This window comes from Pogona vitticeps, chromosome 5 (assembly GCF_051106095.1).
Source record: "Pogona vitticeps strain Pit_001003342236 chromosome 5, PviZW2.1, whole genome shotgun sequence".
Taxonomy (NCBI): Eukaryota; Metazoa; Chordata; class Lepidosauria; order Squamata; family Agamidae; genus Pogona; species Pogona vitticeps.
The window spans coordinates 63,342,675-63,414,763 of NC_135787.1; positions in this window are offsets into that span (position 1 = coordinate 63,342,675).

A 72,089-nucleotide genomic window follows, 5' to 3' on the forward strand; every position below is an offset into this window, starting at 1 on the left:
TCCGTTAAAACCTCTTTTGGAAAGCCCACTCGGGAGAACATCTCTAATAATTCTTTGGCCAATACTTTAGCTGTGGTGGACCTCAGGGCCACTGCCTCGGGGTACCGAGTGGCATAATCAATGATCACCAGTATATACTGATGCCCCCCCGCTGATTTGGTCAGTGGTCCTACAATGTCCAAAGCGATTCTGTCGAATGGCCTATCTACCAGAGGCATAGGTATGAGCTCTGCCCCCGGTCCTGACTTAGGTTGAGTCATCTGGCACTTAGCACAGGACCGACAGAACTCTTCCACGTCATGGGCCATCCTGGGCCACCAGAACCGCTGTTTTACTCTATCCAAAGTCTTTTGTGTGGCTAGATGTCCCGCCACTGGTAAGTCATGGGCCCAATGCATTACCCAAAACTGTAGGCCCTCTGGGATTACCAGCTGGGATTCTTCTTCGTTGGACGCCTTGTTTACGTGATACAGCAAGCCTCCCCTCAATTCAAATCCTTGCTCCCCTTCTGGGGTAGTCCCTTCTGCCAGCGCTTGCTGTAAACAGTTGTTAAGTCCTGCATCATCTTGTTGGAGGCTTCGTATCTGATCTCTAGACAAATTCATAACTTCTAACTCCCTGGCCTCAGTTTCTTCTTGGGCCCAGCCTATTTCCCCGGGCTCCTTAGCTAAATTGCTCAGTCCAGGCCAGTCTCTCCCTAGCAGCATTTCACGGGTCATACCGGGAACTATCCCCACTTCCATGTCTCTTTTAAGGCCGTCTACCTTGACCTCAGCCATGGTAGTGGCATATTCTTTCACATCCCCATGAATGCAACGGATTACAGTAATCTCAGGTAAACGTTCTCCCTCTAGCTCTTTTACCAGCATTTTGCTGCATCCGGTATCCACTAAAGCCTTCTTAGATTGTCCATTAACTCTCGCTTCCACTACCCAACCGGGGTGATTCTCCTCACCCACCTTGGTCATCCCGGTACAAGCCTCTGCCCATGCACACTCGGTAACGGGGCAATACTTCCGGATGTGGCCGAACTGGCCGCAGCCGAAGCAAGCGGTCATCTTCTCCTTCCCCAGGTTCCAGGTCGCCGCTTGTTTGGAGGCCGCTGGGTCGTTCGTCACTGTAGGCCTAGGTACCCGCGTTCCTACCGGGTTCGCATACTCAATTCGGTCGGGTCTGTTCTTTTTGGTCCCCGCCTGCGTTGTTCCGCGAAAGTCCGCTTGCCTGCTCACCTCCGCCATTTTCTCCCTCTGCTTAGCTCCTTCTCCTTGTGGCGCACTTCTAATTTGCCATGTGTCTTCAGTTTCTAGGTAGTCTTCCAGCAGCGTCACAGCGCCCTCTAGGCTGGAAGGTTTGTTCTTGATGACCCAATTCCGGGCTCCGCTGTTTAGCGTCGATATTAACTGTTCCATAATCACAATTTCTAAGACTTGTTCCGCTGTCTTCCCCTTAGGTTGTATCCACCTCGTGGCATTGACCCTTAGCTTTTGCGCTAGTGTCCTGGGGTGCAACCCGGGTTTCAACTTTAATCCTCGAAATTTCCTCCGGCAGGCCTCCTCGTTTAAGTTGAGGGTGTTCAAAATGGCCGTCCGTACTACGTCGTAATCTCCCGCGTCTTCTGGGTCTAGGGTATCTACTATTTCTTGGGGTAATCCGGTGAGATATGGGGTCAATATGTATGCCCACTGATCTTTCGGCTAATGCGCTGAGGTGGCAATCCTCTCGAATGTGTGTAAGAACGCTGCCGGGTCGTCCTGAGGGCCCATTTTCTGTAACTTAACCGGGGGCCGTGTCGCTATGGGTTGTTTCTGCCCTGTGCTCTCTGAGGGCTGGTTTCCCTGAGGTGATTTTAGCTGTTCAATTATCATCCGTTGCTGATCGGCTAGTTGTTTTAACAAGACCTCCTGCCCTTCAGTTATCCGTTGCATCCATTTCTCTGCGTCTGTGGGTTGCGGGGGAGGCCCCACGCTCTGGGCGCCAATATGTGAGGGTCCGCTATTCTTCGCCTCCCCCGTCCCAAATAAAGCCGTAGACGCATTCGAACAAAACAATTTGTCTTCTTTATTTAACTGGGGTAAAGGAATAGAAATGTCAATCAGGTTGGGGATGAACTTCTCCTGTTGAAGTAACGGTTCATACAGGGGCACCCAATCTTCGTCAAACGGGTTACTGGACTTCGACGCCCATGGACCGGCCTGAACCTGTGAGGGTTCTTCGGGTTCGAAGTCTTCTCGCTCCATCGTTAGTAATGGGGTCGTCTCCTCGAGCCCTGTATATCCCCAGGGTAAGGTGGTTGCTGACCCGGGGTGCTCCCAGGGTCCGGGCAGTACCCCAGCCTCCTCAGCTCCTCCAGATGCCATCGGGTCTTCTCCTCTCTCTCTCTCTCTCTCTCTACCCTTTTCCTCTCCTCCACTAACTTTCGGAGCCACTCGCGGGTCTCTCTTTCTCCCCAGTAAGAGGGACGGACCCGGGCCTCATTCCTCCTTCTCTCCTCTGCTTCCTGCTTGGTCAGGCACACCTGTTCCCACTTGCCCGACCAGGGGTCTTGGATGGATACCCATTCCCATCCACCTTCTTCCCCTGCTCGTCGGTGACTGATCTCCCCTACAGCTCCCTCCTCCGGATCCTTCGCCCCCTTCCCCGCCCAAACCCAGGGAGTCTGGGTAGCTATACTTAACCCCTTCATGCCCCGTTCTAAATCAACGGTATCCACTGCCTGGTGCAACATCCGGGGTGGAAATGGCTTGGGTGCGGTCTGGGTGCCCACGGAGGCTCTAGGGCGAGACGGCACTCCTAACATCACCTCACGACCCGGGGAGCGGGTATCACACCACTCAGATGCAGTGCCCAGAGGAGGTGGGACAGGGTGCTGCCTCTGAGTGGGCACCCACTGGACGAGGCTGGGCTGGGAACCCTGTTCACTGAAATGATGAACCAGCAAGAATCACCAAACCAGATTTGGTTCATGCTCATCCCCATCTCTACATCTGACAGGTTTAATTTATCTCTCCTTTTTTTTTGAATAGATGTAACAATATCCCATTCTGAAGGCATTTTTTTAAAAAAACAAGATGTTTCCAAAATGTGCACATTTTTAAATAAATTCATTTGAAATAGTTTAGGATTAAACTAAAAATCAACATGGGTGAAAGCAAAATTCCAGCTTCACCCTTGAGGGAAGATAGTTTTTAACACTAACTTCATGAGTCTGACTTTAAATTTGTGCACTCACCTATGTTTGTGGAGCCTGATTAGAGTTGTCATTCTTCTTTCTTTCTTTCTTTCTTTCTTTCTTTCTTTCTTTCTTTCTTTCTTTCTTTCTTTCTTTCTTTCTTTCTTTCTTTCTTTCTTTCTTTCTTTCTTTCTTTCTTTCTTTCTTTGGACATTCTGTCCATCTTTAATGTCAGCATGACACCCAAGTGGATAAAATATGCTTTGTCCTGTGAATAACTGGAACTAAGATGGCCAGTGCTGATAGTTCAGACATTTGTACAGTTCAGTTTTGCTAAGGGTATCCCAAATCCCCAAATTTCTTAATAAATTCAGAGGAAATAACATAAGATTTAAAACAAATCCATGGGGAGAAAAAGAAACAAACTGACTTGCCTGTCCTTAATTTAGCTCAATTGCACTCCACGTTGTGCACTGGCTCTCCTCTGTCTCCAGTGAAAGCAAATATTCTTACCAGTCCTGATTCTGTTGCAAGTCAGTTTTCCCCAAGCACCATCAATGGGGTCAACATATGTGAAACTGAACATATTAAACTGCATTATAGTGAGACATTCACTCTTTCACTAGCACTATGAAATCATCAGCCATATTGATGAGAACATATTAACTTCTCTTGTTTGGTTCATTTAACCTAACAAATTCCAAGAAAATGGAGAAATGTTGGGTAGAGAAACAAATTGCTATAGAGTACTGCAAATTACTGCATCTAATAACAGTTTACAGCTGTTATTCAATGCAGCTTTACCTTACCTGAAAAATCAAGGGCAAAAGTTTGGATTCTCCTGAATCTCCTTTTCTTTGTTGCATCAGAAAAGCGAGCTGGCTGTGTGTCATGATTTTTTTTTTTTTTAAAAGCAAAGACTGGTTCATGGCAGCAGCCACATCTGGAGAGGATAGATCTTAAACATGATCCAATGCAGTCCAGGGTGGACTACTATAATGTGCCCCATATGGGGCTATCCTTTTAGATGGTTCAGAAACTTCATCTGGGGCAGAATGCAGCCACTTGATCAACTTTTATGGTATCCATACTACACCAATTGTCTTGGTTACTGCATGCATTTCTGATTTAGATTTTTTAGTTCTGTCTGGTCTGGATGTTTTTAATGCTATATAAGTTGATTTTATTATTAATTTCTTGGCAGTTTTTGAATTGTATGGGATTTTCTGAGCTTGTGGGGTGGGAAAGCACTTGTTCTTAAAGCTGCCTAGAAACAGTTTATATAAATAAATTCCTAAAATGGCCTTGTCTGCTATGTTACTCTGTCAGTCATTTTTCAAGGCCTCAAATGAAGGATTCTTTTCCAGGACATTGAGATACCAAAGACTGAATGTGGAATGTTCTAGCTGCAAGGCACATGTTCTTCTATCAAGCTGTCAACCTTCTCCAGTTGTTAAATGTAAGCTTCCTGATTCTAGCTTTCCTAGCAGGAAGACTATATTGCTTGACATGTGTACCAAATTTGATCTGTCAGATTTGTGGTTGCTTTGCCTTAACAATTTTGATGCCCCGGGAGTAAATCAGTAAATCTAGGGTGCTCAAATGTCTTAGAAAAGCATAACCAAAAGTCACCCTAAACTGTGTGTGTGTTTTTTTAGGCTGCTGGTAAATGTACTGTTTTCTAAGTTTTAGTATTTTATTTTATTTCTTTTCAAATGCGCTCCTATTTTGACAGTGGTAATATTTTTCAAAAGCTGCTTCAACACTGTAAAATCCAATCTGGATGTGTGCTCAGAGACTTATTTCTTTTTCTACTTCCTGACTGGAAGGATGTGTGGGTGGACTGGTGAGGGAACTACAGATACCATAGTTTCTTCTTGCTTCCTCGTTGGGTGTTGGTCGGGAGGCTGGTGCTCTGGGCTGACTGCCCCCCAAAATATTCCAGCTTGTAAGATGGGGAAGAAAAAACCCTCTCATAATGTGTTCCTTTTAAAGAGGATTTTAAAAATCTGTATCTATTTTTGATATATAGCTTTCACCACACCCTCTCCAGTGAGGCCGGTCAGGCTCGGAAAACTGGCTTAGAAATCCACGGCTGTGAAAGAAAATGTTCCCGTATCTCTGCCTGGAGCTCTGTTTCCTTTGCTCAGCCTGCTTTTCTGGCCGCCCCCTGAAAATGGGAAAACGTACACCAGATGCCTTATGAATTATGTATGTGGCATAACAGAAGCCAATTGCCACATGTGTATTTTGATACTGAATAATTCATGGCTAATCTGCTACAACTGCACTGGGACTGCTCCACCCTGCATTGTAAAAGTCATTTAGATGAACAGAGTTAATTTTGGCTGGTCCTCAGGGAGATTTAAGTGGAAGCCACACCAGTGGCAAACAAACCACACGGCTGTTCCACTGCGCTTTTGTAGTCAGTCAGGACACTTGAAGTCGGAGAATATAGGTGCAGGCTGCTGGATGTGTGAACGCCTTCCACTGTAAAATATTGGGCCGCAGCCACAGTGTTGGCTCCATGAATGGGGACAGGTTTGTGTTCATGGAAAGGGTCAGCAGGCCAAAATATTGAATTTAACCAGTGACTAGAGATGGAAGAATCTGTCTGGTTTGCTTCTATGTGAATTAATCATTTTTCATCCTCAAATTCTTTCTGTCCTGAAAATGAAGACATTTGTAAAGTTGGAGAGGTTCTCCAAAATGATTGGAAAGATATTTATCTCCCATTTTCACTGGACTGGCCAAATCGCTAATATATACAGTAGTTATTCTGGAGATACAGCAAGGTGAGGGCTATGTCTGCCATGAAGGGGTCGAAGAAGAGGAGCCTCTGAGAAAAGGAGCCTCTCTAATTGAACATTAACATAACTAGATACACAGGGATTCAAGGCAAAACTTTGAAAACTAATATTAAACATTCAAAGCTCCAGGCCTGGAGGGAAAAATCTCCCAAGTTTGTTTGTTTGGTTTTGTTTTCTGCACATTCAGATTTCTGATTTCTACATACCACTCTGAACACAACCAGAGTTGGGCCTGGATAGTACTTGAATGGGAGACTAGTAGGTAACATCATGGATATTCTGTTACAACTAGGGAACAGTAGTACCTGAAACCTTAGAGTGTAGCCACCAGTGTTGAGCTGCATAGACCATCAATGGTCCCACTCAGTATAAGGCCACTTTTTAAAAATTCCTTCCTTCCTTCCTTCCTTCCTTCCTTCCTTCCTTCCTTCCTTCCTTCCTTCCTTCCTTCCTTCCTTCCTTCCTTCCTTCCTTCCTTTCTGTCTGTCTGTCTGTCTGTCTGTCTGTCTGTCTGTTGCCCCATTAGTGCAAGCAGAGAAGTATTACAGTACTTGTTACCTCTCTACCAGAGCAAAAAGCTCATGTAGATAGTTCAGTAGAGTCTAACAGAGAAAAGTAGTTAAGAGACTGTATATTGATGATATTGAGAATTAGATCTATGTAAAGGTCCTAATGGAAGCATAACCCACACATGGGACAGTATCCAGATATCTGTGCTGAAAAAATATCTAGAAGTCCTCAAGCAAAGGGGACAGCATAAAATACAGTACAGTAGTTACTAGACAAGTGAGAGGAGACACAACAATTATCCGCATGTCCCAGGGATCTTATTCTTTGGTTGTAGTTCAGCTGAGATGTTTAGCAACTGATAGGATATATTTTATTTCACCTCTTTAGAGCAGCATATTAGTTAAAATGTTTGGGAACATCCATTCAATGATAGATTCCAAACTCAGTCTCACCACAAGGAGCAGCATCACTGTCACCAGGAAACATGTTGCCTTAGTCTACAGAGTAAATGGATATAAGCCGTACACAGAAAAAAACATGGCAAGTGTGTGACATCCAGGTATAAAACCCATAGGAATTAGAGTCACATTGTCTTCTGGTGTATATGGTAATGTGTGAACATGAATTCAATATGCTGAGGTATTCTTTGTGTAATTAGATGTTAACTGTAATAAAATAAAATACATTTTTTATACATTTTATGCTGCCTGATTTGAGTGGGGTAGGCATTTTTCATGGTCCTCCCGTTTCTTATATGTACAATGAAGCAAATTTCTAGAAAGACTCATTACTCACCACTTGAAAAGGATTTCTTGTATTAAAAGTTTCCAGAACCATCTGGGATTAAATTAATTTTTACATTATTCAAGAACTCGTGAAGTTTGATATGCAGAATTTTTTTTAAAAAATCAACCTCCCAATTTTTTTAAGCCTGGATTTTTAAAAAAAGGCTTGAGCATGAGAAGAATATGAACACTCCAAGTGTAGTTTATCATTCCTGAGCATAAGAATCCTGACTCTCCATACAAATAAAGAGATCTACAGAAATGTAGTTGGCAGAACGGGGGATGGAATCCTTGTGGGACACATCCTTTGCAGCAGTGGCAGTTGAATACAAAGGCTTTGTCATTTTTGAGTGCCTTTGAAATAGAAAGCACACACTCATTTTCCAAGCTGGTGCTTGATTACATAATCTTAATAAAATATAAGGGCCTGTTCCATTAATCAGTAACACACTTGGCACTGTACACAGATTACAAATGGCATTTCCTTTCATAGGATTGAGAATGAAGTAGTGCCAAGCAAAACCCTGTGGACCTTCTGTCCTTGAAAGCACCCTACCATGTTGGTTTGTTTCTTTTGAATGGAATGCTCTAAAACACTGCTTACCCAAAAAGGGCTAATTCTTTGGGATAATTGCTTAAAGAGGCAAAACAACTGTTATTTGCTTGTTAACATCAGTCATGATTAGCCCAGGGTCAGACTTCTCAGTTTCAGGGAGCGAAGTGATAGGCTGAAAAAAGTGTCAGGTAGATGAGGGAATTGCCCTCAATGCCAGCCAGAAACTGTCAATTTTCTGGAAGATTTTCTGCTGTGGGAGCCCATCTTGAAGCAATTCAACAGCTGATCAGGTCATATTATCATGCTGTCCTACAAATTTGGAGACTCTGGCCTGAATGAGAGCCATAGAAGAGTGATCATATCTCTTACACCATAAGAGCACATGGCTGCTCAAGGAATGAAAGCCCCCTTGAATTGACAATGGAAGTAGAGCCAACCTTGTCAGAGCAAAACCTTGGAAGAAGCCTGACTATTAAATAGGGGTTTACCACATTGCATATTTTACTGCAATAACCTTCAATGTTCAGTACTAGGAGCCTTATATTTATTGCAGCTCGCACTTGTACAAAAGAAGCAAAGGGTTATATTATAAACACAGATTGATGAACACTGTAGTCATAGTTTGGAAAGGGTGCGTTCCATATGTTTTTCAAAGAGAATTCGCTGGAAATTTGGAAAGGCCTGGATTTGCTGACCAGAAATCAGCTTTCCTAATAGTCAGTTTCCCATCTCTCTTGATTCTGTACCAATATTTAATTGATTATCCTCCAGTTAATCCAGTTTGTCCACCAAGGCTTAGGACAAGAAGATGCCTTCTTCTCATCTTCATACAGGGTACAACGCCAACATGCCAAGACTAGTGATTGGTGATTATGGGGGAAATGGGGCCATTTCCTTCAGTGTATCACTGGGAAGACAATTACTGAGGAGGCTTTGTGGATGCAGTGTCCAAAGCTTGGCACATGGAGTTGTCGCTGCAGTCATATGACTGACTTCCTTCTCCACCCTCACAACATTAGTATTTTCTCAAGGCTCCTGGTACTAAACATTGAAGGTTAATGTAGCAAACAGCCCTGACCTCACCTGCCCATCACCGTGGAACATTGACGCAGGAGCCAATGAGAGAGCGGAGGGCGGAGCCAGGGGGAAAAGGAGCAAGATAAAAGACCAGTGGAGAGAGTCTGAGGGAGACTGTGTGTGGCTTAAAAGTAGTGAAGAGTGGGTTAGAGAACTGTAAAACTGTAGATTGAAGCAGAGGGTTAAAAGATTTCTGAAGCAATATCCTAATCAATTCAAATATAAGTGATTTGCAGCCTGTAATTTATCCTATGAGTACTTATTGATTATTAACTTCTTTGGTTAAATAAAAGACTTATGTTTTGACATCACACGTTTCTCAACACTTAATTTATATTAAAGCATTAATATCTGGTGGCAGCGAAGAGGAAGGAAGAGCGTGAATCTTGTGAAGGCCAGGGGAATAGGGACTTCAGAGGTGATCGCGACAGTTACCAATCCTAGAGGTCTTTACCCTGGAAGCTTCCAGAAATAATGCTTCAACTTTAGGTACTTTGATCATAGTTCAGAAAAGGGAGGGATGGTACTTAAAATGAAAAAAAAAAATCTCTATTTCTGAAAATGAATATTCTGAATATTCTGGACTGACGCTACATTTTAAAGTATTTGTAAATGAACATTGCAGTGATCAAACTGTACAAAATTATGCCATTGTAAAGAAGCAGAATTGGTCCTGAAAAACATTTGGAAAGAAAGGCAAATATATTGTGTTTCTTCATGATGCAGAGACGTATGACCAACAAATCCTTGGTAGGTTTCCACGAGGTCCTCATGTTAGCAAACAAGGGTGGATTTATGGCCCTAACACTATAGCTCTTGACATGGCTATATGGATTGACATATTGGTTTGGGTCCCAAAAGCCATCAAGCACTTTATCAAGACTAATAGTATATTTTTACCAGCCTCATATGACAAATACTTGGTGGGGTTCAGTCCTTCCTCTTGAATTTTGCAGTGGATGATTTGTACTATATGTTATGAAAAATGACATGGTGGTAGATAGATCAAGATTAGTTTGTTTCCGCTGCCCTATTTTTATTTTTTATTTTTTTTGTCCCCAGGTCTATATAATTTCTTGCTGTCCTGAGGCCTGAATGACAAAATAGGTGATATTTCTTTGTTATTTTTACATGCATGCATGATACCTTGTTTATGATGCTTTCATGATATTCTGAAGGTTGTAAACCATCAGGCTTCATAATGGAGCGTCTGTATAAAAATCATTTATGACAGAGCACAGCTTTTAGAGGGCACTCAATTATAAATTAGATAAAAGTAGTAAAGTTCATATTGACCTAGACATCTTGCAAATGTATTTGGCATTGACTTCATTTTCAATTTTTATACCCATGGTAAAGACTAACAGCCAAAAATAGATTTTTTATGACTTTCTCTCTGAGAATACATTGCCAGGAACAAATTGCTTTTAACTTGCTTAGATTATGAAAGACAATTGCAGTATGCCTAGGCAAAACATTTAAAAAGTGGGCCTTTTATTGCTAAATTAGTGGCCTGATGGAAACCAAAATACTTCCATCTGTCTATTTCTCTGCATTTATTTACTGCCCAATCCTGTGCTTGTTTCCTGGGCAATAAGTCCCAATGACTTTAATGGAGCATTCTCCCACATAAGAATATACAGAGTTGCAGTCTTAATGTGATTGATTGCTATGAGCATTTATGAAGATGGATTCTGTTTGTGGGCAAGGAATTTAACTTTTTGCTTTCTGGGAAGAAGGGTATCATATGATGAGGAAGCAAAGGATAACAGACACAGGCACTGGATCTGAGCCAATGGAAAACAACTAGCCAGTCAGAGTGTGCCGTGCATGCCAGTCATTTAACTGTGTTTATGGATTAGCTTTTGGTTTTACTGAGCAGCAGTTCCCATGGAAGCTGGTGTACAGTTTGCTGACAGAGCGCGGACTCTAAGCGAAGGCCTTTGATGTGTTCTCTGGAGAGTCTAGGCAGTACTGAGTTATTTCTAGTTTTGTGTTATATTTCTGACAAGGGCTGTGTGCATTTTTAACATGAGATAATTAATAGACATGTACATAATACACAAACTTTTATAAATGTCAGTATTTGATTAATATATTTGATTAAAAAGGGAAAAAAGTGACTCCACACTAAAGTTACTCAGGGTACAAAATGTTAACACTTGGTTACTGACTATATTTCCCAATAATTTCTGGGTTAAATGTTTAAATATAGAAATCCACCTCCTCAGTATAATTATTTTGGCTAACTTGTTTGTTGGAGCAGAAGGGAAATCACACAAGTGTGTCAGCTGCTCTGTTAAATTCCCTGTTGTGTGACTAGTTACATGAACAGTCCTGCATAATTTTCTACTGATTGATTGATTTAGTTTCTGTCCCACCTTCCTCCCTGTAGAGGGACTCAGGATGACTTACAAAAGATATAAGCACACACATGTCAAAACAATTACAAGTATAAACATCATATTATTAAAAATAAGAATGTGAACTATTAAAAAGCACAAACTGAAGACCTGACTGAACAACTTAAAATGTGTTTTTTTAAAAAATAAAAGAACCTTTCCCTTAAAAATCCTCCATCACCAGAAGATTAGATTTAGATATTAAAACCTTGCCTGGCAGAAGGACAGAAGGGAGGGGACTAGCCTGGTCTCCTGTGGCAGGGAGTTTCACAGCCTGGGAGAGACCAAATAGGATCTGTGTTCTGAATAATGCTAGCCTTGGTTTTTAGGGTTGTTACCTCATTGAAGGTCTACATTTTGTACAAGTCTGATTAATCCATCAATAAATAGAGGGGGTGTGTGATCTAGAGAGATTTCTGTTTGAAGGAGAGATGTTTTGGTTGAGATGAAACATGTGTCTTTCAATATATTTTCATAACAAAAGAACAAACTGCCCACTCTCATGTGGGAGCTGAAGTTCCTTTTATAACACAGCATCCACCACTCACAATTTTGTAGGTATTAATATTAATAACACATATATATTTAAAAATGTGCTACCTTAATACGATTTTTTAAATGCACTAAATTAACCTTCTGGCATTCTCATTTTTCTGATGATTTCTGATGTTCCATCATTCCACTCTCATGACAAGGGAGTAATAACCCAACAATAAAGAGGGGAGCAACCCAATATTTATCCAGCAGAAATGGAATTTGATCTTAGTTGTCCAGTCTATCTAGCCAAATTTTCTTTGAGCAGGTGCCCCAGATTTTTTAAATATAATTTGTATTAAGTCCATATCAGACCTCCTTTATGAAGCTGTGGTCAAAATCTAATTGTAACATACATTTTAACAAAATAATAATTTCATTTCTTTATTCTTGCTTCCATGTTCAGCCCTCTAGAGTGGACTGGTAGTCCAGATAGGCGGGGTATAAATCAAATAAATAAATAAATAAATAAATAAATAAATAAATAAATAAATAAATAAATAGTTGAGTACCAAACACATGGATACCAGGCTTTTGTAGAATATGACAAAAGGATGTGATCCTATATCTGGGAGTAAGTCCAATTAAATTCACTGGAGCTTACAGTATTTCTGATGGGGAAGGCACAGTTAAATAGAGCATATTGTACAAAACAAGGAAATGATGTGCATCCATATTTATCACTGTTGATGTAACTTGGAAACATTTCTTCCTTGGACTAAAACTGTCAGAATCCAACAGTCTGCATGCCCAATGGCCATGTTGCTTGGGGATTTCTGGCAGTTGTAGTCCAAAACTGCAGATCTGCACAGTTGTAGTCCAGAAAGTAACTTTTGTGTGCCTGTATGATGGCGATAATGAAGCAGACATCTATGTTCTTGTGTTCCACTATCATGGGGAGTGACTATTGTACGATCCACTTTTTCTTTACACTGCATGCCTATACGATTTTTGTTATGGAAATTAATAAAGTGGAACATGGCTGTTTTTATAACAGCATTATCGCTGATTCAGGAAAGGAGATATCATAGGCATTGATAACCTGGTGACACTTGTCTGGCTAATTACCTGAATGGACTTTCGCTTCAGAACCTGAAAGGAACTCCAGCACCTTCCAGGCTCTTGAAGTCAGCCTATAAAATGCATCAGCTCAGAATGACAGGAAAACAGACACACTAATTCTCCCATCAGTAATCACCAATAAATGTGATATGTGACATAAAGGGAAGATAACCTGCTACCAACAACAGAATTTTTTAAAATCAAAGACAAAGACTGACTTTATCTCTGTGCATCTGGGCAGTGCAAAGAGATATTTTCACAATAGGTTCTATGGCACCCTAGTGAAGATCACCATAAAGCAAACATGTCAAGCATCAGATTTCACTATGCTTACATGCTATTCCCATCCCACATTTCTTTCTTTCTTTTTTTCTTTTAAAAACTGTTGGAAAACAGATCCTATCTCAGCTTTCATTGATTGTAACTTCAATGAATTTCAAATGAATTTGCATAAAATTCTTAGAAGCAAGAGGGTGTGGAGAAGTAGTTGTTTAGGTGACCTTCACTATAGTATCCCCGAACCATCATAACAGAAGTTGTTTCCTTTTCTATGTAGTCTTTGAAGTAGTTTTTGTTCTCTCTCTCTGCCTTCCATGTATACTAAGATAACATTAAGGAGACAACGCAGGATGATCATTTTGAGCAGAAGATGCTTGGGGAGTAGGAATCTGAACTCCACAGCTGTTTCTCTTGGATACCAAAGTCATCTCCCTCTCCTTGGGTCTGTTTGAGGAGGTAGCAAGTGGGGCTGCCATCTTACCCACCAACTAGCATGTCCAGTGAGAGGGCGTTCTGTCAGGAGGGGGTCACTGTCAGTACACACTGTTCACACCTGAAATCTAGATTTGTAGGAAAAATTATTCTTAACATTTACCACCATTTTGGGGCTTCTCTGAATTCCCTTTTAAGTAGGAGAGAAAGACACACTCTGCTCGCAGTACTAACTATGCCATGTTTCACTGCCCATTGTTTCTGCCTTTCTTTCTTCCATCAGCTACTTCAAGATTGTGCTCGTTCAGTAATCTGTGCTGTGCCACATGCTGTGGGCACAGTTCTCACCTACCACAGGCTATCTGCTGCTCCAAACTGCCTGCCAGTGCTGCGCGGGTGTTTGACCACTCCCCAGTGTGGCCTGTCCTCTGCTTCCCCAATGCTTCTGGCATTTCCTGCTGGCATTCCCACTGTTCGGGGTTCAATCCGTATGTCCATTACTGCTAGTTCCTAATTCCTAGGCACACCTGATTGTTAGTGTGCACTCTTTTTGTTCGGCACAATTGCTGGGAAAGTTTCAGAGGACACAAGGAAATCTTTTGAAAATATTTTTCTTGTTTCAATTTTTTTAAAGGGTGAAATAATGACTATATAATATTCACATTGACTCTAATAGAGTTCTGGAGATAGAGAAATTCTGAATTTTTAAAATTCTGAATTCCAAATTGAAAGGGTTGTAATTCTGTATCTGAATGTTGGTGCTAATGCAAATCCCCAGTTAAAATCTGAAAGTACTGCTTAGAAAATCTGTTGTACAGCATTTCAAATGGAAACATGCAGATTTTGAATGGAAATTAGATCTCAGTCCAGAATTGGCCTTTACATTCAAGGTTTACACACATACACACAAAATTGAATGTCTGGATATTTTAGGTTGCCATCTTGTACTGACTTATCTGAGGGTAAAAGGTTCACAGGCTTGTTTCTCGGTAGGTGGTGTTAAGCATGGGAAGTGGCAAAAGCCAAATGGCAAAAACTGTCTGTATTTTAGAGATGGGCACAAACCATAGTTTGGTGGTTTGGCCCAGTTCAGTGTGGCAGAGGAGGCAGGGAGGCATGCAGTGCCTGTAGGCGTTCTACTGCATGCCTCCCTGCCTCCTCTGCATGATTGTCCATTCAACAGCAGCAGCACGCTTCCCTTACCCACCTCCTCTGTGCAATCACCCACTCAGACAAGAAGGCAGGCAGCACTGCCAGTGAGTGAATGATTATGTGGAGAAGGCAAGGCAGGTGCCATGCTGAACCGGGCCAAACCACCAAATGGCGGTCCCTGCCCATCTCTATCCATAACTAAGGATGGAACTCTGACAATCTTACTCATGCTTTCCCTATTAACTAAACATATGAAGAGGGCAGCATGTAGCTTTTCTTATTTTGTTGCTGGCTTCACTTTGTGAAAAGCAATTAGCATGAAGCTGAGAGCCTCCTGTGTGGATGGAGAATCTCCTTGACATTCTTAACTCTGATTTCAAGGATTCTTGCTTAGATGAAGCGCCCCCACATGCTCAGGAAGTGCTCTTTTTCAAACCTGTCATTTTTCACATGATCAAACAACAGCAGAGGGACAGAGTGCTTCCTGTTGCTTGTTCTGTTAATCATTTTCCAGCATACTTGTACAGCATGCCTTTCTGTGCTTGTTTTGCTAATCATTTTCTAGAATGCCTGTAGAGCAGTGGTGTGACCAAAGTCTCACCGCCATTGCTTCTGGAGGTTAAATCTTCATTTCCCTGGGTTCCCGTAGTTCAGTTTATTTCCCTGCTTGAAAACTACCAAAAGGCTGCCAAAGAAATAAGGGCCTATAACAAAAGAAAGGGTTGTATGTATTTCCCAGGTTCTGTTGCAGCATAATGGGAATCTACAGAACCCTGAACCAAGTAGATCTAGGCAGGAGTCAATGTAAAAATAAACATTTTATTTACAAGGTTGAAAAAAGATAATAAACTACGCTGGGTAAAGTACAGTATCTATAAAACTTTTAGTGACTGCTACATTTATACATACTTTAAGCATTCACTAAACTCTATCACAACTGGTCATTGTGGGTTTTCTGGGCTGTTTGGCTGTATTCCTAAGGTTTTTCTTCCTAACATTTTGCCAGTCTCTGTGGCTGGCATCTTCAGAGGACAGGAGTCGGAACTCTGTGCTCTGTTGCAGTTTGTTGGATAGTTGAGTATTTATAGCTGTGGGATTTATAGATGTGGGCTTTGTTGAGATTTAGGCTTTCTAAAACTCAACAACCCCTTCACGGATTGCTGCCTTGTTGTGGTGAAGGGGCTTGAGTAGCTCAGGGAAGCTAGGGGCTATGCTGTGCAGGGCCATCCAAGATGGACAGCTCATAGTGGAGAGTTCTGACTAAATGCAATCCACCTGGAGTAGGAACTGGCAATGCCACTCCAGTATCTTTGCCAAGAAAACCCCATGAACAGAAACAAAAGGCTAAAAGATATGACGCTGGAAGATGGGACCCTCAGGTCGGAAGGCATCCAACATGCTACTGAGGAAGAGCGGAGGACAAGTACAAGTAGCTCCAGAGCTAATGAAGTGGTTGGGCCAAAGCCGAAAGGATGCTCAGCTGTGGACGTGCCTGGAAGTGAAAGGAAAGTCCGATGCTGCAAAGAAAAATACTGCATAGGAACCTGGAATGTAAGGTCTATGAACCTTGGTAAGCTGGATGTGGTCAAACAGGAGATGGCAAGTATAAACATTGACATCCTGGGCATCAGTGAACTAAAATGGACAGGAATGGACAAATTCAATTCAGATGATTATCATATGTACTATTGTGGGCAAGAATCCCGCAGAAGGAATGGAGTAGCTCTCATAGTCAACAAAAGAGTGGGAAAAGCTGTAATGGGATATAATCTCAAAAATGATAGGATGATGTCAATACAAATCCAAGGCAGACCTTTCAACACCACAGTAATCCAAGTTTATGAACCAACCACCAATGCTGAGGAGACTGAAACTGACCAATTTTATGAAGACTTACAACACCTTCTAGAACTGACACCAAAGAAAGATGTTCTTCTCATTCTAGGGGATTGGAATGCTAAGATAGGGAGAAGAGATAAAAGGAACAACAGGGAAGTTTGGCCTTGGAGTTCAAAAAGAAGCAGGGCAAGGGCTAATAGAGTTTTGTGAAGAGAACAAGCTGGTCATCATAAACACTCTTTTTCAACAACACAAGAGGTGACTCTACACATGGAAATCACCAGATGGGCAATACCGAAATCAGATTGATTATATTCTCTGCAGCCAAAGATGGAGAAGCTCAATACAGTCAGCAAAAACAAGACCTGGAGCTGATTGTGGCTCTGGTCATCAGCTTCTGACAGCAAAATTCAAGCTTAAACTGAAGAGAGTAGGAAAAACCACTGAGCTAGTCAGGTATAATCTAAACCACATCCCTTATGAATACACAGTGGAAGTGAAGAACAGATTTAAGGAACTCGATTTGGTGGACAAAGTGCCTGAAGAACTTTGGATAGAGACTCGTAACATAGTACAGGAGGCAGCAACAAAAACCATCCCAAAGAAAAGGAAATGCAAGAAAGCAAAGTGGATGTCCAACGAGGCCTTGGAAATAGCAGAGAGGCGAAGGGAAAGAAAATGCCAGGGAGATAGGGAAAGTTATAGAAAATTGAATGCAGAGTTCCAAAGAATAGCAAGGAGAGAAAAGAGGGCCTTCTTAAATGAACAATGTAAAGAAATAGAGGAAAATAATAGAAAAGGAAAAACCAGAGATCTGTTCAGAAAAATTGGAGATATTAGAGGAACATTTTGTGCAAAGATGAACATGATAAAGGACAAAAATGGGAGAGATCTCACAGAAGCAGAAGACAACAAGAAGTGGTGGCAAGAATACACAGAGGAATTATACCAGAAAGATTTGGATATCCCAGACAACACAGATAATGTGGTTGCTAACCTAGAGCCAGACATCCTGGAGAGTGAAGTCAAGTGGGCCTTAGAAAGCTTGTCTAAGAACAAGGCCAGTGGAGGTGATGGCATTCCAGTTGAACTGTTTAAAATCTTAAAAGATGACACTGTTAAGGTGCTACATTCAATATGCCAGCAAGTTTGGAAAACTCAGCAGTGGCCAGAGGACTGGAAAAGATCAGTCTACATCCCAATCCCAAAGAAGGGCAGTGCCAAAGAATGCTCCAACTACCGTACAATCACACTCATTTCCCACGCTAGCAAGGTTATGCTAAAAATCCTCCAAGGTAGGCTTCAGCAGTATGTGGACCTAGAACTCCCAGAAGTACAAGCTGGATTCCAAAGGGGCAGAGGAAATAGAGACCAAATTACTAACATGCACTGGATTATGGTGGAAGCCAGAGAGTTCCAGAAAAACATCTACTTCTGCTTCATTGTCTATGCAAAAGCCTTTGACTGTGTGGACCACAGCAAACTATGGCAAGTCCTTAAAGAAATGGGAGTGCCTCACCACCTTATCTATCTCCTGAGAAATCTATACATGGGATAGGAAGCAACAGTTAGAACTGGATATGGGACAACTGATTGGTTCAAAATTGGGAAAGGAGTATGACAGGGCTGTATATTGTCCCCCAGCTTATTTAACCTATATGCAGAATACATCATGGGGAAGGCTGGACTGGAGGAATCTCAAGCTGGAATCAAGATTGTCGGAAGAAATATCAACAACCTCCAATATGCAGATGATACCACTCTGATGGCAGAAAGTGAGAAGGAATTAAGGAACCTTGTAATGAAGGTGAAAGAGGAGAGTGCAAAAAACAGTCTGAAACTCAACATCTAAAAACTAAGATCATGGCCACTGGTCCCATCACCTCCTGGGAAATAGAAGGGGAAGATATGAAGGCCGTGACAGATTTTACTTTCTTGGGCTCCATGATCACTGCAGATGGAGACAGCAGCCATGAAATTAAAAGACGCCAGCTTCTTGGGAGGAAAGTGATGACAAACCTTGAAAGCATCCTAAAAAGCAGAGACATCACCTTGCCAACAAAAGTCCGCATAGTCAAAGCTATGGTTTTTCCTGTCGTGATGTATGGAAGTGACAGCTGGACCATAAAGAAAGCTGGCCGCCGAAGAATTGATGCTTTTGAATTGTGGTGTTGGAGGAGGCTCTTGAGAGTCCCCTGGACTGCAAGGAGAACAAACCTATCAGTTCTAAAGGAAATCAACCCTGAGTGCTCCCTGGAAGGACAGATCTTGACGTTGAGGCTCCAGTACTTTGGCCATCTCATGAGAAGAGAAGACTCCTTGGAAAAGACCTTGATGTTAGGAAAGTGTGAAGGCAAGAGGAGAAGGGGACGACAGAGGATAAGATGGTTGGACAGTGTCATTGAAGCTACCAGAGTGATTTGACACTCACAACAAAAACACACTGATCACCATAAGCACCCAATCTCCTGAAAAGGACAAAAGCTGATCCCTCCCAACTGAGATTCGTCTGGCGCTGACAATGATGACATTTCAGCACCAGCTCAAAACCTTCCTGTTCCAGAAGGCTTTTAAATGAGGTAATATAAGCTTTGGATCTGATGGCAATTTTTATATATATTTTAATTGCAGTTTAATTGTTCTGAATTTTTATTGTATGTTAAATGTTGTAAGCCACCCAGAGACCTTTAGGTAATGTAGATGGCATATAAATAAATAAATAAATAAATAAATAAATAAATAAATAAATAAATAAATAAAAGCCATTCCTACTGACATGAAAGAAGGAACTATATTTTCTTCAAAAGTTAAACTGCCACATTTCCTTCTGCATACATACATTCTTCAAGCTGTCACCATTACTTAAAATGAATGTTACTGATTTTTCTGGTGACAATAAAAACTGGGGGACAAAAAGAGAAGGCTGACCAACATAATGAGACCTACAATGACACAGTACAAGAAATATTCAATTGAAAAAGTTGAAATACTAGAAGTATTGCCAATTTAATTCTAGAGCAGATATGGAAGACAGCTAATTGCTACACAATTACCCCTTAACAAGTACTAAAACCATGGCCTATCAATGTGTATTGATTTTTCACTGTCTTTTCATAGTGAGATAATATGGTGCTAAATCAGCTATTTATAGTTAATTGCTCACCATATATATGGATGTAGGATGAAAATACTTGAAAGATGCCATTGTTATTAAAAGTGGCTTTTGCAAAAGTGCACATACTTTATTATTTATTTATTTAGTTTAATTTATATGCTGTCCACTCTACCCAAAGATCTCTGGGCAGCTTACAACAATTGAAATACAATTAAATGCAATAAAAATAAAACAATAGATACTCTAAAAATTGCCATCAGGACCCACAGTTGATATTATTTCAATTAAAAGTCTTCCGGAACAAGAAGGTTTTGACCTGGTGCTGAAATGTCAGCAGTGTCGGTGCCAGATAAATCTCAGTCGGAAGGGCATTCCATAGTCTGGGGGCAGCTGCCGAAAAGGCCCTTTCTATACAAGCCCTCCCTCTTACCTCCTTCAGGGTCAGCTCTTTCAAAAGGACCCCCTGGCTAGATCCTAACTGCCGGATAGGCTCATATGGAAGGAGGCGGTCCTTCAGATATCCAGGGCCCAGGCTGCTTAGGGCTTTATATGTCAAAACAAGCACTTTGAATTGGCCCCGGGCAGCAAGTGGTAGCCAATGTAATTTAATCAGAATCAGCTTGATATGTCCCCTAGCGGGCCCACCACTCACCAGCTGCACAGTTTGATTCTGGACCAGCTGCAGTCGCTGGACCATCTTCAAAGGCAGCCCCATGTAAGAGTGCATTGCAATAATCTATATGAGGTGTTACCAGTGCATGTGTAACTGTCATGAGACTCCGCTTGTCCAAGTAGGGCTGTAGCTGGTACAATTTCCGCAGCTGAAGGAAGGCACCCCTGGCCACCAAGTCCACCTGGGCTTCCAGAGTTAGACTGGGGTCCAGAAGCATCCCCAGGTTGCAGACCCTGTCCCTTAGGGTGAGTGTAACCCCATTCAGGGCAAGGAAATGGCCCTCCAGCCTGTCCGGCAAAGCACCCACTAACAGCACTTCCATCTTGTCTGGATATTTTGTACTTTAGCAGCGGGCAGAATGTGATTGTGAGCCATATGTAGTGCCCACACCCAGTCTTCTCTGGGAATTCTGGGGAAGGGACTGGTCATTTTCATTGTGCAATATATTTATTTTATTTTATTTATTTAATTTATACCCCGCCTATCTGGTCGGTGAGGACCACTCTAGGCGGCTAATATATATTGCTCAGAAGCAGTATACCTGTGAATGCTATCAATTGGAGACAAACATTGCCACACAACACATCCTTCCTGTGTGGGATTTCGAATCTGAACAAGGGGAGCCTTGGAGATCCTTTTGTCTAAAATGCTGCACTTATACAAAGAAAATCTAAGCAATGTGAAAAATCTAAGGCAGAGCTTACAAAAGTTACTGACTTTGCTGGCTAGGGAATTCAGAGATCTGTGGTTTTAAAAAGTAACTTTTCTAAGCTTTGCATCCAAATACCAGCTAAGCCTTCCATTCTTTTCTCCCTATTATTTTCAACATGTTCTATTAACAAAGAGTTTAAATGCCAACATGCATCTAATGACTATTTATAGACATATATATAGATATTTGGACTTGTCAACAAAGCTCAATGATAGCTTTGCAATGCTATCATTGGACAATGCAGAGGGGGGCGTATCCAATTGCTTGCTTGAATCACATGACAATAACTTGAAATACATGTGAAATCTGCATAGCAACAACATTCAGGGATTCCCCCTTTTCCCTTTAGAGATAATTCTGGGATGTATGCCAGGAAAACAACACATTTTATGCAACATTTTGCTTGCACAGAACTGTTTGACTCCCCCCTTCCCCGCTGCTTTCTTTCCAAGTTTTAATTCATTCTTCCCTAGCAATATATCTCTGCTTTGAGCATCACCCTTGTATCTTTGCCTTGGAGTTCTTCTTGTTCTTCTTTTAATTTTCTGGCTCTTCTTAGCAATACTTTTTTAAAGGTTTTTTTCCCCCTCCCCCCTCCCTCCCCCCCCAAGAGAACATTTCTCTGTGCTTTGAGTACATAAACTGGATGAAACAAGAGTTCTTTTCTTTGCTTTTTATCTTCCAAGTGCTTTGTATCCAATACGTCCCCATGCCTATGTTGTTATCTCTTTCCTCAACCTTTTTTCTTCCTGCCCTGTTATTTGGCTCACATCTAGCTCAGCTCATTCTTCTGCTGAGTTTCAATCGCTCTCTCCTTATAGTTGTTTTTCTTTCTGAAGCTTCCTGGCTTCAAAAGAGCAACCACAGTGGTAAGCTGCTTCAACACGTCACTTTTGGCTCCAGTGCGAGAGAGACCGCCTGCTACACGAGAAGCAAGCTGCCAAAAATTATCATGCTGGACAACCCCTTTAGCCAAAGCTAGCTATGAACAAATGTTTCCTTTTGAGAAAACAACAGGTCACCTGCCTTCTTTATCAAGAATTTCAAGGGCTTGGGATCTGGTGTAACAAATAACATGATGCACTGATTCTGAAAACCGCAAGATATCGTGAACAAAAGACAACTTGTGAAGAACCTATTAAAAAAATTGCCTGGCATTGTGCATCTAGCTTTCAAATAAATAAATAAATAAATAAATGGTTGAAGTCTTGTAGGAAGAAACTAAAAGTGTAGCTTGTGAGGGAAAAGGAGATTTGAGAGACATTTGATAACAATGTTCCTAACATGGAGGCTGTCTTTGCAGCAGTTTAAATAACAATGTTCCTAACATGGAGGCTGTCTTTGCAGCAGTTTATCATGTTGGGAGTTTCAAAAGCACATTATCTAATTCTTTGTTTCTCCTCCTGCTGAGCATGTCCACAGTCTTGCCTTTGCCGTGACAATTTCTCCACATGAGGAGGCCAAAGAAAGAAAGAAAAGGAGAAAAGAGAGTAGAAAAATCCATGTTGGTCACAGAAATGATGAACTCGCATTTAGCATGAAAATAACCTTTTGACTACTGGCTGAAGGGGGGGGGGGAAGAGAAAAATTGACTTTGAGTATCATGGGAGAAGGAGAAGTATTTGAAAGGGCTTCTCTGAAAAGGTTAGTGAATGTCCAAAAAGGAGTAAATGGACATAAAGGGAAGGGCGAAATAAAGCCAACCAAAAGATCTCGGGTGTGTGGGGTGGACCAGGTTTCAAAGGGTCTGCTGAGGTTGGGGAAGGTGGGAGGATCAATGTACCACTGGGCTTGCTTCTCCCATCTGAACAACAGACAATCCCTTGAAGCCCAATCATCTGTCCATTAAGCTCTTCTCTTGGTCATCTGCAGAGGGTTACGGAAGTGAATTTTTTTTATGTTGCTCCTCCCTCCCTCTGTCAGTGCCCTTCCATTTTCTCTCTTCCTGCTTCCCTTCCATCCTTCTCCTCTCAATTTCTCTCTGGGAATCGTCACCCTTCTTGTTGCTATTTCTGTGCTCTGAAACAGAGAAATCACTAAAGCTTTGACAATTTTTTGTCCAGTCGTGTCCGACTCTAGGGGGCGGCGCTCATCCCGCTCTTCAAGCCATAGAGCCAGCGTTTGTCCGAAGACAATCTTTCCGTGGTCACATGGCCAGTGTGATTTAGACACGGAACGCTGTTTACCTTCCCACCGAGATGGTACCTATTTATCTACTCGCATTTGCATGCTTTCGAACCGCTAGGTTGGCGGGAGCTGGGACAAGTGACGGGCGCTCACTCCATCGCGTGGATTCGATCTTACGACTGCTTGGTCTTCTGACCCTGCAGCACAGGCTTCTGCGGTTTAGCCCACAGCACCACCACGTCCCGTTAAATGTGCTAGAGCACACTCAGGGAGCTATGGCAGATAAAGCCACCCTCCCATGTCTTCACATAATGAACTCTTCTCAGTGTTGTGACATTAAGACAGAGTTGGCCTTCCCCAGTAGTGGAAATACTGAGCTTGTGACTACTGCAGATACTACCACTCTGGTTGGAAGGTTAAAAAAGAAAGAAAGATTTCATTTATTTATTTATTAAATAAGCTTTCTAAGCTTATTTAAGAATAAAGCTGAAGTAGGAAAATGAAGCTAGATTCCATATCTGCAGGTCTGCTTCTATCTCTAAAGTGAAGGAGCAAAAAGAACCCAGAAGTGACCCCAAAAAGAGAAGGAGAGAGTTTAGCTTAAGAGTACCAATCTATATGTAGATCTAAAAAACATAAGGGGAAAGCTAACCTGGACTATCTATCTGCCTATCCCCTCTCCCCATTAAATTCAGATCACATGCTATGTATAGTGGAGAAATACTCTAATTACCTTGTATGTGCTGGATGTACTCTACTCCCAGCACTTTTAACTGTTGACAATGTGAGAATTTTTTTTCTGCATACAACGTGCTCATTCTCACTGAATCAGTTAATAACTGCAGAGAAGCACTTGTGAGCTTAATACCAGCACCTCATATTCGGAGTGTCAGTACTCATGAAAGTTCTATTCAATTGTCAAAGTTGAGATGAGTTAGGACTAATGTTACTACTTTGTTTTTTGTTTTGCTTTAATTATTCTGCTTTGTTTTAATTAAGTTTCCATGTAGTTTTTCTCTACTGCCATCTGGCTGTTTAATTTCCCCTACTTCTTGAATGGATACACGTGGAACATTTTCAGTGTAATGCAATTGTTATATAGATCCTCATTTCTAAGCATGATCAGCGTTCTTTCCATTTTTGTTTCAATTTAAATGTTTGAACTCTAGCCTTGTTTTCAATATGCTTAGCACATGCTATATAGTCTACACGTTCACACTGTAACAGAAAACAGAACTGAGTATAAGTCACAGTTCTTAAATATGCACTCATAGAGCAAATATCCTCTCGAAACCCAATATATGAGCAGCAAGGAGTGGTCAACTGTGTTGTTTCAAGCCTTTAAAAGAGCAGTTGTATTACTTTTCAGACTATCTGTTCACTGTCAACCTATTCTGATTAATGAATAAACTGCCAAAATGAAAAGGGACACAGAGGCTTCTGTGTGCCTTAAGAAATGTATATTAATTGAGTTAGCTACTTCATCAATTATGTTGTAATGATCACAGCCATGTTTGTAGGGATTAATGACTAATGGGGAGGATTAATGGCCCTGGGTAAATATGAAGCTTGTTAACCCCAACTAGCCATTAATTCACTAAGAAATGCACTGAAATGAAATCATTATTGATCATATGACACTTCACTTCAAAACATGTTCAGTGCACTTATTTTTTTTTCTTGCACTTTTGGCAACCTGTGGACAATGTGTGTTTTTATTAGGCATGTAAATTATGTCAGTCTCAAGGTTTGCACTTTTCCAACTGCTTTCACGTGTTGTATATTCGGAATATTTTTCTTTGAAACCAGACCTGAGGAGAAAGCCTTCATAACCTTGAGCTAGACTGATGTAATGTGCTCCATATTGGATGGCTCTTGATAAATTCCCCAAGACCTTCAGTCAAAACAGAGGTCTGTCTCCTTGTTGGGATAAGTCCTCAGAGGTGGAAATAAGATAATCTCATTTGCTATTGACCTTCACAACAGAGAAAGAAACAAAATAATATCTAATGCTCATCTTCAGATATAATTTTCTTTGTGCCACATAAAAACAAACAAAAAACTTTTTCAAGTTCTGGATGTTAGCTACAGCTACCATCTAGAAAGTGGGGGCATGGAACATCAACGTATCAGAGAAGATGGAATAGAACTACTGTAGGGAATCTGGGATCAAATCAGTACTCAGTTACAAAATTCATGAGGTAAATGATATGGGGCAATAAATGGCTCAAATCTTGTTAGTTTTTGCATTAAATTAGCAACTTCCTGTGGCTAATTGCAGCTAATTTAGGAGGTGCCAGGGTGCATCTCTATTACTCAATGGGTTTATGATCAAGCATGTGACAAAGACATGTTTTGGTGTATTTTCAGTTAATTAGCCATGGGAAATTACACATATGTTGCATGCATATCGAAAAGATTATGGACACAGTTTTTCAGGCTAGGTTACATTCACAGGATTGTCATATTGATAAAATGGGATAGCTTTGTTTACATTGCCTAGATAGCCTTGGAAGAAAGGTTAGATTCAAATATAATTCACCATCATTCCACCTAATACAGTGGTGCCTCGCTTAGAGAGCGCACCGTACAACGACGAATCCGTATAGCGATCCCCTTTTTCGGGATCGCTATACGGAGCACCCAATCGCCGCACCTCGCTTTGCGACGATTGGGGCGTCCGGCGCCCATTTTGGAGCCGCCGATCAGCTGATCGGCGGCTCCAAAATGGGCGCCGGAGGACCCGAAACGGCCCCGTGCTGTGTTTTCGCGCCCTCAGCAAGCGAGGGGAGGGCGCGAAAATGCGGCGCGGGGCCATTTCGGGTCCGTTTTGAAGCCGCAAAACAGCTGTTTTGTGGCTTCAAAACGGCCGCGGACCACCCGAAATGGCCCCGCGCCGCGTTTTCGCGCCCTCGGCAAGCGAGGGGAGGGCGCGAAAATGGCTGCCCGGGGCCAGGAAACTTCTCTAAGTGGGAAGTTTAGGGCCAATTTGGAACGCATTAAATGAAGTTTAATGCGTTCCAATGGCTTTTTACTTCCCGCTTAGCGAAGATTTCGTATAGCGAAGGTTAATCCGGAACGGATTAACCTCGCTATACGGGGCACCACTGTATTGGAAAACATGAATGAAATTTTATACAGCCTAAGGGGCCAATACTGCTGTCCATCTTTGCCTATGTTCTATCATTAGGGCCTGCCTTGGTTCAAGGTGGCAATATTTGTAAGGAATAATATAGGCAGTACAGTGCTCCAGTCACCAGGAAAATGCAAGGCTGGGTAAAACTCACATTAGTTGGTATTAAAGCTATATAGGGTATAATAAAGTTCAATTCTGCTGGTAAAATATTTTCAAGTTTTGGCACAAGTTAAAAAAAGGACTCAAATGTTTGATGTTTAGGGATGGTAGAGGTTAAAGGTCTACTATGGCCTGGCCTCCTATTAGGCAGAGTGAGGCTTCTGCCACAAGCAATAGATTTTGGGTACCATGAAAAAGTAGCAAACTGTGATATGGCTTCTTATTGTTCTACATACCAAGATAGACAGAGGAACTTGTGGGATACGGTGTCTCCTATGCCAAAATAGTTTAGCTGTTATGTGGTACTGGGCTTCTTGAGGTGAGAAGGTGGGTAAGTTAGGAGTGCCAATGCTGTTTTGCTTCAATTAGCAAAATGCCTTGGACAGACCTTGAGGTAATATAATAGGTAGAAATGGGCATGAATTAAAACATGAACCACCAAAATTATTTTAAAAAATCACTAATTCATCAATTTGTATTAATACGAATCAATGCCTGCAACAAATATGAATCAATGAATTTTTAGCAATTTTGTATTTGTTGATTCATTGGGCTATAACACCCACCCTCAGGCAACTAGAGAAACCAAAACTGCAGACTCTCCTCTACACTCACTTTTAAGATGGTGAAGATTGGGTTTCCACTGTCTGTGTTATGCACTGACAAAGATGCCTCCCCAGGAAAGTTCCCACCAGGCATGTAGACATACCAAAATTACAGAAAAGCTTCTACTGAATCTCTTCTACAGTCCGTCTAGATTTGGTGAACATTGAGTTTCCCCAAGCCAGCTGCTAAAGGCCACTTTCCTGGAGGACCCACTTTCTGGGTGTACAATTTGGATGTCTGAAATCCAATCTTCACCAAACTTGGAGGGGCTATAGAGGAGAGTCATGGGAAGCTTCTCAGCAATTTTGGTATATCTAGGTTCATGGAGGGAACTTTTCTGGAAGAGGCCTCTATGTAGGTGGATAACTCAGATGTCTCGAATCCAAATTTCACTAAATTTGCCAGCCTTGTACAGGAGAGTTAGGGGAAGCTTCCCTGCAAATCTGATGACTCTCGGTTCTTGGAGGACCATTTTATTAAATTTTATTTTATTAAATAAAGAAAACAAATGGACAAATTGATTCATCAGGAAAAAAAATCATAAATTTGTAATTTGTGATCCATCGACCTTGACAAATAACGAATCAAAATGAATAATTTTTTTCTGATTCATGCCCATGTCTCATAATTAGAAATGCAAATTCAGTTGAAGACACTAGACCTGGGGCCTAAATGTAGCTAAAAACTGGAAGGCTAAGACAGAATATTTGACCTGAATTCTATTACATTTTATCATGTGAAAACAAGCAGTTGTGCAAGTGGTTTTCATAGCTGACTAGCTTTCTGTTGCATGATTGTACTGTGGAGCTGCACCAGAACCAAGCATGCACTGAGATCTGGCAAGACAGCTAGCACTGCTTATATGGTAGCCCTTCTGCAATTGTATTATGGAGCAGGATTCTGACCTCTATGTTAGGACTGTACAAGAAGTATTCCACAACTAAAACTGATGCAGTTTTACTTTCATTCAAAGTCCTCCTTCAGCTGTGAATTGTTCAAAGTGGATATAATAAGAGTGATAGAAATGGGTAACCTTCCACTGCTAACAGGAATACCACTGGCCCTCAAAGATCTATATGGGTTGGGGCACTGGTGAAGAAGCCAACACAGGATCAATTGAAGCACAGACATTCATAACAAGATGAGAATTTGGACAGCAAGGCGATCCACATGCGTCCACTCCTTAGTCATTGTATGATGTTGTCTCACATAATTGCTATTTGAAAGGAATTTTCTTTATGTCTGTTTCTCCCCTTTCCACAATAATTCTTTGCTGCTTGTCAAGTATGTACTCTTATTTATTATTTTTAGATTCTATAGGGTTCTTAATTCTTAACTGGAGAAAAGAATCAGAGGGTACTCAGTGTGGTGTAGTGGATAGAGTAACAGACTAGAACTCAGGACACAAGGTTTTCAAAACTTTCTAAGCTGTGGAAACTCACTGGAGGGTAGCAGAACTAGTAAAATCTGTATTTCACCTTGAGAGTTCTGTTTAGGATCACTGCAAGTCAGTTCCATCTTGACAGCACGTAACACACTGAAATAAATCTGTACATGTGTTCCATTTCTGAAAGAAATGAGATGAGTAGAAGGATCATTCAAGTCAGAAAACCCTCTTCTGTTACTCTCCTCACATGGAAAACCAAGGTCTGGAAAGGAGAACATTCTCTGTCTTTCTATGAGATCTGGAACCTTAGAAAAATCATTCTGAAAATTGACGGACTTTTCCTCTTCATATGGGAAGAGTAGTGATGGCTAGGACTAATTCATTCTCCTCAATTTGTATGATTTAGGACAGAGATGGGAAAAAGAATGGCATCACCAATATGGCCGGTGGAAATTTTAGTCCAAAGAAAACATTGTTGCCTGTCTCTGATGCATCTATAATTCACATTTCTTATAACTTGTATGAAAGTTCCTAACCTTTAAATCCTATGACTTGATTAAATTAACATGGAAATATCTTTATAGGCAAAGCCTACTATATTTTTCTTCTAGAACTGTGGTTCCTAACCTTGGGTTCCCAAGTGTTCTTGCATTATAGCTGCCAGAAACCCTGGCGAGCACAGTCAATGATGAAGACTTCTGGGAATTTTAGTCCAAATACACCTGGGGACTCAAGCTTGGGAACCACTGCATTGGAATCTCCAAATGGTACTGGCCATGAAGTCTAGAAAAGGATTCTTGAAATTCTAAATGTTAGACCACTTTATATTCCTGGTGTAATGGACAACACATGGGTTGGCTCAGTTCTTGTTTAAGGCACAGAACTGAGCTCTTCCAGATTTGAGAGCACAAAACATGAAGCCAAACATCTGAATGTAACAAACAAACAAATATACAAGGGCTGATACAATCTGAAGCAAGTGCAAAGCCTTGTAGTTTAAGCTAAAATGTGATGTAAATCATTCTATATGAAACTGAAATGATGTTCATTTATATTTCCACATTGCACTTTATTGCATGATCCTGATATATGTATCCAGACTACAGAGATTCTAATTAGTAGCAGACTCACTGCATGAACATTTGAAGTTGGGTCTGCTTCAAATCTAGGGCTCTTGGCCCAATCCTTCATGGATTAGTGGCCTGGGAATTTTGTGTGTGTGTAGACATAAAAAGGAGAACAACATTCCTATACCTCTACTAACTGTGCGTGGAATGGAATTTATGAGGTGTAGTTTGTCATGCAATTTACCCTTGCTGAAATTCTCTTTGCTACACATCTATTAAAGGTACAATAGTCCTGAACATTATATTGACTGAAATCCTGTTGTGTAGTGTAGTAAGCACTAGAGTAGGCCCATTGAGTGGGGAACTAGTAAATCAACTCCTCCATAGGTTCCATTAAAAGCAAAAACTGTGCTGCTTATATACCACCCCATAGTGTTTAAAGCACTTTCTGGGTAGTTTACAATTTAATTATGCTCCATATTGTCCCCTCAGCAAAGTGGGCACTCAGTTTAGTGACCTCGGAAGGATGGAAGGCTGAGTAAACCTTGAGCTGGCTACCTGGGATTAAACCTGGGTTGCAAGCAGAGTTTTGGCTGCAGTACTGAGATTTAACCACTGCACCATGAGACATCATTAATTGAAATGGACCCACTCTAGTTGTGACTTGCTACACTAAACAATAGGATTTCAGCCATTGATTTTGAAAAATCATTTTCCTTGACATCAGAATCTGGACACCATGGTTCCCTCCAACCCCAATTCCTAAGCTTGACTATAAGAGAATTCCTAAATTAAGCTCCTGCGCCTGCTTCTACCTGCTCAACCCACAGTTCATATTTCTCGACTAACATAATGTTAAAAATTCTATGACTGGAAAGGGAAAAAATTACTTGCTCAGGAGCTGATACTTAAGAATGGCAGGTTCCAGAGTCCAACACAGGCTTCCATTGTCGTTCAGCTCAAGAAATCATGCTGGGTATTTTAACTTCTGGACCAAGGACTGCCAAAGACCTATCCATTACATAGCACAGCCAAGAAATCACTTCTTTCCATTATTCACACTGCTCTGCAGTGAGTCAGCCAAGAAAACACAAACAAGAGGACAAAAATAGTGTGATTCAATTTGCTCTGGAGGAAGACAAGGCAGACAGATTCACATATCTTATAAGTAGCTGCTATACTTGGGTGATGAATAGAACAAGATTTTTTTCCAAGTCCCCTTGGAAGCAAAGAAGCTGAATGCAAAACTACTCCATTTTTCAATGCTAACAAACTATTTGAAAGACTGGAGAGAAAAGTCAGACTTCACACATACTGTATCCCGGGCTATATCAGATTTGTATAAACCATCCTTTTCAAATTGTGGATCATTAACCATGCTAATCTTTTGTTGCACTTTCCCCCCCACCCCCGGGATGTATTGTGCATTCATCCTAATGTCCTTTTTGGAAAACAGAACTGGATAGAACATATTGACAGTGCTGTGCAACTTCAGATGCATGGAGATTGCTCAGCGGGAGATCTGGGTAGATGGTCCCCATGAGAATAACTTTGTAAATGGCTCTGAAGACCCGAGAGCATGGTACAGAAACTTAAAAACAAGCAATGAAAGATGGTTCACATGTACATGCAAGTCATTTGATTAAAAGGCACTAATGACTAATCACAGCTAAATATAGGAATTTGTTCCATTAAAAAACATTGTGTTTGAGGTCATATTCATGTTCCATATTCATGTTCCTTTTTCCTAATGTTATAACTGCTAATATATACATTTAGCTCACTAGCTGATGTTTCTTCCACTATTAAGGATATGAGGTAATGCTTATATATGTGACGTCTACAACTACAAGGATGTAGTTTTTGCCCAGTTTGTTAAGCTTCACTATATTTTGTCTTTCCCCTTTTTTAAAAAGTATCTTTACAGGGCCTGGACTTTATTATCAAAGGTCAGTGACAGCTGCTGTGGTTATAAACAGCAAGCAATTAGCACACACATCCTTCTCATCTGAAACCTTACTGTAATTACTTTTGGAGGCCCAAGTACAAACAGGGTATAATGCATGGGCTGGAAAAATTACTGTTTGGACTAAAACTTCCAGAATTACTAACTACCATGGCCACTGGTACATTGTCTAGTAAAGTGATTCTCAGCCTTGGGCCCCAGAAGTTATCAGACTGCAATTCCCAGAAATCCTGGCCAGCACAGCTAGTGATAGAGCCTTCTGGGAGTTTTAGTCCAAAAAGATCTGAGGAACCAAGGTTGGGTACCACTGGGCCAGTGATTGTGGGAGTTGTAGTTAAGAAAAATAACTTTTCCATGGTGTGATATAGTGAACCTTATGTAATGTGGTTTGAATGGTTGAGGATGGCTGCTTAATGGCAAGACAGAACAGAATGCAGATATATAAAGATTTGGAAGAGTTTAGGATACAGAAAGAGAGAACAGCAAGAATGCTAAAAGTCTATGAAAAATACCTGGAGTGTTAATTTTACTTTAAGTATTCTGTACTGTCTGTGGTAATTCATATATCTCATATTGATTGCAGATATTGTTTGTAACATAAAACCTAATTCTGCTTTTGAAAGAAGTCCAGCTATGCAATTTTTTCCTCAAGCGTAGCCCATACTTTCAGGCCTGAATCTCCAAAATATTTTAATTTTTAGGAGGCATTCTTATCTATGACCACATGAAATGAAGAATAGGGCTGCTAGATCTTTGCCAGATACAGTTGTGACAATCTGCATCTGCTCACATTCCTCTTCTTTGCAATTACTAAAGGTACAGAAGGCTTGTCTCTTTTTCATGTTGACCACTCTATCAGATTTCTTGTTGAGACTCAAACAATAGAAACTGTAATTGCTTCTCTTCACACACCCTATTCTCCTCTATGTTCCCTAGACTTTTATTTAGGTGTGTATGTGGAGTTTATTATCAGAGACCAGTGACTTTATTATCAAAGGCCAACTCTGCTTATAATTGCAAAGGCTGCTGCAATTATAAGCAGAAAGCAATTAGCACATGCATCCTTCTCATCTGAAACCTTCCTGTACTCACTGTTGGAGGCCCAGGTACAAACAGAATATAACCTCAGTGTCTGAAATAAACCCAAAACAACTATCTGCCAGCATTGAATAATGCTGTACAGGTAATCGTCCTAGCAACGATTCTTGAGAAACTGCATACTTGAATTGATTGAATGTTAGTTTGCGTCTCTGGCTCAAGCTGGGAAAGTTGTTGTTGGACCCAGAGCTTAGGAGAGTTATTTCAAACTGCATGTCCTACTGTCATATGGGCTCAAGGATTCTAGAACACTTGGTCCCAGAAAGTAACTGTTCAAGCTGTGGTTGGAACTCATTCAGTCTTTCCTTCCCAAAACAGGCATGGTTGAATGATGTAAGTTACGATATAGCATTAGAAATCCACAGGCAAGAAAATGCTCCACAAGACACTAGGAGAGAGTGTCAAGGTTCTATGGGAAGTAGCTTATCCCCGTTAATTTGGGGTGGAATTTTGAAAGGTGCAAACATAGATAAAATGTAAATATAATCGGATTGGTGTGTGACATCAATCACAGGAAAATCTGGAACTGATTTAAGAGTGTTCAGTTAATGAATCCGTAACATGGAAGGCTAAATGCAAACTACAATAGCAGTGGTTATTTTCATGAGCTACATTGATCACTGCTTATTTGCTGTTCAATTGTAGCCCTTGAAAAAGAAACACCACAGTGTATTGTCGAAATCAGAGAGCAGAAAGCCATGTCCACAGGACACAATGGCTAAAACTGTAAACAGAGTGTAGCATTCACCCTTGTGATGTTAATTAGTTATGAATATTCATGTTGTAGGCTAATGTTGCTGAAAGGCAGAGCCGAAAGAAATGTAATAAAGAAGTGCAGTCAGAGATTAGAGCTAGTCAGGGTCAGAGTGAGAGAGTGGAGAAGGAGATAGATGGTGGTATTTGGGAGATCTGAGGTGATTAGAGTGAAAAGTGAATAAAACTGTAATAACAAATAGAAGGTTGTGATTGGTGACAATAGAAGTTACCTATGATTAATAATAATAACATCTGTAATCAATAAAAGCGTTTTATTTAAAAGACAGTGAAGTTTGGATCTGAATCTTCATCCCTCCATAATTAATGTTGATTTAGTGAGCAACTGGTGGCAGCGGGGTAAAAAGGAGTACCGTATTTGCCGGTGTATAAGGCGACTGGGCGTATAAGACGACCCCCCAACATTTCCACTCAAAATGTAGAGTTTGTTATATACTTGCTCTATAAGACTACCCCCTCTTCCGCATGCGTGATTCTGGTTCCTTTTGCTGGGAGAGAGCGAGGGTTTCCTGGAAGAAGAACAGCATCAGCGCCGAACAGCAGACTGTCGGAAAGCAGCAGAGAGGCGGCAGCCATTTTGGAGAGGCGGAAGCCATTTTGAGAAGCAGCAGCCATGTGGTCACATCTCAAAATGGCTGCCTCCTCTCTGCTGTTCCCGACAGTCAGCTGTTTGGCGCTAGAGCCAGGCTGTTCCCAGGCTAGGAGCGGGGCTCTACTCGGTCTTACTACCAAGTAAGTGACTTTGCTGGGAGGGTTTGCTGGACATGTACCTGGCGTACAAGATGACCCCCCCACTTGGAGGCATGTTTTTCAGGGCCAAAAAGTCATCTTGTACACCGGCAAATATGGTAGTAGTTTGCCTTTGTGTGCTCTGTGTCTGGACGGTCAAGCAAGGGGCATTAGGGCGAACGCCACACAGAGCTAAGTTGTATCTTGGAAGAACAATATATTTACCAGTATGTAGAAACCATCAGAGTAGACCACTTATTCCACCTCTTTGCCGCCTCTTGACTTTGTCCCAAAAAGGAAAGAGGAGGAGTACTATGGCTGAAATCCATCAGTAAGTTGTATCTGGAGAAGGCCCATTGAATCAGTGGGGACTTGGTGAATCTATGTAAGTTCAATTGATTCAATGGGCCTATTCTAGTTGTAACTTACTATTGGATTTCAGCCAGTGTGTTTCTTCTGTCTTCCAAATGAGCAAGGGATGATGGCGTGGTGGCGCTGGGGTCGGCGGCAGTGGTGGCAACCCCCCTTGTGTGCACTTGAAAAAGTTCCAGCTTCAAAGCAAGCTGATAACTGTGCGCATCTGAACTAGTGCTACTAGAAAGTAGCATTTAAAGGGCTTGTGATTTGAAATACAGAATTCAAGTCAAATGTCTGCAGGTCTTCAAATTGAATTGGAAATTTACTTTCTGTCTCTTTTTTGTCTCATGCCTCCATGAAGAGAAATGAATGTCCCTCAAGCTGCTTAATCTTGCTGACATTTAGCTCCTCCCCTTAAAATGTGCTACTTTTTCTTTCATATTTTAATTCTGGTTCTGTTTATTCTGCCTATGTATCATGTGCTTTGGAAATGCACTGAAAATGTGTTAGATTATGCAGGAGAAAACTTCAAGTTTAAGCCTGAAGTAAGGCCTTCCACCTCCAAACATAGAAACTATTAAGAAGTATATAAACATGTACAGAATTTGTTAACTTTAGGAAAGCAAAGAATTCTGTTGGGTCATGCAGTTGCAGAAGGGCTGCAGTCAGTGCTGGCTGTTTTGGCATCTGACCAACTGATCATATGATGGACAGTCAGGGGAAAAAAACCCAAAACCACTGCTGAGATTGCTCTTCAGAGCATAGTTTCTTCACAATAGGATCCTGACCACAGTACAATAAGGTGAGAAAGAGATGATGGCCCCAATATAGTAGAAGCAAAAGGCAAAGAATTGTTTGAAGCTATCCTCTATAAATAAAATTTCTACAAGAAGAAGATTAGAACAGCTGCAGTAAGGATGAGATAGAACCTCTTTCTCTGCTTTACATATAGAGAGGTTTGTGGGTTTGGGGGAGTTATGCAGAAGCATTAAGAACAGGAGCCTTTCTTTTCAGTGGTAGTGTCCTTTGTAAATTTACACCAGCGTAACCTAGGCTGAATGCTGGAAATGTTCAATTTGAACAAATTGAAAGCTTCCTCCCCCCTCTCCCCCCCCCCCGGTTTCAGGTTCTGAGGCTCCCTAGGTCTTCCTTTTGCCCTGGATAAACCTTTGGGAGCCTCAGAATGAGATGAGGAAAACATTAATGGTGACAAATCGCGGCTGGATTGCCACTGGTGAGATTGGGATCCCTGGCAGTGATCCAGCAGCAGTTTTTGACTATTAAAGTCTGGTTAACATTTTGAATCATTTCCTCACTGTTGTCAAAATTGCTATGTACTGTATTTGTGTGAAGGAATGGCAAAGAATAACAAGATTTTTAGTAAAGTTTCTTTCTCCCATCTCCACTTTCTAAAACTATATTTTAAAAAGCTAGAGGACTTATGGTTATTTTTCAATAGTTATTTTAGAGTAATCCAACCATATGGAACAACTTATTTTTATGTGGTAATTTCATCTGTGTAAATGGTTTTCTATGGGTGATGTTTGTTACTATGGCTTAGTTAACAAGGGTAGAAATGAAGAACACAATCCATAGGGAAAGCAGAACAATTGGGAGTATCAATTCACAACCACATTGGAACATTCTACTTACTATACATATAGTGGATGACTATCTGTAAGAAAGGTGAATTGAGTGCTTTGTGTAGCCTGATTCTATGTATAATGTATATTCAGTAGTACATTCTACAGCCTTTAAATTTGATACTTCCTCTTCAAATATATATAAGATTGGAGTCTTACAGAGTAATCCTATTTATGTGCAAACCCAAGGCCCACTGAGTTCAAATGGGTCTACTCCAAGGTATATGCACATAAGATTTTATGTCTCCTTAGTGTCCTCTCTTAACTTCACACTACTAATGTTGCAGTATATCAACCATGCAAGCATGAGCTACTGGATAATCAAAGATTATCTGCCAGTGTTTTTTTCCTGTCAGGATAAGTAATGGTAGAAGTAGATCTATAGTCACTGCCATTAGGACGGGAAGTAAGGAAGACTGAGTTCATGGCAAAAAAATATTGAGCCAAGAGAGACAGCGACATATTGGTGTTCCCTAGTCATCTTAGCATTTCCAAATTCAAGAGTGTTAATTCCAGTGCCTTGCAGTCTTACTGCTTTCTTAAACTGCACTGACCCCCTACTTTCTAGCAGGCCTATGACGATCTTAATGTACAGTAAATGTTCATCTGTTCCCAATTCCAATTGTCTACTCAGTTCTATTCTTGCAAAATAAATAAATATAACAATTTATGGCTACATTCCTAGGCATATTAAGTTGAAGAAATCCTATTGAAATCAGAGATATTTATTTTCAAAGGATCATAGCTAATATTTCATTGTGTGTCTGCACAATATACAATTTGGATCTCTTGTTTTTTCATAATATTGATTGAGTGTGATGATCTTGACTGATGTTGGATAGAACTGCATTACTGACATTCTTCTATTCTCTTCTGAATGCTCTAAATAGGAATAACATATTTCAGAAGTTTTCCTTCAGCTCATTGTGATTGCAAGTGTTTTTATGTATCTTTTGCATTTCAGATTTTGGTGTGTCTATTAAAGGGCTGCACAAAATATAAGCTGTTAAGACACCCTTTCTTCATCAAAAATGAGAAAATCTGTGACTATTAGGGTGTGGTCCCCCTGGCAATAACTGCAGTTAAATAAAGTTCAGCATTATTTAAATTGATGCATAAATTCCTGGACACATGGGTGAAATAAATGTATAATGGCTGCAAAGCAAGTTTTTTCACCTGGCTAGCAGGGGCTTTTAAAAATACCCTACTTCTAAATCAATTCAGTTCAATACGATTTTATGGATGAGAACGCTACTCTCATTTTGATTTGTGCCCCTGTGGATTTTGGGTGGCAGGGGCATCGCTGCTTTTCTTTTCAATTTTTTTCATTTTTAAAATTCTTTCCTAAAATGTGTATCACTGCATCACTTCATCAATATATATCACTTACCTTTTTCTGAAAAATAATATCCAAATCTTTAAGAACTGTGTGCCCCCCAAACAGAAAGGAAACTAATGGGTTTCATCCGTGTAGTCACAAAAGCCATTCTAATAAGCAGAAATAAGTTGATTTGTTTTCAGTCAAAAGTGAACACAGCTACCAATTTAAAAACCATGCTACTTGAACCAGATATATTAAAAATGTTGGACGAGGAATCAGTTCAAATTTCCCGTAGGACTGCACCCTTGGCTACATCTTTGTCTGGGAATTGAGCCTAAATGTCTAAAGTGACAAAGACGGAGAACCACCAGAATAGGTCATTTGGTCACATATTCTTCCAGAAGAAAGAGATCCAGAATCTTGACTTGCAGAAATAGAGTTGCCTCAGATCAAAGTCTTATCTCTTCCCCATAGATTGGTTTTATGTTGTTGTTTTTTTGCTTAAAGAGTTAATGGAGGTCACTCTAAAGAAAAACAACTGTTACCAGCAAATTGAAGAGCTGGGTGAGTTTGGGACAAATGGTTGCTCCTTCATCCCCAGAAAACCATGCATGAAAGTTTAATAGATTCACTATAAAACCCTTTACAATTGGGACTGAGTCCAGATTGTTCCTCCAACTACAGCAGACCAACTTGTTAAATCAATATTTACATGATTTCCATTGATTCAATGGGTCCACTCCTGCTGCATTAACAATTGAATTTAGCTCTTAGACTTTTACCTTGTTCAGATCTGATTTGTCCCTCTTTGTTCCTGTATGACTTCTACTTGCATCCTTGAAAAGACTTAGGTTGTGACCCCATGGGCATATACAGTAGCTCATATTTTGGATCACATGTGCCACAGCCCAGTGAGAGCTATTTCCCAGTGATCACTTGATGTATAGGCAATAGCACTCAAGCTCAGTCCCAATCTGTACCCAAGCAGGTCCCAGCAAAGCACCACTTTCCGATGCAATCAAACATGCATCTTTCTCACCATTGGGTTGCACCTGTACTTGCACTTGAGTATATTATTGTTGCCAAGATGTGTTGCTATTGCTAATGTCAAAACCACCTGTTTCTTAGAGTTTTTCACTGGCTAATGGTCCAGGGAGAATGACAGATTGAGCTAATGATAGGAGATGTATTCCTGATGGATAAAAATCTCTCTGCAGGTTCTGAATACAATATCTATGATTTGGGAAATGATGATATCCCTTTGGCCAAGGGGAGAGATAGAGAGAAAACTGTACTGTGTCCTCCATATTTGTTTATTTCCGACAATGCTACTGCATTTTTTTGCTCTTAAAACCTATTGTAAGTGACAAATACAGTGGTGCATCGCTTTATGATTGCCCTGTTTAACGATGAAACTGCATTACGATGAACTTTTTGCAATCGCTTTTGCGATCGCATAACAATGTTTCCTATGGGGGAATTTCGCTTTGCGATGATCGGGTTCCCTGCTTCGGGAACTGATTCTTTGCAAAATGATGATTTTCCAACAGCTGATCAGCGGTTTCAAAATGGCCACCAGGTAAACAAAAATGGCCCCCCGCTGTTTTCTGGGACAGATTCCTTGCTGCACAGGCAGCGAAAATGGCCGCCCTATGGAGGATCTTCGTTGGACAGTGAGTTTACAGCCCTTTGGAACGCATTAAACAGGTTTTAATGCATTTCAATGGGTTTTTTCTTTTCGCATTATGACATTTTTGTTTTACAGCGATTTTGCTGGAACGAATTAACATCGTAATGCGAGGCACCACTGTATAGCAATAGAGTGCCTGTAAACTTGTATGTGCCCTTCCTGGTAAATGCAAGCTTTTCATTCTGTCATGGTGTACATGATAGAATGACTGGTAGAATACAAGGCACGAAAGGAAAGATATTTCTGGAATCAGTTATTCAAATGACTTCTCACTGAACCACAAAGACCACATCTCCTGTGGCCAATCTCATGCTTGACAATCTTCCTTCCCATAACACTCCAGACAGAGCACGAAGGAGGTGTCTTCAGTCTCTGGGTATATTCTCTTTGTTGATGCAAGTTGTGGTGGCCTGCCACACCCCAATGAAACATCAGAACTTGGCACAGTGCTTCTGCAGTAGGACATTTCTTTCAGTGGCATTTTCATTTTGTGGCCTCTTTAAAATTGGATAAATTTACAATAGCACTTCTACAAATGTACTAAACACGTTTGTATAAATAGCTCCAGCCCAGTAAAAACTAATGATATAAGATGTGAACCTTTGAACTGTTTGGCTCTCAGATATTTTCACAACTAGGTTGGGTGGGAAAATACTGCTGTTACCTGCAGGGTGGTCCTGCATTCTTTCAAGGGCTTGACATTTACTTGTTACTCAGCATTTCTCAAGGCCAAATTTTAATAAAATTCCAAGGTCTCTGAAAGCATGCATGTATTAACATTCCTCATGAAATTCAAGCCACTAGGAACACAAAGAAATAGATGGAATGAGAAACCATGTGCCCCTCCTTTTAAAAAAGAAGAGTATACAATTATTTCAATGGTTTCTGTGTAACGTAATATATGATAAGTGTAAATACAGTGAGTGCATAAGTCAGTTCTGAAGTATACTGTACTCAGACCTATCTAATATGTCAGTAATAAAGGGATGAAATCAAATGTACATTTATTAAGAGCAAATCCCATTGAATTTCGGTGGGACTTGCCATTGAGTAAACATTCATAGATTGAGGTCAGGATGAGTCCTTGGTTTCACTGCACTAGGGATGTTCACTGCCCTCTCCAACTGGATCCGTATCTGAATAAGGCCATACAAATGGGTACCTGCCCTGCCCAGCACACCCTTGGAGACATTCTATCCTTGAAGAGCCAATCCTTATCCTAGTCTGTGTCAATACTTATACGTATATAGGCATACATATGACTTCATGTGCACATGAACCAAGACACCTGTATATATACAGAGAAGGAGAATGTGAACTCTTGCTATCTGGCATGTCTCCTAAGCAAGGCTACTGGTAGAGAGAGGCCTTTTTAAAACTTTGGTTTCGTTTGTGTGAATGAATTAATAATGAATCTGTGTATTCTATGTGGTATTACATGTGTTAATACTTATGAAGGTATGTATCGGCAGGGGAGCAAGTGTTTCAGACACAGTAGATGGTGCTGCCCACTCTGGCCATGGTTGGTTTGCGATTCCTAGATGGTCAGTCATGGCCACATGTGGCTCATAGGAGAACACTGGGATGAGTTGCCCCCACCCCAGTGCTTGATGATTCACTTCTGGTCATGGAGTGTTACTTAGAATCTAAGGGGAAGATTCATGATCTAAGTCTTCAGCTCTCCACTGTATGTTGCTGGTGGGCATGGTTGATTGGATGCATATGGTACAACTCTGCTCAAAAGTATATCTGTGAAGATTCTCAGTCATCCAGGTGAGGTTATGTGAAAGTTGAGCCATGGCAACTGGACTTTTTTCTTAGTAGGTTGAAACGTTTCACTCTGAAATGTTCAGTCTGAAGAAGCTACTTTGATGAGTAGCAAAACATTTCAACCTAATAAGAAAAAAGTCTAATTGCCATGGCTCAACTTCCAGATAATCTGCTCAGAAGTGTTTGTTAATTTGTGTACTGCATTAATGCCTTGCTTTTCCTCCTAGGGAATTCAGCACAGTGTACATGTCCTCCTCACTTCATCCTCACGACAGTCATTTGAGGAAGGTCAAGATGAAACAATATGAGAGGTCCAAGCTCCCCCCAGTGAGATGAATTTTATGGCTATGTGGGATTTAAACTTAGGTTTCCTTAGTTCTAGTCCAATGCTTTAATCATTGTATCATATTGGCCTGTTTGATGTAAAAAGACATGTTTGGAGTTCTTCTGAGAGTATTTGGCACTCAAATTTTTTTAGGTAAGAGGACAGAAGGTCAGAGCAGTATGAGGTGACAGCTGGGGTCTCAGTGGGATTTTAGTCAGATGACAGAAAAAGAAGAAGGTAGAGAGAAGTTTGGTGGGTATGCATTTCTAGTTCTCATCACATGCACCCCAGATTTAGGTCTACTGTAAATTTTTTGTTGTTGGTCCTCAGTAAAAACTGACTCTTCTTAGTCTCTGAGTAATTGTCAGTGAAACTAATGCTGAAAGGGTTTGAAAATCAGTCACCAAGATCTGTGCCAACACAGTGCTGTTAGCTCACTAAGACTGTGACAGCACCATAACACTGGCAACTGAAATGAAGTTCAGGGCCACAGTTAAAAGGAGCATTGGGTTTTTTTTTTCAATTAGAGGTCTAGAGAACAACAGTTTATTTTCTTTAAATTGACTTGAAGGAAATTTATTATTTTCACTAATTAGAGAAATTAACTTTCTTTTGCATGCGTGATTCTGCTTTGGCTGCATCATGGGGAGAGTTCCTTTTGCCCCTTTTGGTTCCTTTTCGGAGAGAGCCAGGGTTTGCTGGAAGAAGGAACAGCAGAGAGGCGGCAGCCATTTTGAGAGGCAGCAGCCATGTGGTCACATCTCAAAATGGCTGCCTCCTCTCTGCTGTTCCCAACAGTCAGCTGTTTGGCGCTAGAGCCAGGCTGTTCCCAGGCTAGGAGCGGGGCTCTACTCAGTCTTACTACCAGGTAAGTGACTTCGCTGGGAGAGAGGGAGGGTTTGCTGGACATGCACCTGGCGTACAAGACGACCCCCCCACTTGGAGGCATGTTTTTCCTATCTATCTATCTATCTATCTATCTATCTATCTATCTATCTATCTATCTATCTATCTATCTATCTATCTATCTATCTATCTATCTATCTATCTATCTATCTATCTATCTATCTATCTATCTATCTATCTATCTATCTATATCTATCATCTCCTCATATTTCATAAATATTTTTATATATATTTTCATGTTACAACACTGAAGAAATGACACTTGGCTACAATTTAAAGCAGTGAGTATACAGCTTGTATAACAATGTAAATGTGCTGTCCCCTCAAAATAGTGCAACACACAGCCATTAATGCCAGCAAATGTTCATCCTGAAGAAGATGGGCCAGGGGACTGATGGGTGGAAGGTTGAGGCTTGGAGTCTGTCAGGAAGATGCAATGGGGTAAAGTGCTCTCAGGAGGAGTGGATGGAGGGGGAAGCATTGGAGATCCAAGGGAGGGGACCAGGGAGTTGAATTCTTCCCTGGTACAGATCAGTATCCTAGCTGGGGAAGAACTCTGGGGGGTTGTAAAGCTTCCCTCGTATTTGAGGTGAACCTTATGATGCACCATCTTTGTGATCTGAGCCAAGGCATGAGAAAGCTTGGCATCTTGGCACCGCCATCTGCACAGCACAGCCAAAGTTGGGTAAGTGGTTGTGAGTGGGAGGGAGATGCAGTCCACCGCTCTCCAACTGTCTTCTGACTTCGACAGCGAGATGGGAGCAAGTGGCAAGCTCACCCAAACCAGGGAATTAGGAGGTTCGCAGGTCTTTCCTTTCACTGGCACTTGAAACACTGCTATGACCAAGGAGGAAGGGCAAGGAAAAGGGGGAGGAGGGAGAGAGAGAAAGAGAGCGAGGGTGGGAGGGAGGGAGGAGAAACAAGGGTCTGAGGGCAGATGGGGAATCCTGAAACTTGATTTATTAGGACAAATCTTCTCCTCTTTTTCAGAGCCTTACCAAGCTCCCAAATGAGGTAGGAGAATAAGAGTAAATCCCTAAGATAGAATCAACCGAGTCGAGATTCAGGGGCAGGAGGAGGAAGGGACAGAGTTCTCCTGATCTCTTGAAAGACCTTCTTCTGAAACTGATTCATTGCAGGGGGTTTATGGGTTTCACAAAGAATCCTATGTCTTCCATTTTAATCATTTTCTTTTCTTGACTTGGCCAGCACTTAGTCGAGTTGACATTTGTTGAGGAACAGGAGGAGAGAGACTGCTCAGTCTCATAGGGAACTCCATCAAGCTCAGAGGAGACAGCGTGTTTCATCTACTTGAAGTTTAAGGCCACCCATCTCAAGCACATAACCAATGCTATGTCCTAACAGGAGATTCCAGACTCCTGGGCCTACTTTTCATTCCTTTCGTTTTTTCCTTTGCCTTCTGTGGAGAATGGTTTTGACTCTTGCCACCGTTGCCGGGAGCTTCTCTGTTGGCTTGCGTCAGGCTCATTTCTAGCTAGAAGGCTGTTTCCTGGAGGTAGTCCAACTCAGGAAGTAAGAATGTTTGTGGGCTTTGCTCCTCATGCAACTTGAGTTCAATCCGATGCCCATCATTTTGAATTTCTGCCAAGCCTCTCTGCAGTCTGGACTGCTAAGCCTCCTGAAGGGCTCAACTTGCTCTTCTTCAGCTGCCTCAGTGCAGCTTTCTCCTTAAGACATCTCCTTTCCTTGTGGCAAAGAAAATCTCCTGCTTTTGGTTTTCCTCCTGTGACTCTTTCAGTTGCCCAACTAACCCTGTTCATTCTTGTATTTTAAGTTTTGTCTTCTGGACTCCCTCTGGCTCCTTTCGGCCTCTGTTGACAGAGGCTGCTGTTTTCAGGGGAAGCCTTTCATTTGCTTGGTGTTGCTGAGACCCTTTCAGCTTCTTCCCTTTCACGATAACTCCATCTCCAGTCATCTCAGTAGGAAGGGTGCTGTACCTGCATTGCTCAAAATGGTAGCACAGTGACATCATTAAACAATCCAGACACAAAGACACACAGACAAACACCCACTCACCCATGTCAAATACGGATTGAAAAGTATGTCTCAGAGTGGCATATCTGTCACAATGTGCAGTCTTTTTATTACATTTCCTTATATTTCTTCTTGGCTGCATTTCCTTTCATTCTTCTTGATGTTTTTATATGTCACCAGGTCACCTCCAACATACAGTGTCACAACCCCACAAATAAACAATATCCAACACGTCCTGTCCTCAACAGCCATGCTGAGCTCTTGCAAACTTCACCCTGTGGCTTCTTTTAGGGAGTCAGTCCACCTCATATTTGGCCTTCCTCTTTTCCTGCTCCCTTCAAACTTTTCCAGCATTATTATCTGTTTTACAGAATTTTGCCTTCTCACAGTGTGCCCAAGATAGGACCACCCCAGTTCAAACATTTCTGCCTCCAGAGATTGTTCAGACTTGATGTCATCTAAGACCCACTTGTTTGTATTTTGGCAGTCCAGGGTCATCTCCACAACGCTCTCCTCCAGCACCACATTTCAAATGAATCAATTTCTTTTCTCTCAGTGGTCTTTACTGTCCAGTTTCCACACCCACACATGATGATTGGAAATACAGGAGTGTAGATTATCTTGGTCCTGGTCTCCAGTGACACATCCAGACACTTGATGATCTTTTCTAGTTCCTCCATTGCTGCCTGTCCGAAACTCAGTCTTCTTCCGATGTCTTGGCTCCACTCTCCTTTTGGATTAACAATTGAACTGAAAATCACAGCTATTTCAATTTCTTCATTGTCAACTTTAAAGTTGTGTCGTCTTCTGTAATCACGATGTTTGTCTTCTAAATGTTCAACTGAAGTCCTGTTTTGGCACTTTCTACTTTAACTTTCTTTAATTTAATTTAAATTTCAAATTCTTCTAATTTCTTCTACTCTTTTAAATTCAGGCTGAGTGATAGTAAGATACAATGTGTCTGCTCCCTTCTTCACTATTTCATTGAGTTCAGTTTCTCCTCTTCCTCTTTGTTTTTTGAACCCTCTTGTTTCTCAGATCTGTGCTTCACTTGGGGCACTTCCTGGCGGGGATTGCCTGTGTTGATGTTAAGCTAATGTTAGAGGTGTGGGAAGAGCTGGAATTCCACTTTGACAGCACTTACCTTCAATTCTGGAAATATGCTGTCTCTGTTTTGTTTTGTTTTAAAAATATGAAAGTCCAGTTCTAAGAAGTGGAAGGCCAGGTTCAGCAGCAACAGCAAGAAGATAATCAGGCCAGCCCAGCTCAGGAGATGCCTTTTACCCAATGAAGGTGGTAGCTGTGCCAACCCTCTAGGACAGAGGATGTCCTGCATCTCCCTGGCCATCCTCCAACTGGCCCTGCATCTCCTAGCTGTGCTCTGAAAGGACTTGGTTGCTCCCGCTTTGTCCATTGTTATCAGAGAAGGGAGCTCTGCTAAGTATCTTGACCCAAGGATGTATTTCTCTCTTCCTACTAATATTTTCAACAAGAACTGACCTGGCCTTCCACCCACATTTTTATGGTGGTGTTCTTCTCCTCTGGTCCTGTTTTTTTCCTTCTGCTGCTGTTCTTAACCAGCAAGGCAAAATATATATGTTATTTTAAAATGAGGAATAAAATTATTAGTTATTTCATCATTGTTACTCTGTTTCTTTCTTACATTAGTAATGCCTCTTATGTGATTATGATGATGCTTTATGATGGTTATTGATCCTTACTACTGTGTTTCCCCCAAAATAATACAGGGTCTTATATGAATTTTTTGCTCCAAAAAACACATTAGGGCTTGTTTTCAGAGGATGTTTTATTGTTGTTATGTACAACAATCTACATTTATTCAAATACAGGCATGTCATCATCTTCTGGTTGCTCACAATGCAGCACAATGGTGGAGGGCAGGGTTTCACTTAACTGGGGCTTATTTTTTGGGGTAGGGCTTACATTACAAACATCCTGAAAAATCACGCTACAGCTTATTTTCAGGTTAGGTCTTATTTTCAGGAAAACAGAGTATGTATATATGTGTGTATACACATATACAGTATACAGGTAGGCAGACAGGCAGGCAGGAAAGAAGGAAGGAAGGAAGCAGAGTATATTCTTTTTTTCCTTTTTTTTTTAGAAACACCCTTTGGCAGTTGCACTTTGGAATTCCCTGTCCTTTGAAATTCCCTGTGTTATGACAATGGGAAAATACAAACCCTCTTTTTATCTGAGATCACCCAATTCCCTGACCACCTACAAATGCCAGTTTTGAATGGCATAATCTCTGAATAACATTACCCAATTTTGAAATGCTAATGGGAAATCCCTCTTTGATTAACAGTCTAGTCAGAGAATGGTCCTGCAGCCATGGATGTTTTGACTGGTGATTGACAGGGAAGGGAGCAATAACTTCTTTTAAAAAATCCCAAATCATGCTACAGCTCTTGGTGGTCTCTGCTACAGCTGCATATTGCTATCTTCTAGCACTCCAGGTTGCTGGCGAAGCCTTTATTTTGCCATCCCCCCTCCCTGTGTCCCAAAGTTTAAGTTGCTGACAACTTATGTGCAACTGTGTCTTCGAGATGGTTGAATTTACTGCTGCCACCAGAACTATGTTCTCTCAATGATGTGCTGGAAATAAAGCAGTGAGGGAACATTTTATTAGACACAGTAAATTCTATGCCAACTAGTCCTAAGCATGCTGTCTTACCCTGCTGACAATTTTAACATGTCAGAACAGCACTTGAATAGAATAAGGCACAACAATGCTAAGTTAACCTTTATGTTGATTTTAAGTATATTCAGGATTCATGTCACTTAGTAGGAGCTTTTCTTTTCCAATAATTATATTTCAGGGGAGACATTATTTCTCTCACTCGACTAACTATGGCACTGCTACCTTCCCTAAAAAAGGGAAGTTATGTCAGTGTATATCAAAAGACGAATACAGAGGAAGGAGCAGATTTCCTTAGCTTTTCAAAGGGAAGTTGGTAACAACTGAAGAACAAGAAACTAATCTCAGTGGGAGTTTCATAGCGAAACTGAAAATAATGCAACTTAGCTTGAAACCTTTGGTCCCTATTTGTGTTCTGGATATTTCTGTTTCTCTGTAACCTATAGAAACTTTCTCAATTCTAGGAATATTTCTTTATAGCAAATACAGCAAGCCCTGGGATGTCATTGATATACCAGCAACTGGAATGCCTGTCAATTGTCTCTCTCTTTCTCTTTTTCTGAGACGGGAGACATCTACTTAGATGGTAGATAGATAGGTAGTTGAAGTTACTCATACACAAACTTAACACTTTTTAAAGGCAAGGTCTAGGGTTACACATCACAAGAAACATACAAAAGTGTGCCCATTGTCCATCCACAAGAATGTAGAGCTCATGTGCCCTTATAAACACAAACGAACATGTATACCATGTTCTTATTTCTTGCTTAGTGAGCTCACACTGGCAGTAAGAGTGCTTCTAAATCAGACCAGCAGCCTTTCCAGACCAGTGTTCTGTTATTATAGTGGCCAACCAGATGCCTACATAATATTTATGAAAACATTGCAAATGTTCCTATCAAAAAACAAAACAAAACAAAACAAAAACTGAAAGAAATTTCAGTCATCTGCACTGGCCAAATAGTTACATCTATTGCCAGTACAAACAGGTTTATGCTGTACTTACTTGCTTATGTAAGACAAGGAGATTGGTGAGGGGGAGAGAAACTAGAAGCGTGGAATTCACAAGGTGTCAAACTCTGACGACTAGTTCAGAGAACACTCACATGGACAACTGCCATATGTTTGTCAGAATGTTTGCAACGTCACATGTAAAACCTTTTGAGAAATCTAGGATGGATCTCATCCATACTTTATGATCTGTAAGTTTTTGTTGATTAAAGTCCAGAATTCCATCTCTGGTCACTGACTGGGGCCTCAAACTCCCTTCTGGAAAATATTAGTTTGGGCTGAAGTATCTGCTCTACACCTAAGACAAACTGAAAGAATTAACTCAGCTTTATTTCTAATGTTTCCTTATACTTTATAAATAAAGACCATTAATCCATTGTAGAAAGGCTGGCTTTGACAGGTAAATGCATATTTCATTAACATGGACCATGTCATTATCTGTTTAGATTATCTAGTTAATAGATTATTTTGTTCATAATTATTCTAATCAATGCATTACCTGGCAATGCTTCCTCCCCCTCCCCTTTATACTACATATTTAGTATAGCTGCATAAAAATGCTAAAGATTGTAGGTTTTCATTCAGCATTTACCACAGATTGGGGGCGGCGGGTGGCGGAAAAGCACTATTTCATTTCCTTCTATGTTGGGACTGTTCTTTCACATCACCTGAAAGTACATGTTGTCACACTGGTGGTACATGGACCATATTTTAAGAATCAGTGCCATGGTGTTTTATTTTCAGAACTGTCCCAAGCCAGTTTGGATGAAATTCTACTTATGTTTGTCTAGGATTCTCAGTTCAATAAATACTGCATTCCAGCACAGGCTATTTTGAACTTTCCAAGGGAAATATTTCACATACTTTGCCCATAACGTGATCTTAAGCATCCAAGGGAGAGAAACATTTCTTGGGAAATGAGTAGTATTGAAACACTTCACACCGTATCCTGAGGGTTTCTGTACCAGTATATTGCCTGTTTAGCATAGTTTGTGCTCTAAACAAAGACAACTGGTAGAAGGATTATATGTGGCTTCCTTTTGTTTCTTATGTGAATGTGGGACCCTGAAAGCTGTGGTTACCAATAAAGAGTATTAGCTGTGAATATAACAGAGGTGGGGAAAATTTTCCTGAGGAAAAATAAGAAAAACATGTATTCTTTTTAAATATCTGTATGTTCTGAGCAAATTCTACATTTTTAAAAAAAGGGAAGTATCTGCATTTATGTTACTTCAGGATGTCCTTTATACAGAAAGAATAGATTGTAGGGTGATATCACAACATGCTTCTGACATTTGATGTGCCTCAGTCTGCCTTTCATCATAAAGAATGCCTTGCCTTCCAGGCCCTTATTATGAACACAAAATGAGGTTTTGTAGACCATGCTTCAGAGTATTTATGCCAACTTATTCTATATCAGTATTAGGTATGCAAAACACTGGTGCATCAAAAAAAAAAAATCCACATGAGAATTTCAACCAATATCACTTAAGATGATAGAAAACAATTTCCTTTTGAACATAATGTTGATGGAGATCAAATTTCAGAGAAATTTGCATAGGTGGGGTTTAAAGTTCTTGCAGTTCCCTTACTTATGATATGTCTGAGGATGTATGTAAATGTCCTGACCTACATTGTAAATCTTCCCTGTGGTAGACAGTAGCCTTCCCAGTTTCTCACACTTCAACAGAAGTCCGGAGAGAGACATCCTACACAATAACTCTTGCCTTTTTCAGATCAAGAGATGTAGGCATCTAAAGAAGCTGCAGAGATGAAGTATGTAGTGAAAAGAAAACAGCAGCAGCAGCAACAACCACAACAAATGTAACACCCACCATCACTTGCAGTGTTATGGTAACCTCAAAAATATCACTAAACAAAGCTTTAAGGGGACATGAGAATGACAGAGAGAAACAGAAGCCTTTTTCACAGGGAGATAAAATGTTTGTGAAATTGGAGAACAAATTATGACACATCACTAGCTTCATTTTCCCCTGAAGCTTTAAACAACCTCATATATGCTACAGTGTTTACAGGAACAGAGCTGTATCTTCTCTAGTAGAGACAAGATGTATTTACAATGCCCATTCAAATGTAAAATTTGACAGACCCTAGGGAAGGTGCTGAATCATGAAGAACATGACGATAAGACTATGCCAATAAATATGGAAAACGAACAAACAAACAAAAAATGGCTCACAGACTGGAAACATTCAATGTGCTTTTTAATCCCCTGAAAAGGAGATGACAAGGAATACAGTAACTACAAGGCCAGTGTTTTAATTTCCCATGGAAGCAAAGTGATGCTCAAGCTTTTGCAACAAAAGCTTTTACCTTATGTGGAGTGAGAAATGCCTGATGTTCTAGCTGGATTCTGAAAAGAGGCACTTGAGACCCTATTACAAATATCCACTAGCTAAACTGATGGAAGAAACAGCAATAATCTAAAATATGCGGATGACACCATCTTACTGGCAGGAAGCAGCTATGCCTTGAAACAACTTTCAGTGAAAGTGGAAGAAGGAAGTGCCAAAGCAGAGTTGCAGTTGAACATTACGAAGACAAAAATCATGACCACAGAACAAATATATAAATTTAATATTGACAATGAAGAAATTCAAAGAGTGAAAGATTTTGTATACCTTGGTTCAAACATCAATCCAAATGGAGATTACAGTCAATAAATCAGAAGAAGCCTCAGACCGGGAAGGGCAACAATGAATAATTAGAATTAGAAAAGATCATGAAGAGTAAGAGTGTGTCACTGGAGATCAAGACAAACATCATTCATGCTATTGTTCTCTTAATCACTATGTATGCATGTGAAAGCTGGACAGTAAAGAAAGCTGAAAGGGCAAAAATGATTTGCTTGGAATATGGTGCTGGAAGATTTGTTTACCTGGACACCGCCTGCCCCCACAATGTTGCAGAATGACACTAAGCAAAGGACATTGTGAAAGAAATAAAGTAGTGGCCAGTTGTTGTTTTTACACAGTTGCTGTGACAATAAGAGAGGGGGGGCCTTAGACAAATGAGTGGAGACAGCCATGGGTAATGCTGAGCCCCACCTTTGAAGCTATTGAAGAATTTCTCCTTCTCTAGAGGTATTTGGTGAAGTTCCTCCCTCAAATTCCCCATTGAAAAATAGAGCTGAGAATTTGTAGCACTGTTTGTGCATAGCTATGTTTGAGATGCCAGGGAGAAGTGGGCACAGGTGCTAGTGGTACAGTGTGTTGTTTTAGAAGTACAAGTAAATAAGTCCATCTTTGTCTCCAGCGCTACAGAGATGCTCTGACAAGCAGATCCAAGGGATAAAGAACATTGTCTAGAAGAGGCTCGTTACTCATTTATAAATAATCGATAAATGTGCCGTGCTATCACGAGTCGTTATAACTGCAAGTCAGGCAGCCTGAAACCTACAGAACTCAGAAATAAATAGAAGAACCAGTACTGATTGGCCAGTTGTTTCATTTTTTTTTCAGACTGGGCAAGGTCTTTCAAGAGAAGCAGAAGGAGAACAAACTCCATGTTACAAGTTTGTACTGAGCATCCCGGCACAAATATAGTGGTCTCTGTGCTGCATGCAAGACACATTGCAGTAGAAACTGTTCATTCAGCTCCTGTTAATGCGCAGTATTTTCATAATCTCTGGCTTCCTGAAATATTTAGTAATAATTATCCAAACTTCTTGCTGGTTTTTCAGAAAATGAAAGAGTCTCCTTGAGGTGAATGGGGTTACTCGTGGACTAGATGGTATTTTGGGATTTCATAAAATTGAGTGTCTTTGAACAGATAAAGAAATACATGGAACAGTCATAAGGAAAAGGGGGAAAGAAAAAGGGGAGCAGTGGAAAGAGAGAGGGGGGCAAATACACACACACACACACACACACACACAGAGAGAGAGAGAGATTGGAACCAATGATAGAGGAAGAGAGGAGCTATGGAGACAGAAGTCATGAAGAAAGAAAAGAAAGTGAGAAGAGCCACAAGTAATAATTACCTAGCTATCATGTCAGAAACAGCACCATAACAGTTTATTTGGGTTTGGGTGAGATGTCCTTAGTCAGTGAAAAACAGATCCAGGTTCTCACATTTTCCCTTGCTGGGTGTCTGTCAGTCAATTGTAATGAGCACAAGAGGAGATCCTATAGACCATCTCAACTGCTGACATTGGTGTTATCAACATTCAGGCTGTTTTTTGCTAACAAATTCTCCACATCCCTTTCCCTGAAGGTAATGTGGACATTATGTTGCAAGAATATGTTGGGTCATTTCCTGGAGTTTTGAATTTTGGACACAGAAACAAACTCCCATATTTATAAAACATGGGGTTTGTTTGTTTGTTTGTTTGTTTTTGAAGGAATGGATAATCTTTTCCAGTCAATGTTAGATTCTTGTGCTTCATTTGGCTAAAGTATATACCAGGCAAATTAAGGGATTCTGTTCTATGATTAATCATCTGAAAACCTGGAAAATGAAATTTTAATCTCTGTTACATTTTTGTACACATATGTAACACAACAAAATAAATTTTAACAATAATAAAAACTGTGTACTCATACAGTGAGAGGGCAGAACTCGGAAGCAAAGAGGTAAAAGTCCTGCATCTAGAAATGAAACAAGAGAGTGAAGAGATAGGACCTACCAATCCAGGGGTCAGAAGGGAATGTTATAGAGAAAGTTATGTTAAGACATGCAGTTCTTCTGTGTGCTTCCAACTCCCAACCCACCAAGGAACTGGATAGCAACAATAACCACAGTGAAAAACATGTAACATAGTAATCCAGAAAAATAAAAAGAGCAGCAAAAAGTCATCAAAAGACTGAAAACTCTTATTCTGACACCTACAAATGTTTCAGAAAAGATTTTCACAAAGCCATTGTGGGATGTTGTTTCAAAAGAGTTGCTAGTACTGAGAAGGGCCCTTCCCTGGTAGCTAAACAGTATGTTTCATCTCCTAAAGCAGAGGCACAAAAATAGGCCTTGTGGATAATCTAGCTATTACATTTGAATGCAGATTAAAAATTTGTAAGGAAATGGCTTCAAGTTGAGAAATTATCCTATACATGATCTGTTGCTTACTGAGTTGTGCAGTTCATTTATCATTACTGCCTATGGAAGAGAAATGTAGGCAGTAATGATAAATTAATAATTACAAATGGATGACATTTCATGATATACCAAGTCTGCTATCAGGAATTTACCTCAGTCTGTCCAAAGGTATGAATTAGTTCTTTAATCATTCCCAATTGTAACCTGTTTGTATTATGCTGGCACAACTAGGCAAGATGATTTTGACCACTGTATTTTTATTTTGGAGGTGGGGCATGTTTAAGAGGTACTGGTAGAATTTTCTGTCCAGTTTAGGGATCCACATGAACAAGTAAACAGAGTCATGGTGAGAATCTGGATGCATATATAAGGCTCATTTCCAGTTCCCAAACACCCAGATGTCACTTAGACCTTTGCATGTTGAATGTGAAGGTCTGGACAAAAACCTGTAAACATGTTCAGCGGAACATACAGAGCTCTTGTTACATATCATGGGAGTTCTTTACCCAGAAACCCTAACTCTATTCTAGATGTAATCAGATGGTTACTTAGTTCCCTTTTTGGAGTGCCTGCATACAGTTTGGTTTGGTCCATTTGCCTGTGACCAGACACAGACAATATACATGAGATCATGGATGAGCCCACTTATGGTCTGCATCCAATCTGGACATTTTTGTTCCAGCAGTAAGGCTGCTTCTTTCTTTCTTTCTTTCTTTCTTTCTTTCTTTCTTTCTTTCTTTCTTTCTTTCTTTCTTTCTTTCTTTCTTTCTTTCTTTCTTTCTTTCTTTCTTTCTTCCTTCCTTCCTTCCTTCCTTCCTTCCTTCCTCCCCTCCCTCCCTCCCTCCCTCCCCTCCAGGGGATGACTGGGTGCAGGGAGTGGAGGCAGAAATCCAGATGAGTGTGGTAGCTGGAGAATCAGGGCTCAGACAGCGGACCAGCTGCCTATGTCTCTGGCAGCACCTGGCTTCTCTCTAACTTTGCAGGAGCCTTGACCCTTGGAGCTTTGCTCCATCTCTTCTTACCCTAGCAGTTCCTTCAGGTGTTTTAGCCAGCTGCCTTTGCAGCGGTGTATCAGCACAGACCTCTCCTCCCCTGAGCACACATCAGTCTTCAGCACCTTGCCGGAATTCTGCATCCTCAGAGTCTTCTGGTTAGACTTTTATCTCTAGCTCAGCCACCCCCACAGCTATGCTTGCAAGGGTGGTGTTGGCATTCTCCCCTGCCTCACTCCAGGATCCAGGTGTAGCACACTGCGAAAGTGTACCTGCTGTGTCTGACAAGGTGGTCTGCCCAATATGCCAGCCAGCTGCAGCTGGAGCAGGCTCACAGAGTGGTTTTAGCAGTTCCACTCCCCCAGTGAGCTTCCATGGTCGAGAGGGGATTTGAACCCAATCCTTCTGAGTTCTAGTCTGTCACTCAGTCCAGGACAATGCAGTGGATCATCTCTTTGTATTGGGACAAAAACATGAAGCTGAGCTCCATTCACATTGGATGTAGGCCATAAGTTGAGGCAGACCTGACTCAAAGCAGCAGAATGGGAGGAACGCTAAAGTCCCAAAGCTCTGGAGTAGGGGATCTGAGCTGCTGAGGCCAATAAGTAAGCATCATCCAGAATCCTTTGTCTGAGAAGGCATCACGTGACTTCTGTTGGCCATTCAGATGCTTCCAGGAAGTAATGCACTAGCTGAATCTCCTGACAACTTCCTAGTCACAAGTTCAGAATATAGTGCTTGAGACTGAACTAATGCTGAATGCAGTAGTTGCAGGAATGTGGCTTAGTTGTACATTGCTAACACGATTAAAAGAAATATAGCCAGTAAGGCACGTCTAGTAGAACCTGCCTTCTGTGAAATAAGAAGGCATTATTTTAACAATAATCTGTTTGATCATAATCACACTTCAAACTCTACTTGTTTACTTTTCTGTAAAACCAGAATAGATTCAAGGCACTTCTGTTTTGAGATACTAGAATCCTTTGATTGATTTGTTTTCCTCCTGCTAATCTGATGATTGGAAGTGTGGATTGTAGCCTGCAGCTTTGGCTACTTAAAGCAATACAATCTTCTTACAGCTGAACAGTGAATAAAATAGAAGCTATGAAAAATAATCAATTGTCCCTGAATTCAAGGAAAGTCCAAAGTATGGACTTCTGTTTGTAACATCTTCAAATCCATTTAAATATTCACAAATGTCAAATTCTTCAGTGCTTGAATTATCCTATTTTCATTTTCCTGCAAATATATCCATAAATAAGCTAGTAACCAAGTAAGTAAGGTAAAGGAAAAATATTGCTAGAAATAGTAGAAAATACTGATAGTTTGTAAACTTAAGCATTAATTAACACTGGAACAACTGGTTTTTAACCTGTGCTAGTAAGCCTTATGATTAAAAAGTCATTAAGCAATAAAGAAAGTAGATTTGAGGTTCCTGGTAGATCTCTAATTTGTGGTAAATTGCCAGATGTTTGTAATTCCTGTCATAATACTGGCAACCACAGAGAGGATGCCCTAACTACTTAGCCACGCTACCCTTATTTTTTCTGGTGTGGATGCTTCCAAGTGGTCCAGTGTGCTAATGGTTGGGAAAAGCTTCCCGTGTGGCCCCCTCACAACACTTCTGAGCCCATTTACTCATTTAGTGTTCCAGGAAGAGACCAACAAAACTAAATGGTGGTTGCTTGGGATTTCAATCCAACCTTGCAAAGTAAGAATGCTAAAACACCCACAAAGCGGTGGCACAGTGATGGTTCAACAGGAGCAGTTAAACTCACCAAGTATAAACCAAATCACAAACTGGTTTGGTTTTCTAGTTGGTTTGTGGTGGTTTGTAGTTCATGGTTCATGTTTATCCTTGTTAGGACTTGGAGGACTTGGAACAGCATTTAGTGTGGCTGAGAAGGCCAATTCGAGAGTGACAATCCCTTCCATGCAGAAGACAATCTGTCCCCTGTCCAGCTCCCTGATTTTGTTCCTTTCATGACTGCCTCTTTGCCTCGGCCTGCTGGACAAGGGTCTCTTCAAATTGGGAGAGGCTGTGATGCAACACCTGCCTCCAGGCTGAACATTCAGATGTCAACATTTCCCATCTGTTGAAGTCCACCATTTTCCAGGTTCATGTCCATCTCTAATGGGAATATAAAAGGAACATTAGAGCTGTACTGGACTTGCTCAAAATTTAGGAGAGGGGTTATGTTTCCAAGAGACTTGTAAACATCAAAGATCTTTTCCCTTCCTCCACTGCCCTTCTCAAAATGTGGGGGGATAGAGAAATTAAAATAATTGTATATACAGTATCACCTGGTGCCCATATATCCCCCGACTTATCCCTTCTACTGGTTTCCAGATTGTCAGGATTCCACTGGGCCAAGTATGTTATTGACTGAATAACTCCTGTAGTCTTTCACCATCTCCCTGTACAAACAGCTGTTAAAATGTAATGGGAATTATGCCAGTCAAATATGTAATTCCTCATATCACTGTGAGCCTTCACAGTTTAAGATATCTTTTTTAGATCCAACTTGGTACTCAGTATATCACCTCAACCACACAATCTTTCCTTTGCAATCAGAATGCAAGTGAAGTTTGTGTCCACCCCTTGATGACCAGTCATGAAACAAAACATTCACAAATTATATGAGATGAGGCAAACTCAAGGGATTACAGCTTTTAATACTTAACAAAATTATTGCTTCTACAACAAGCTCTCTGCAGCATCTAGGTGGACCCATTAACAATGGCTTTAGCTCCCATATCTTGCCTTATCTATCTATCTATCTATCTATCTATCTATCTATCTATCTATCTATCTATCTATCTATCTATCTATCTATCTATCTATCTATCTATCTATCTATCTATCTATCTATCTATCTATCTATCTATCTATCTGTCTGTCTGTCTGTCTGTCTGTCTGTCTGTCTGTCTAATAAATTAAATAGCAAAAATTTATTTTAGACAACCACATTACAGATAATACAATTAACTATTCATGTTACTTATCAAATATTTTAACACTCTAAACACCAGCTATTCATATCATTTAACAAAATTACACTTAATCTTGAATCCCCACTCCATCCTAGAAATTTACCGACCAACGATCTGAGCAATGTAGCTTATTTCCTAAGTAACTTTATTGCAACATTCCTTATTTGTTTTATTTGTAGCCAAATGGTTCTTATTTGCTTTGCTTTCTCTTCTATTTGTCTAACATCAATTAGTTCCCCTGATTCAAATAAATCCTCAATTCTATATATTTCAGTTTGTTTCCAATGTTTAAATTGCATATATTTCTCATGAGATTTAAAATTTGGGTGATCCAGTAGAGGACATAAGGGGGATATTGGGGGAGCAAAAGTTTTCATATGTTTTCGCCATATCCTATATGTTTTTAAAAAATAAAAGGATTCTGTATTTGTTCTCCCTTTCTACTCTGGTTTCTCTTCAGTTTGTATAAATCTTTCACCTTTTCATATGCAATATAATGCCATCACCATAGCTGACTCAATCCATCTAGTCCCTTGCCAACATATATTCTACTCGGCAGTTGCTGTTGCAGGTCTTGGGCATGTTTCTCTTTCCCAGTCATAATACCGGAGATAATCTTAGCATCTTAGAACAGCAGAGCTAGAAGACACCTTCTGGATCATCGAGTCCAGCCCCTATCAAGGAGAGACAGAAGGGAATTGAACTCTCAATCTCTGGCTCCACAGCCAGAAACCTAAATGACTGAGCTATCCAGCAGATACTTCTTTCACTGACGATGCCAGAAACTTTATTGTCTGCATGCAAAGCAGCTCACGGCTCTATCATTTCTATAATATTAATATTTGCTTCTTCTGTTCTACAACGCCTTTCTTCCTTTCAGTGCTGGTTAAGTAAAACGATAAAATTTTGTTAAAATTTCCAAGATGCCATTACTGAAACTACTATTGAAGTGTCAAGATTCATTAATGTTTCCAGTCAAGCTGCTGTGTTTGCATTCATTTGGAACATTCTTTTCACTTGGTTTCAAAAAAGCCTACACACAAGACAGCATACAAGAAGCCACACTTAATGCTGTTTTATTTCCATAGGAGTTTAAAGGCATATATGCTCTCCATTGAATTATGTCTTAAGATTTGGTATCATGTAATTTTTGTTTGTTTGTTTTTGTTTATGATAGTATGAATAGAAATAAAATCCACCTCAGTATTTGGTCTCTTGAGGCATTTGTTAACTTGGCAAAAGGATAAAGAGGTCAGCTAATTTTTTTTTTTTTTGGATTAGGAAACTTAAATTTAACCCAGTTGCTAAAATTTGCCTAAAGATTTCCTCCCCCACCCCTCTTCTGATCAATGAAATGATAGATCAGTGATGGTTCTAAACTTACTGGAACACACATCCTCTGAACTGCATTTTTGGTTAACTAACTGTATCTTGTTCTAATGCAAAACACCACCGACTAGTATATAAAACCTTCAACTGAACAGTAAATTATACGCTAATATATTTTCCTCTCAGCATCTTTTAATCCAAGACAACCCTGCCAGTTCATTATCCCTGCTGTGGCATACCCTGCCTCATGCATCTCCAAGGAGTTAACCTACTGGAGAAGGAAGACTTCAGATCACTCTCCCAGCCTGCTCAGAGAGAGCTCCACTGATGGCATTTCTCCACAGTCACAGAAAACTAGTCCTGTATTCAAGGAGCCCCCTTTCGCTTGATTATTCTTTGATTTTCCTACTTCATTTTTAAGTATCTTCAAAGTGGCCAAGCTGGAGTCTTGACCTGATGGGGGATGCTCTTCAGCATTTATTCATTTGACAAGGTATGTTGTTTATTCCCTCCATAGGTTTAGGCCAGTCTCTTCCGGTTTAATATTTAGAGCTTGAGACGTTTACAGAGAACTTTTCCATGATTGTAGCCATCATCTAGGGGGGCTGTTGTCCAGAAACTGGATGGGTTTGGTGCTGTATTACCTCATTATTTGCCAGCCCCTCTTGACATACTTCTGGAGTTATTCATAATTAGTTATGCATTATTCATGTGATATGTTAATGTGGTTAAGAGGCGGAACCCAAAGGAGGTGATAAAAGGTGGAGCCTGAAGGGAGTCGAGCGCAGTCAGTCAGTGTCTGAGTCTGGATTCAGAGAGAGAAAGATAGTTTGGGGGTCTGAGGAGTTAGAGTCTGTGGATGAGTTAGAGTGTAACCCGTGATAATTAATATAGAAGGTTAATATTGATGATTGAAGAATCTTGAAGAATGTGCTTATGAATTATTCCAGAAACCACCTGTAATTAATAAACCTGTTTTGTTAAAAAGTCAGTACTGGATGGACCTTCGTCTTTTCTAAGTAAACTAGGTTGATAAAGAGATCAACTGGTGGCAGCACATCAGAGGGTGTGCTGAGGTACCTTGTGAGCTCTGTGTTTGGGGAAACAAGCAGGGGCCACGAGGGCAAGCACCACACCAAGGTGTGATGTTTATTCTCTCCATAGGTTTAGCCCAGTCTCTTCCGGTTTAATATTTAGAGCTTGAGACATTTGTAGGTAATTTTTCCAAGATTGTAGCCATCATCTAAGGGGGCTGTTGTCCATGAACTGGATGGGTTTGGTGCTGTATTGCCTTATTTTGTTCATTATTTGCCAGCACCTCTTGAAATGGACTTTTTAATCGAGGGGGGGGGCAGGTTTCAGGCAGACAGTAATAATTCTACATGATTCATTAAGAGCTCCATCCACTCATTTGGAGGACATAGAAGGAGCCTCCCCAAAGAGTGGAAAATCACTGTGAGTGCATTTGGATGCCCCTGGGCAATTGTGTGCCACTGGCCAGTCTTCCACTTCCAAAAGCGTTGCACTGCAAAAGTACAACATGGATTGGCCTCAGTCTAAATGCTTTTATTCAGGTATGGGGGGAAGGGGGCTTCTGTACACCATATATATACATTTTTCTATAGCCATAAGGTTACTTGTTGTATGTCTTTCTGTGGGGAACCAAAAAGTATCTCTGCAGCATTTCTGTTAATGTCAAGAACCACTGTCTGCCTAACAATTTAAACATCTCCCCACCAAAGCTTTCTCAAAAGTTTGCAGTCTCCATAGAATGGTTTCTACGACTCACTTCAGAATTCTTTACAGATACCAATGAAAATTTTGTTTCTACTTATTTCCATATCCCTTTACCCTTTTCTTACTGAAATGTATTTTGTGTTGAAATCCATTTGTTCAGCATGTGTGCCTGGATGTGTTGTAGTCCTGAGTGAGATAACAAACTTCATGGAGTAACTCCAAGCTATCAAAGGTGCACAATTGAGAATTAGATTGGGTTATGGTTTCAGGTCACCTGGCGGTGGGTGGCTGATAGAAAGATAAAATGTCCTCGTCTGTTTCCTGGACTGAAGCATAGCAAAGGGCAAGCACGTGTCCTGCTGTCCTCAGTAAGAACCATGTCTCTTAATTTGACTCCATTTTTCCCTCCCCAGATTCCACTGGGAGGGTGCAGGCTCTTAAACATTTTCTGCTGAGACCAGTTCAGGTGAAACAAATCCAGTTTGATACACCAGAAAAGTGAGCTGGCTACTCTCTTCAAGTTACTTTAAAATGTCACTTTGGCTAAAAGGGTGAAAAGGCAGGTGCTTTGCTTTCAGTTCCTTTTAACATTCCACATGTGTGCATGATGGAAAACTCTCTGCCCACCTCTGAGGAGACATCCTTCAGTTTGGCAAAATAAATCCCTTTTAATTCTGCACAGGGAAGGGCCGGGTGATTTTTGCAGGGTTATTAGAAAAGACTTTATTTTTGCTTCATTATATTTTTTTTTCCTGAGAGGAGTGCATGGCTAATCTTTCCCCAAAGCATATACAAATAGAACAATTTGAATTTCAAGGCAATTCAAAATGGAAGGAGGAGAGCTATAGGGAGATTGATGAGAAATGGGGAAGGACTCTGAGGAGCTGAAGGCCACTGGTTTACCACTCATGGGATACAGAAGGCCATGCTTAATCTTGACACAACTGGTCTTTCTGATCGAAGGATGAATGCCAGAGAACTCTGTGGGATAATCTTCCCCATTAGATTTTTGATACTGTTTATCTTATGGACTTTGGTCATATAGGAAATATGATGGAGGGTACAGAAATGCTTCACTAGATCCAAGCCTTTCCTGTAATAATAAGATACTAGACATGGGTACAAACTGGGGTGTCATATGAAGTACTGCATGATGACAAAAAAGGTGAAAGTGCTGAACTTTACTGGCTGATACCTTCACCTCAAGTAAATGGCAAAGGACCTCTCTTCTGCTTTCCAATACCTGAGAGCATGTGGAATACAGTGGTGCCCTGCTAGACGATTACCCCACAAAATGACGGATCTGCATGACGATGAGTTTTTGCAATCGCCACTGCACTTCGCAAAACAGTGTTTCCTATGGGCGATTTTCACTGTATGATGTTTCGGTCCGTGCTTCGCAAGATGGTTTTTTCCGGGACCGATGCTTCGCAAGATGACGATTTTCATAGCTGATCGGTGGCTTCGCAAAATGGCTTCCCTATGGGCGATTTTTGCAAAATGGGTGTGTTCAGGACCGATGCTTCACAAGACAGCGATTTTAACAGCTGATCATCGCTTTGCAAAATGGCTTCCCTATGGGCAATTTTCACAAAACGATGACTATTTTCCCCATTGGAACACATAAAACAGATTTCAATGCCTTCCAATGGGGAAACGCTTTTCGCAAGACGATGTTTTTGCTAAACAGCAATTTCAGTGGAAGAGATTAACATCGTCTTGCGAGGTACCACTATATATTATATTATTGGGTATGCCACATTTTTGCTCAGTTTGCTTAGGTGCTAGTTAGGATTGGGTAGGTGGGTGGATTGGTTTGTTGAGCTTCACTTTGATCGGGACTGCGTGTGTGAGACTCCACAGAGTGCTTGCTTTCTTGTCTGGGTTTTGAGTGATTTGTCATCAGTCAGTTCTAGATATTATAGTCTGTTTCCCACTTTACTTTCCCCCTCCTCTTTATGGGTTTCAGGATTGTTTTCCCTTCCCTTTGCCTCGCCTGAGCTGGGGATATGTACCAGGAGTTAGCCAAAGCAAGCCTACTGCTACTGCACGAATAGAGATTTTCCCCACACACCACAATCTCAGCTTGATCTTCAACACAAAGGATGCCCATTCCTGAACAAAACAGTCAACATCGGCAGCTTTTATAAAGAAGACAAAGAGGAGGAGGAGGAGGAGCAAACTTTGGGGATGGCATGCCTGAAAAGCTGCCTGTATACAGTTGCCCCAGTACATCCTCTCTGTGATTTCCTATTTCCCCAAGTTTCATGACAATGTGCAATACCACACCAGAAGTCACAGCCATTTGTGTGTTCCCATTCAGGTGAAAAAGAATTTGAGATATTTGAAAAACTCAAGATCAGCCTGGCTCTGGGACCAAATTAGATCAGCCTTGGTTGTGCTTGGTTATTTCAAGCCCTAAATGCACCTGGGTCAAATCAGGGAACACACACACACCCTTAATTTCACAATTCATTCCACTTCTGAATTTCATTTTCTTCAAATTCCAAAATGTACCATGCAAAGAAATAAGAGACTGGGTTATGGTACACAATAAACTTAAAGGAACTCAGCAGTCAAAGAAGGAGTTGGGGCTGCTCGGCAGAGAAATGATGACATTTCCAAAACCGCTGAACTTGAAAATACTAATTTTTGCATTAAATGACCAGAAAATCCAACCAAACACTTTCAGGCTGTGGTTTTATCTACTATTAAAAGCTCTATAATAAGCAACTTCTAAAAGCAGCAGGAAACCTAATTATAGCAGTCTCTTTGCAACAACAGCTTCTATTTGCATGTCCCAAACCACAAAAACAGATAATCTGCATTGTCCTACAACATCAGCAGGCTCCTGCCCTTTATCCCACTCTCTTGATGATCTCCTTTGAAAGGCAATGTTAATTCTCTGGGCCTGCCATGCTTACAAGGAAGCCTTACAGCCAAGCAACTCCATGGGAGAAAGAGCAGAACCTTTATTTATAGTAGAGTTTGTGAGCAATTAGAAAGGCAAATGCTTTCTATTATGTTTTTGGCTACCTTCCACTATTTTTGTGTCGGAATAGAACTCTCACATTAAAACAGACAATAGTTTTCTTGACAAGGATTTAGGAATGGTACATGCATTTAATATTGCCTGTGGCTGCTTATCCCTCACATTTTCCGAGTGAAGATAGAATGTTCTGTTCTTGACCAGCTGCCAGAATCACAGGGTGCACACCCATTATTGCTTCTAATGCACACTTGTGAGCTGTCACAGCCTACTGACACACACCAGGTTATCACACCCATGAAAGTAGCTGCACCTTGAGTATAGTATGCACGCACGCACAGCAAAGCTATTGGAAACACTCTTCATTAATGAAAGGTACATGAGGTGCAGGTCTGTTTTCCTGGGTGTACCTCCCAACACATGTGATCTAGATGGAAAATGGACCTGCTCAAAGATGTTTGTGCCAAGGAGGCAATTGTTAGGCACCGAGATCCAGGCTGCAAGCTTATAAATATGTACCTGGAAGCAGATCCCATTGGGGCTGATTTGTAAGTTGGTGTGTATAGAGTTGTTAGTCTCCACGATTGAGTATACTCGTATTGCCTGGAAGTTCCAAGCTGAGGACTCTAAAGCACTGTGTCATGTGAGGTCCTCATCAACTGTGAATTCTTTCATTGGATCTGTGGAAGCTGTATTGTAATTAATGATGTTTTTCATTTCACCTTTAAATGGTGCCCAATCATGCTATTAATCTGCCCTTCCTGCAGGCATTGCATTTTCAAATAAATCCTCTCTGTAGTTATCTCTTCAGTATTTCAGAATTTACTCTACTGAAAATCAGTGTCTTAGCATACTAGTCATCCCCTGAGCTAAATATTGGATTTGTGAGATTTCTTCCCTGTGATTAAAAAGGACGACTGGCTTTGTTTGGTTTTTGCATTACTCTCTACAAATATCTCAAAACACGCTCACAAAATGCTCATATCAAAGTAATGCTAAAAATATGGCACCAAAAATCTTTTAGGCTATAATCCTGTGCACACTAACCTAATTGAAAGTCCCATGGAAGGTAGTGGAAAGCTACTTCCGTGTAAACACACTATACATCTTCAGGAACCCCAATGCAGTGTCAGGTATCTGAGAGGTAATCTTCTCCCATATATGTCAGCTTATCTTTGACCTTCAGCTGAAGCTTTGTTCTCTTCCCCAACTTTCTGAAGCAAAGGGATGGCTATGAGACAGGGACAATGGAAGAGCTGCTAAAGCTTTACAACTGTTCTGACATATATATATATATGTTTACACAGAGAGAGAGAGAGAGAGAGAGAGAGAGTCTAATGATGTGCATAAGCCCCCCGACCCAGTCAATGCCTGAATAAAGGACACACAGGACAGGCCTGACCTGTTCCATGTCCTTTTGGGGTCACTCAAATTTGTTGCTTGTCCCAGAGAGCCAGGCATCCTTTTCTTGGCTCCCACTTTTCCATGTATCCCATGCAAGGAAAGCTGCTCTCAAGGCCACTCCCCACCCCCAGGTCTTCCACTCTTTCATAGATTTTCCCGTCTCCCTCCTCATGACTGCCTGCCTGGCAATCATCATGGGATCCACGTCAAAGAAGGGCACTATCAAAGTTTTCTTCTACTTCTAGAAAAACCAATTGCTCCCCCAAGTCAGGTACTGAGTGAGAATGCTGATGTGTTGCTACATTGCCCATGATGGAGAAGATACACTTGTTGGGGATACTGGGGGGGGGGGGGGTACAATGTATTTTCCTCAACATCTGAACCAGACCAGTGTAGATAATCTTAAAACTGCAGAGCTGGAAGGAACCATATGGATCATCAGGGCCATCCCTTGTCAGGGAGGCACAGTGAGAAATCAAACTTCCAACCTCTGGCTCCATAGCCAGATACCTAAACCAATGAGCTAAGATGCCAGAACTCCCAAAGATGTCTTCTGGTGTTCTGTACTCTTGCCTGAGTATTTCACACTTCCATGGTCAAAATTTGCTGCCATTTTCTCGGGGTTTCCCTCTTCCTACAAAGGGTGCATTCCACACTTATACTTTAGAATGACTGAAAAGGGCCAGTTGTCTCTCCTTAAAGGGCCCCTGCAGCCAGCTGGGTCCTCCTCTAGTCCTGCTCTGAGTTCCACCTCTTCCCACAGTATCATGGTGACACAGCTTTTGCAGCAATTGCATCAGGCAATGGAATGACCTCTCTCCAGAGATCCACCTGTAAAGCAAACACAGATAAAGAGAAGCAGATATCCTTAACACGCATAATCTTAGAGGAAGCATTCCTCCATGCGCAAGAGAATCGGGGGTAGGGAAGAAAGTGGGGATGGCAAATGGGGGAATACCTCTACTACAAATACACCTGTCACCTGCAATTTTTTTATAAGCACTTCTACAAGAATAGGGCAGGATTTCTGCCATTTCAAGCCTTTTTTTTTAATTTTGGGGCAGCTTTCAGATCAGGCACAAGAAAGAGAAATGTTGATATATGAGGTCAAAAGATGATTATTTCTTTCACTGAATAAGGGGTGGCTCAGTAGGGCATCTTGCTTTCTCCCCTCCTGCTTTTTAAAAGTTCCATAATAATAATGTGCCATCAAGTCAATTCTGACACAGTATTCCTTACTTAGAAGTTTACCCCCCTTTTCTAGGGGTGCCCTTGGATTGTGCAGCTTGCCCAAGGCAACATAGGCTGGCTCTTCTCACAGAAGGCACAGTGGGGACTTGGATATCCATTCTCAGGCTTTGCAGCCAGAGACCTAAACTACTGAGCTATCTAATCAGTCCTCCAGGCCTGCACTAAACTGAAGCTTTATGATCACAGCCTGATCCTAAAGATTTCTCCACCCGCTTAGCTGTACCAAATATTCAGTAGGGGATACAAAGGCACATTCCACCATTTTACACTTTAAAAATGTATTTTACATTAAAAACATAAATATAAATAAAACAAGTCACCTTATTTTGTGCCCCATTGCAATAGCAAACAAAGCAAATAAGGAGATAATGCTATTTGCCACCTGTGAAAAGGAGTGTTGAATTGATGGGTGTCATTTCGAATCTCCGTGACGGATAACATATTAATTGTTTAATCTAACCATTTAATTAACTAATTGTAGCCCTAATGGGTTTCAGTCTGAAAGCAATGCAAATAATCTATCATGTCCAATTTATAACTACATTTTGTACCATTGTATATAATGATCTGAATAAAAGTCCCTTTGAACCCAGCTTATTTTTCAGTAAAGAAGCATAGAACTGACTGTAAATGATATTTAAATCTGAATTGATAATCCTTCATCTTAATGACACCTAATTCCTCATCATGACCGTTAATAGGTGCAGATTGTGTTTCAAGAGAAACAGCCACTACCATTCTTATATAAATCAACTCATGAAGGTTTGGATTTCAGCATAACAGGGTGAGATACATTCTGACTTCACAGAAAGGGAGAAAATCTTGGGGTTTGAACTTTTCTCACACTCATGTCCACACCTATTTCTCAGTTCATTCTATTTCCTCTAACAATAGCAAGATTGTGTAGAACAGGTAAAGCAAACGGAGGAAGAAAATGTGCTTATTGTTCTTCTGCAGGGAATTTTAGAACAACATCATAGAAGTGGCAACAGGCAACATGTGGCTGATGGACAGCGTGCTTAATCTCCAGTCACTTCTGTGGCCCACAATCACCCTGGAGTTGGGCAAGGAGACACATTATAGACAACTGCACTCTTGATCTCCAAAGAAAGCACAGGTGCAGTGCTTTCTTTGGAGTAAGTCCATCTCCCACAGTGAGATGGACTTACTTCACTGAAAAATTGTCTTCTTGGAGTTTAGGAATCCAAAATGGAGGTGAGCTTCAAATCACCTCTGATTTTGAAAACTTGTGGAGAGAAGTTTTGTGAGAATATGGCTCTCAGCAGATCCTGAGGTATGTATGAAAATTGCTCACCCTGCTACTGAAAGATGCTTACATCCATCAACTCACATCACTTATGAAAGTACAGAGTAGAGATGGGGACCAATAAAAACAATGGTGATTCATTTTGATCCGTTATTCATCAAGGTTATCAATGAATACGAATATACGAATATTCTTCGACAAATCAATCTGTTGATTCACCTGCATTTTAAATGGCTATAACACTGGCCCCCAACCACCCAGAGACACCAAATTTGCAGAAAGACTTGTTTATCTTTCTGGCAATCCAGGGTATCTGCAAAACTATCTTCCAGCACCATATTTCAAACGAATCAAATCTTGTCCTCAGAATACAGAAGGCAACAAGCATGATGATGGAAAGGTGTGGAGTAGTGTGTTCATATTCACTTTTCTTTCACACATGTTAATGAAAACCATATAATTCCCAATAAAGGTATTCTAAAAGTAAGCAAGCTAAATGTTCAAAGTAGAGATCACAATAGTCCTGTCCCCTCCATTACTTCCATCAGCATTTTCACAGGGAAGGAGCTCTTATTTTCCAACATTCTTGATGTCATGGAGAGCCTTCACATACAGGAGCTTCTCCACCTCAGAATGCCACCCTTCACAGGAGAAGAGTGACAGTAGAGGGTGAGAACCTAGTGCAACCCACTACAGCGCATATTCCTTGCCCAATTTTGATAAGTCTTAGCAGAGCTTTTGACTTTCAAGGTTTTTTTTTTTTGAGGCTTTTTTATGTTTATTGTTTTCCCATCTTCTTCCATAGATTTTGGGGAAAGAGCCTGTTAAAGGCAAACAATTTGTTTAAATGAAAGAGGAATACACCCATGTTTTGTGCCTTTTCATGTTTCTCTCTTTTAGTTAACCTTTCTTGCATTTTTGTCTTTTACACTGCCTGGGAAGATTTTAATCCAACAATATTGCCACAGTGCTGTCAGCTGGATATTTTAAAATAATAACCAATCAGGACATCCATAATTACAGAAATGTTCAATATTAAGAAGTTTTTGTGTTATCCAACTGATTCTACACTTATTCTTAGATTTGTTGTGGCAAAATATATCACATCCTCTTTCTTCCACATTTGAAATGTATCAATTTTGGTAAGAACTTCTCAAAAACAATCTGAAATGAAATTCTCACCCAGACAGTTGTTTGTTTGTCTGTCTGTCTGTCTGTCTGTTTGTTTGTTTGTTTAAATGCCACCCATCTAGACATAATCTACTCTGGGCGGCTCACAACATACAAGATAAAAACAATTTAAAATATACACAGTTTTACATAGATAAAAACAAAGCGATATAAAATATAAATACAGTAGTAGATTTACAATTTTAAACAATTAATTTAAAGCAAACAGTCCCAAGATGGCATGAATCAAAAGAAAAGAAATAAGAGTCACTTAATTGACTGAAGGGAAGGCCTGCTTGAATAGCCAAGTTTTCAACTGGCTTTTGAAAATGCCCAGCGAGGGTGCCAGCCAAATTTTGGTAGGGAGGGTGTTCCACAGCCAAGGGGCCACCACCGAGAAGTCCTGGTGTCTTGTTTTTTCCTTCTGGGCCTCCCTCAGCGTCAGATCCCTCAGCCATCCCTGCTGGCTATGTTGGGTGATTCGGGTAGATCTCAGTAGGAGAAGACGATCTGCCAGATATTGAAGTCCCAAACCGTTTAGGACTTTATATGTAATCATTAAAACTTTGAAGTCAATGCGGAAACGGATGGGCAACCAGTGCAAAGCAGTTAGAGTGGGGGAGATATGTTGGTGTTTTCTCATCCCACTAAGAAGCCTGGCTGCGGCATTCTGGACCATCTGAAGTTTCCATGTCAGCCTCAAAGGTAGCCCAATGTAGAGTGGATTAGAGTAGTGAGGGCCCCCCCCATCAAGATAGGGTCGCAGCTGGGCAATCAGCCATAGATGAAAATAGGTGGAGCGGACCATGGACTCCACCTGGATTTCCATGGTAAGTGCTGGGTCCAGATGTATCCCCAAGCTGCGGACCTCACTCTTTGCGGCAAGGGTCGTCCCCCCAAAAGAAAGGTAGTTACCTATACAACTGATGGAAGGACCACCCACCCTCAAGACCTCCGTCTTGTCCGGGTTTAGCCTCAACCCATTTGACTTTATCCATTCCAATACAGTCTCCAGGCAGCACTGAAGGGACAGGATGGCATCCACTGAGGTAGATGAAAAGGAGATGTAGAGCTGTGTGTCATCAGCATACTGGTGACACAGTGCCCCACACCCCCTGATGACCCCACCCAGTGGTCTCAGATAGATGTTAAATAGCACTGAAGAGATGATCGACCCCTGTGGAACCCCACAGTTGAGACTCCACGGCTGAGACACTCTCCCCAAGCTGAACTCTCTGGGACGGTCCTCCAAGAAGGAATAGAGCCAGGCAAGCACCAGGCCACCAACTCCCAACTCAGAGAGCCTCCCCAGGAGGATACCATGGTCGATGGTATCAAAGGCTGCCGAGATGTCGAGGAGGACCAACAAGGATATATTGCCCCCAGTGGCCTCCCTCAGCAGGTCATCCATCAGTGCAACCAGTGCCGTCTCTGTACCGTAGCACGGCCTGAAGCCTGACTGGAATGGGTTCAGGGCGTTGGTTTCATCCAAGAGCGCCTGGAGCTGATCTGCCACCACCCTCTCAACCACTTTGCTAAGGAAAGAAACATTGGCGACGGGCCTATAATTGCCAATGTCATCCGTCGCCAAATTTGGTTTCTTCCTAATGGGCATAATGAGTGTCTCCTTGAGGGCAAGGGGTACCTTGCCCTCCTGAAGAGACCCATTAATTATTGCAGTGGCCCATTCAGTTGTTATGGGCCTGGCTGCTTTGATTAGCCAGGCCGGTCAAGGGTTGAGAGAAGAGGTGGTGGCCCAACAGCGATCAAGCGCCTTGTCCACCAAATCTGGTGTCACAGGCTGAAAGGAGTCAAGAGTTACCGGGCAAGGTGGAGCGCTGCTCGATCCATTGTATTTAAAAAAGGAGAAAGGTCATGGCGGATGGCCTCCACTTTGGATTTAAAAAATGCTGCAAATTGGTCAGGTGAGATGCTAGCGGGAGGCCCTTCACCCAGCCCAATTCTGGATAGATCGCGAACTATACGGAAAAGTTCTGCCTGCTGGTTGGAAGCTTCACTTATCCAGTCAGCGATGTAAGATCTTCTAGCAGCCTTTACCTTAGCTAGGCAACAGGTAGTTGCAATCCTGACAGCAATCTTATTATAATCCGTTTGTTTCTTTCTCCAAATGCACTCTAGCCGTCTCCTTATTTGCATCATCACTCGTAGATCCTGATTATACCAGGGTCCTGGCTGAGCTCTGCTTCTGAGAGGGTGTTTGGGAGTGATCGTATCTACAGCCCTAGTAGCGGCAGAGAACCAGTCAGCGACCAGAGCTTTGACAGGAGCGCCAAACAGTTCTGCTGGAATCCCTCTCATGGTATCCTGGAAACCCATTGGATCCAGTAACCTTCAAGGGTGGACCATCAAAATAGATCCATGCTCCCTACGAGGAGAGAGTGCCATTGTGAGGTTACATTTTATTTTTATTAGGTGGTGGTCTGACCATGACAAGGGTACTGACACGAAGTCAGTCACAATCGGACCACACTCGCTACACTCGGTGGAAAAAAACAGGGCGAGCATATGGCCACCGATGTGCGTGGGGCCATTGACATGTTGGGAGAAGTTCAAGGAAGCCATGGTTTCCAAGAACTCAAGAGCTGGACCGGATACCTCTGCGTCCGCATGGATGTTGAAGTCACCCAGGACCAAAAGTCTCAGGGACTCCAACGGTGCCGCAGAGACGAAATCCACCAGCTCCGGTAGGGAAGTGGCTGAGTCATGGGGAGTGCGGTAGCCCAGCAAGATCCCAATACCATCCCTGGTCCCAATCCACACATGAAGGGCCTCCAAAGCTGGCTTCACAACCAAGGAGCGCCTAGTAACCTCTAGAGATTTTCTGTAGATAATGGCAACTCCCCCCGCCCCTCCTGTCTGCCCTGGTTCTGGACTGCGTAACCTGTAGGACAGGAAAGGGTCAAAGGAACCCCTCCTTCCCCACCCATCCAGGTCTCAGTTATGCATGGCAGGTCTGCATCATCTTCCAGAATAAGATCTTGAATAAGCTGGGATTTGTTGAATACAGGTTCAGAGTAGAGGGCCAGCTAGGCTGCCTACCTCGATATTGGCAGTTGGTCACAGTGCCAGAACAGTGAACATCCTTCAAACATCTGTTCACTGTTCTTCTAACATGAGTAGGCACTGTGCCAGTGCCATATCTCCCTCTACCCATAATCACCATGATGTTAGAACCCTCGCTGGGCTGGCAGGCCTTCCTCTCCATATCAGTCAAGAAAGTAGAAAGAAGGGGGAAAAATACCACCAAACAGTAATAAAAATTTACAAATACAGTCAAACAATAAACATTACTAACAATAAACATTAGCAATAAACAATATTTAACAATGAGCATGAACCAAATTAAATTAAATTAAATTAAATTAAATTAAATTAAATTATCCCTTCATATAGACCTATTCCGCCTCACTCGGACCTGAACCTTTTTCTGTCCTGGTGTTTCAACAGTAGGTATTATTAAAGTTGTAGAGGGGAGAGTGCAGTTCTTATGCAACTGGCATGCTTCAGCAGGGAAGAGAGGGAAACATTGTAGCACAAAGGTTAAAGCTAGTAGAAGAGTTCCTGTTGCCCCTCTCTTCTCTCGGAGAACAGTTTTTACTAGTTCTAACATGGTGACTCGCCGATACCACCAGCAGTAGTGGCCTACAACCGGCAGATGTCTCATTCCAGGGCAGATTTCCAGCTTCCACAGCCAGGTTCTTGGATCACTGTCTGACAGAGCCCCGGGCATGACGACCTACTTTGCGAGACCTCCTGGCGTCCCCGAAGTTGCACAGTTGTTCCAACAGCCTCCAGCCATGGCCCCTTATTCTGAACAGTATCCTTCCGAGCTCTGCTCACCAACCAAGCTCCAGCCCCCGTATATCGAGCTCAGTGTTGGTCTTTCCTTGCTTGCACACAATCGCCCCACTGGTTGTCCTGCAGCACAGCCCCCAGTTTTAAGCACTGAAGCACCACCAGTTCTTCGAAAGCCCCCTCACTTCCAACTCCTCTCACATCTTCAAGGTCTCAGAGCTGGTGAGGGGGTTTCTTCGAGCCTCACAA